Source organism: Gobio gobio (genome assembly GCF_949357685.1).
Source record: "Gobio gobio genome assembly, chromosome: 1".
Taxonomy (NCBI): Eukaryota; Metazoa; Chordata; class Actinopteri; order Cypriniformes; family Gobionidae; genus Gobio; species Gobio gobio.
Genome location: NC_137097.1, coordinates 5,983,802 through 6,055,890, shown reverse-complemented (window position 1 = coordinate 6,055,890; position 72,089 = coordinate 5,983,802). Strand labels below are relative to the sequence as shown.

Here is a 72,089-nt window from a genome sequence, read left to right as displayed (position 1 = left end):
GACATATAAATGGGGCCCAGTTCTCACCCACTGGGGTCCCACAAAAAAAAAACATAGAGGGGCCATTTGTGGGCCCAGTGGTATCACCCATTTGGGCCCCATAAGGGTTCTGTATGTGGCCCACTTTGGCCCCATTTATTAGAACCCATATGGGACCCATATTGGCCCCTCTAATGAATACACAAATGGGCCCCACTTAGAGCCCACTATGGACCCATCATGTGCCCCTATGGGCTAACACACATGGGGCCCATGTGGAGCCGATGGACAAAATTCTATGGGCCCCACTTGGGTTGCCCATGTAGGGCCCAAGTGACAGCCCATCAAAAACCCACATGGGGCCCACATGGCAATGTTGGCTGGGATCATACCCCAGAGAGTTATTCAAACTCTTTTGAATGAATGTTTTAGACATGCACACTGTACACTGTTAAAAATGTACCATAAAAAAAACAGTACATTATTTACAGTTGGTAACTGTTTTTTGAAAATACAGAATAAAACATATGTTCTACATTTACAGTAAAATACTGCTAAAGGAATTAGCAATTAATGTTTATATGCACTTCTTCGCTAGTGCTTTATACAATACAAATTAATGTTCCTAGCCTTGTTCAGGAAGCAGACATACTCTGTCAGTTTAACATTTAGACTAAAAACATCTCTTTAACTCTGGTATAAGGGCTTGACATTAACCTTTTTGTTCACTAGCCACTGTGACTAGTGGTTTTCCAAAGTTACTAACCACTTAGCATTTTCATTGGCCACAATTTTGACATAGAAATAATGGGTAGAATCTGCCATATAGATATTTGTAATATGATCTCCTAATTTGGCTGCTGTCAGAAGGCCAGGGTGGTCTTCCTCGGGATGGCGGAGTGCAAAAGTTAATGATAAACTCAGAGTTCTTATAGATGGAGTGGCCGAGCCCAGACAGATGGAAGGATCCAATCACATCCGTGGAGAGAGAAGGCGTGAGTGTTTCATTGTTCTCTGGACCCCTCCTCTTCAGTTAATCAACAGGGTGGAAATTTTAAGCCTCTATTTCTTCAGAAAGCTGGTATTTTTGAAAAAATGCATCTTGTTGTGATTTGTGAACAAGATTCGGCACAGTCAGGTTTTTGCGATAACAGAGATACCAAGCACGGTCATTCTGCGACTTGCACGTACAGATATACAAGATTATCACAGTTACTGGCACACAGGTTTTGATTTACATACAGTAAACATCCTAGTTATTCTAATACATTGTATAAAGACATTAAATCAACAAATTATATATATTTGAACATCATTGAGACAGTTTTCAGTCCACATGAGTTAAGTAACGCGTGTGTGTATGTGTGTGTGTGTGTGTGTGTGTGTGTGTGTGTGTGTGTGTGTGTGTGTGTGTGTGTGTGTGTGTGTGTGTGTGTGTGTTTGCGGACGTGAAGTCATGTGAATGTCTTTAGGCTATACCACTCAATGCTGCATTCTTTTGGACAGACTCCCTTCTTTAGACTCAGACATGATGGCTCCTCGGGTTGTTAATTAACTTCGATATCCCTATCACACACAATACCCCTTTGTTTATGTCTGATTTGATTAGGAGAGTCACGAGTTGGTGTGTAAAGGCCCATCCGATGACGTATGCATTCGGCCAAAATCTGATTGAATCGGGTCATTGTTGCTACAAAACCAACTCAATTTAGTTCTGAGAAGTGGCTTTTTTTCACTATGTGAAAGTATTTTTTACAACACTAAAGTTGTGCTTAGTTTATTATTTCACAAGTGAAAATGTATATATTACAGATATCCCAACCTGCAAAAAGTCAAATTGTCCCATATTTACATAGGTCCACACATAGTTCAATTAACATACAGATTTTGCAGTGTGGAGAATACTGATAGCAAATATAAAGTGAAGGGTCAAGGGTCAAGCCAAACATCACTTGTCTCTTCATCAGACACATATCCTTCAAGAATGATTTTATGATCTAATATCAAAATAAGAATTAATGATAATCAACTTATAACCATTTTCTACCTTTACTAAATCAATTTACATATAACCTATTTATATTTAATCCTCTCTGTATTCAATGAGTGTTTTTGATGATTGAAGTGTGTTTGCTGTGTGCTTTTGAATTCCTATTATTGAGGTGCTGCTCTAATGTCTGGGTCAAGACGTGCTGGCAGGCAGATGTCCTTGGTGTAGTAATAACACTCCAGGGAGTCAAACGAGATCAGCATATGTTAACTGTATGTCTTCCTGAGGTGACCCCCCCGGGGTCATCCCTGAAACATCTATGGGATTCTTTGGGGACTCAGGGAAAAATGTACCTCTTTGATCTATCTTCTTTCTTTATAGAATAGAATAAAGTCACTTCTGAATTAGAGTTAGTGTCAGCATGTTTTGGAGAAAGACTTTGTTGATAGTTAGTTAAGATGTCCCGACCTTGATGGAGACTGTTTTTCTGGGAAACTTTGTGTGTGCGTTTCATGATTCTATGCAGATCCAGTATTGGAGATGGTCCTTTCTGCAAACGATTCCAGACTTTGAGGCGTCTTTTCTGTGATCTCCGAGGTCATTGAGGGTTAATCTGGACCTGGGCGACACGGAGTCTAAGCATTTTTAGAGATATATGTCCCTATCTGTCTACGTGTGGAAAGTTGCTTAAGTTGCATGTTGTTAGAACCAATCAGAATCATTCCACATGGCAGTAATGACGTGTCTAGACCTTGAAAACAGTATAACTGTTCAGAAAATTGTATGTACGTTAGACGAAGGCGGGGAGACTGTTAGAGGAAGCGCGGCCTACGAAATCCTCCTGAAGCTGGCTTCTGCTGATGAAACTGCAAACTATTCTTCAGTAATATTTTTCTTTAATTAATCTGACTCCTGACTCCTGGTCTTCATTTTTCACTACTGGTCCTGGGTCCTAAGCTGTTACCCCAACAAAAGAAATCAATTTCACAATAAGTAGTACAGGAGCTCATTTGTGCGTGATTGCGTTTCAGCGGCTTTGTTGCCATAGCGGCGGAGTCTCGAGAATATGCGCTGTGCCAGTGTGCCTGTAAACTTGCGCGTTTTTTAAAAACATGTCGCTCGCGTCGCGTCCACCATTTGAACGCAAGAGGATCTCCAGATATAGAGCTGAATATCAAAAAGGTATCAATGGGTCTGTCCAGTAACTCCAACTGCACACTTTATGAGAAGCATTTCAGTGTCTCAGACTGACTGACTTAAAGCAACAGACCGGTCTATGTGACAGACACATCCGTGCTCTAAAGGTATAGGCCCATCGTTTTTTTTTTTTTATGGATAATATATAATATAATATTCCATACATTATCAGAGCTTGGCAGACAGAATTATTATTTTTTTAGACAGGGTAATTAATAGATTATAGCCTAATAAATGTTATTATTAATTTATAATTTAGCTAGGCTATATTAATCATACATAATAAATAATCCTGTCATATAAAGTTTATGACATTTAAAAAATATTTAGATAAAAATGGGACAAATAATTACATGATAATATAGTCATAATTTAAGTAAATTAATAAAAAAATTAACATTTTTGAAATTCAATAAAGTGATTACTGGTTCAGAATGACTGCTTAAAGGGACAGTTCACCCAAAAATGAAAATTCTGTCATTATTTCCTCACCCTCAAGTTGTTCCAAACATGTGTACATTTCTTTGTTATGTTGAACACACAGGAAGATTACTATGGAAGTCAATGGTGCCCCCAAAGCAGCCTGGTTACAAACTTTCTTCTAAATATCTTTTTTTGTGTTCAGCAGAACAAAGAAACTCATACAGGTTTGGACATCATGAGGGCGAGTAAATGATGACAGAATTTTCATTTTGGGTGAACTATCCCTGTAAAGTGCACCAAATAGGCTCTAAAGAGTTCTTTAGAAATAAATTAATGGGTGTCCCTTATTTGGCCACACTTAAGGTGGCAACCCTAGGTCAGACTAGTGTGTTGGTAACTGGCTGTGTGATTTCGTGATCTGAGAATTTTAGGCCGAAGCGTGTCTGTTGCTGCTCCGTTGTATTCAGGGCTCGACTGTGACATAATTGTGTGAAATAATATTTTCAGAGGTTTACATTGGCAGGCTTATGTATGTTGTATCTATAGCCCTTGCGTTGAATACTTAGGCCTATTATAATTATATTATGCGGGCGTGTACGCATTAATTTATACCAGGGTGGTCCAATGCGACTCCATAATGCCATAATGACGCCGCAAAATTTAAAGCACCTTCTCAGAAATGTTGAGCATCCCCATAGCACCTGCAACAGAAAATCTCTGGAGCCGCCACTGCAACCCGGGGACATGGCAGCACTATGTGCAGTTGAGCTCTGTTGACATTTGACAACTAACGTTATGCGTCGCTCTTTTGCTCTGATTGGTTGTAGATCTATCGAGTTGAGGTCTTTCCTGGTTGGGTTGAAACACGCCCCATAATCACAGCCCAACGGAGCAGTATCAGACTCATATTCTGACCAGAATTGAGTATGACAACGTCAGGCTACCATTCCATGGGTGCACTGCTAGTATTCACTATTAGTGAGCATTTGAAATTTGCCCCCGCCCCCTCTCAGCTTTACAAAATGCGGCAGGACTGCTATATAGATAGATAGATAGATTCAAATGCTCATGAACAAAGTAGAGAACAACATATAAACAGACTGCTATTACTTTACACGCAAGCACACAACTTTAGCAAAGATGAATCGCTACAGTGCAGTTTGCATCCGTCGCTTTCACGATGAGTGTGCCTCAGTTCAGTGAGCAGGAACACTGACCTGCATGTCTTTCCTGGAGCGCTGATTGGCTTGCTGGACGGATGCTGCAATGGATGAGGTTTTTCTAGCCATATAGCAAAGCAAACTAAAATCTTTCTTTTTTCTTTACATCTAGCTATCGATCTAAAACAGATTAGGTGAGGCAACATTCCAATTGTTTCAAACCTGTACACGTTTCTTTCTTCTGCTGAACACAAACAAATATATTTTGAATAATGTTTGTAAACAAAAGTTTGATGGAACCCATTGACTTACATAGAATGGAAAAATACAATGGAAGTCAATCAACTGTTTATTTACAAACATTATTCAAAATATATTTGTTTGTGTTCAGCAGAAGAAAGAAACGTGTACATGTTTGAAACAAACTGAGGGATAGTAAATTATGACAGAACTTACATTTTTGTGCGAACTAATATTAATATTGTGTGCCCTTAAAGGGGTACTTCAGTGCTGGGAAGATGAATGTGTATTTAAACTAGGTCATTTATGTAATAGAAATGTGACATTCTAGACTGAGAAAAGACAGAAAATGTAGTTTTGTCTCATGTGGGTGAAAAACAACAACTCCCATAATGCACTTGCTTCGCTGCCCACCATGACACCGCCCTAGCGGTCGTTTTGATATCCATAGTAAAGCTTGCAACATCCTCCGCAAGAACAACAAGTTTTTTCCGTTTCTCGAGGTGGCAAGAACAAAGTTTGTTCTAGCCATGACATTCCATACCTCACGAGAAAAGCAGGTGCCGAACATCTCCGTTTCTCCGCATTAACCCGCCGACTTTAAAATTCTGACCAATCACACAATAGTTCTCGGACACCCACAAGAAAAAAGTTCTGCTCAGACGATGTGTCGAGAACGAGCTGCGAGAACTCCCAAACCAGGGAGCGAGAACAAAATGACTTAATTTTGTTCTGGCAACCCTAGGAGCGAAAACTTTTTTCTCTGTTCTCGCGGAGTATGTTGCGGCCTTAATACACTCATTTCGTGGGTGAACTCACACCAGGGTGAATAAATGAACCATTCTTTTGAAGTTAAAATTTAGACATTAAATTTAAGTATTTTTTGTGTAATAATATAAGTTTTAAATTTGTGCATGTATTTGTCACGGCTGCTGGTGCAGTGAGGAGGCGAGGACTCAAACGCAAGAAGAAAGGGTGGTTTTATTTAAATAATAAAATAAACACAAACAAAAATACCCACGAGGGGGAAAACTAAACAAACTGAAATACATACAAGGAATCAGGAACACAAGACATACCAATGAACATGACGTGAAGACGACCACCAGCACCGGACAGAAGACGCTAGGAGATTAAATAGAGGACAAACAAGACAGGTAATGGGGAACAACAGGTAGAGCAAATTAATCAATAATCAGATAACAAGGGGGGTGGGGTCAAGACTGAAGACAGGAACGCACATGACAGAAATAACCCAAAACACCACATGTGCAGCACAGGACGAGACAGACATGTGACAGTATTTTAACAGTTCTGCAGGAAAGACTCGGGAGAATTATATCGACAATAGTGCATTTAATAATAGCTCAGCAAGCTAATAATATACAAAGTCAATTTGGCGTAGGCCCCGTCCGTAGGCATAATCCGAGGGTATCGGATCTGCAATTCCTGCCTGAAGACGAGGGCAGGGGCGCAGCCAACCCCCAAAAGTAGGTGGAGTATGAATACACCGGGACGGGGCCCGCCAACCCCCAATAGTTGGTAACTGAGTATACCCACCGGTCTAGAATCCTGGGGTTCCTGAAAAATAGAGAAGGAAGATACTATGTGGTAGAATTAAGATGTGAAGAGATACTGCATGCCTATAGCTTAATGAAAAGACAATTTATTTATTTGCATTATTATTATATATTTATTATATATGTTTTTATTTATAATTTTTTTATTTATATATATTGCCAGTTCACTCCTAGGAAAACACAGAGACAAGGCCTCATTGGACCATACAGACAGTTTATTACTTGGCAAAAATAATAAACAGGCCTCATTGGACCACACGGCCTCATTGGACCACACAGACAGAGTGTTATTGGCTATAATAGAACGGCCACATTGGACCACATATAGCAGGCCACCTAGGGCCGTACATAAATCACACATACTCTGGCCTCATTGGACCACACGGCCTTTATAGACCACAGAGACAAGGCCTTGATCAGCCACCCGGCCTATATAGACCACAGAGATGAGGCTTCTAAGCCACAACGGCCGCTAATGCCACAAAAAGACAAGGTAAGACTGGACTGCACGTGAACGAAGTCACTTGGCTAAATTTTTTTTTTTTTTATTTAAACAAAGAACCTATGCCCCAGGGGGCGACTGGCCACTATTGGCATCTTTTAAGGACAAGACCAAGCCACTAGTGCCACACATATACAAACCACACAAGACTACGGCATCTAAGCCACATTAAACATATGCCCCAGGGGGGCCACTGGCCGATCAGGCATCTTTTTAAAGGACAAGGCAAACATATGCCACAAGGCGCCAAGCCCCACATGAACACAAGGCCCACGTGGCCACAAGGCCACTAATGCCACACATAGACAGACATACTTGAATACAAGGCCACTAGGCCACATTTAACCATGCCATGAAGGCCACAACACCACGAGACAAGGCCACATTAGGCTACACGGTCACAGTAGACCACACAGAACGTAGAATGTTTCCTAAACCATAATCCCACACTTAGACGAGACGTACAGACGATGGCCACTAGGCCACACAAAACGAGGCCACAAAGGCCGCAGCCTTGAAGGCCGAACATGGAACAAGGCAACATTGTACCACAGAGACGAGGCCCGCCGGGCCACAAGGCTGCTAAGCCACACTGAACGAGGCCAACGAGACAGAGCCGCTAGGCCACACAGAACATGCCATGCTTAATGGCCACGAGACCACGAGACAAGGCCACATTAGGCTACACGGTCACAGGAGACCACATAGAACAAAAATATCGCATTAAATAAGACATTCGTGTGTTTTTTTTATTTATTTTTAATTTTTTTTATTATAAACTTAAGATTATTTAAATAACGAACATGTAACAAAGGCACAACGGCTGCTACAGCCACATAGAGACGAGGCCACATTGAACAGAGCCGTTTGGCCACACATATTAGATGACTAGAAGTCGTTGAGGAGTGCTGGCTAGAATAATAACGGGATGAGGGAAATAAGATTATGACACCACCACCAGTAGTTGCATAGGAATTTACCTTATGGTTACTGTAGAGCTTGCTGGGCTTGAAGAATGGTTTAGGAATCGGGTCTTATGTATGATTCGAAGGCCGAGGAAGACCATCTACCCAAAATCTTGATGGCCGACATGGGGATTACTCGTTCAGCTGCTGTTGTAGCTGCCCCGATTCACTGCATGAAAAGTGGGATTTTCGTCAGTATGTGGCACTGTAGATTGCCGTGGAACTTCAGGTTTACGACTGCACACGGCAATTTGCAGGCAACACCGAAAACTGCCGTAAATTGTCGGAAATTGACGTGGGCCTTGCTTGGCAGTTGTCCCCCCATGACCCCCCCTCCCCTTAATTCTAGGAGAGGCTTTATCATGTAAATGAACATGCTGTGAGCTACACAAATGCAAATCAGAGTAGCAGCAGGGGGAGTTTTATCTAGGTTCTGAATTTTTTTGACTAAAACAAGTTTAAAGTTTAAGTTAAAATGTTAACTTAAATTTAAGTTAAATGTACTCGTTTTAGTTCACATTACTAAATTTTTAGGGCAACCAGTTTGCTCCAATTTTTTAAGTAGATTCAACTTGTCCGGGCTCACAGTGTAGATTAATTACTCTGTATGTCATTAGCAATAACCAATGTTATGTAAAAAAATAATAATAATACAGGACAGCAGTGAAGACAGCAAGACAATGAACCAAAGCACACAAATAAATCAAGTAAAGCATACAGTTTACATACCAAAATTAATTTTTCCACCCTGCACTGTGAATGATTTTTTAAATGGCTATTAATCATAAATGTGAAAAGTACAAGTTTGTGTGTTTATAGTTAAGTCAGATTGTGTTTTTCTGTAATTGTCATTTAAATTGAGCTCACACCACATTTTATGAATTATCAATGCAGATTTTCAAGAGGTGGTTTCCTGGACAGGGTTTAAATTATGCCAAGAGTAGGCCTTAATCTAGTTAATCGTGAGTTAAAAAATTGTTGCCTGGAACAAAGATTAAGCACAGATTACTAACACCTGGACTATGAGTCCTGAACTAAAATAAACTGGATTCATTTACAGTTTTATCTAATTGCTTACACACAATTTCTGAAAATATGGCTCCATTTCTTGTAACTCTACACACAAAACACACAAAACATCAGACATCTCTTGCAAAAGCAACACTTTGTGCAAAACTATTTTAACTCTTCCAAAAATGTTGTTTTTGCATATATCTAACTACACACAAATATGCACAACTGAAGAATTTACAGTTGAACTGAAATCAACTGAACTGAATCAACACTGAAGTCACTTGAGCTGAATATTGACATTATATTGGCTTGTTAGAGCCGGTTTACAGCAGAATTTGTTTTGAACTTGTTACTGAAGCTGCTATGAAACAATATATTTTGTTGTATGCATATTCTTTCTTTCTCAAACCTGAGTTTTGATTTCTAAGTGATCAATTTATGTATAAGTGTTTTCACACATGATCATTGGCTGTATCGGTCCTCAGTAAATTAATGTGGCATTTAAATGGCAAAAGTTATTCTTGTCTCTATAACTTATGGCTTCCTAAAGACACGTTTATGGGTAAATAAAATATTAATAATATAAATAAAATGAATATCAAAACATATTTTAAATATAATGAAGTCATTTTATTATAGCACTCATCAGATGTTCCTGGAAACAAAACAGAGACAGAACAGTATAACAAACTATACAACAAACTAAACACCAAATTACAAAAACATTATTATGTGAAAGTGAATAAAGTTGTGTGTGTGTGTGTTTTCAGTTATAAATATGTGCTGTGTAAATTAGCCTATACTTTTAGAAATTATATATAGCCTAACTTTAAAAAACAAACAATAACCCATATAGATAAATTATAATAATTGTATAATATTAAGCATTTACTTAATATACATTGCAACATTAGGCTAATTTACTCTAGCACAGTAGTCAGTTAAGCAATTAATTAATATCTTATATTAATATGTATGTAGCCTAGGCTACATCTAAAGGTAAGTCTGCTTTTTAAAAAAAATTACACTTCGACATGTACAGAATGTGCGCGTTAAGAAACACGTTCAAATGTGTCTTCTTAACATGTTAAAACTGTGCGTCGACTGTGTGTGTATGCCTGTTACACGACCAGAATGTGCGTGTCTACACATACAAAAGAAACACGTAAAAAATTGCTGCGTTGACGCGGAAAACAGGGCGTGTTGAAACGGTCTTAAGTCACGCGTTTCGTATAAAGAGATTTGGCCCCGGGCGCGTTCCATATTAGAGCCCTAGTCCAATGACGTGCGAGGTCGAGGTCATGGCCATGACGCGTAGAAGACGAGCTTTAACCTTTTTTGTTTTTTTACATTTCCTATGTTTTTTGCTGCTTTCCTTTTTCGCGATCAACAATGACAGGACACCGTCTTCAACTCAATCTCTGCATGGACGCGACAAACTTTTTGGACTCATTTTCAGGAGGCTGTCTTCGTCTTCACAACTCTGAGGCAAACTGCAGGCGCTATGAACCACAGCATGGGTAATGTAACGTTACGATATTAAGAATATGCTTTTATTCAGCTGTATAAGGAAATGGATGCGTTAATAGATCCGAGCTTAAAACTGCACATTTTGTTTACACAGACTATCCTCGCCTCATAACGAAGCCGTGAGCTCTTATCTGCGTGGAGCGATTTCCGCGAGTCCAGATTTAACCGCTGAACATGACGAAATTGTGTGTAAGTAACTTCTAATGTGTTTCTCATTCCTTGTTTAATTTTACCGTGACTGTTTTTATTAATACCAGTCTCATGTAATTGTTTTCCAGCTGCCTGTAAGACGTATTATGAATCGACACGCCGGAGCTTCAGATACAAACAACCTGAACTTACATCGCAGGCGGAAACTGCGAAGTTTAGCTCGGAGTCGATCAAGAAGAAAAAGGGTAAGATTTATTATATTAGATCCGTTTTTTGTCAATGTGAGTATTTTTCAGGTTGCTTATTGTCTTTATGGATTGTATTACAGTTGCTGGAAGCGAGAGTGTGCTGGATGAGGTGGACATTTGGAAGTCCGCGACCATTGAACTCATGTTTGACGAGGAAGACGGCTTTGTTGACGGGGTGTCTGGATGGATTGTGCGGCCACCGCCCTCTCGCAGCCTGGAGCTCGCCGAACTTTACATTACATTACGAGACATTACTGCTGCACTGTACATAGTTGTGTGTTTAACAATAAAACTCTTTCTTTGAGTAAACCGCTGTGTTTTATAAATGAAGCCCTTTCTTTGAATGAACAGCTGTATGCTTATAAATGAAGCCCCTTGTTTGAATAAACGGCACGGCCCGTATAATTTCCCATATATTCCTTGATGGTATGAATACTTCATAGCACAATAACATTAATATAAAACTAATTATTACAACATAAATTATATATTTATTATTATTATTATTGGGGTTTACATTTATAATGAGCCAGGGGGACCAATAATGATTGGTTTGCAGTGATCTGCCAACCAATCACAAGGGATTTTTCTTTTTTAAATGTAGTGGCTTCAGCCAATAGTGAGTGAGTAAATTCAAGTCTGGCCGTTGACTCTATGGTTTCGCTGCTATTCATATGCTAATTAGAGGCGTCGCACCTCCGCGGGCTCTCTCAGCGGGGGCTCTCCACCTACGTCATGGTTCGTTTACGACAATTTGTGGCACAGACGAACGTTCGTCTGCCTCTAAATTGTCGAAAACTGCCGAAAATTAGGGAGATTTCCGGGAGTATACAGGCGTTTACGGGGTCGAAAATCCCACTTTTCATGCAGTGATTCTGAATGAGTGGCCGGTGTAGAGAGAGGGGGATAGACTGCAGCTTTTAACGACAGTTTAACTGGGTTCTGAACCAGCCTTTTGAAAGAGGTGCACCGTTAGGTAAGATAAAGAGAGGGGCATAATTAGAAGTTTTAGGGTGGCTTTTAAGGAATTTGACCATAGATGAATGGACAAAAATCATTATTGATTTTAAGAAAGATGAGGTGACGCCGTAGCCTTGAGTGTTTTTTTTTTTTTTGAATGTTTAAGAATTAGAGTGGAGCGATTCGGTGAGAACGAATATCAGAAAAGGAAATACCAAAGGTAGGATCGAATGTATTAGTATCTGAGGAGAATTCACCTGGACGCATGAACCGTAGAAAGCAACTAGAAACACTGCTTCTAGCAGAATATTGATGTAAAAGGAAAGAGACCGTTGCGGACGGAACTGATGAACCTATGCCGCTACGGGAGAGTAATGAGCAGACGTTTATCTATTTGTTTACTAGAGGATTTAGCGAAGCCTTTAAGGAGTAAACAAATGGAAGTTTCGGAGAAAAGATTTGGAAAATTAGGACTATGGATTTTTGCATAGGATTTGATGCCAGCGAGGAGTCGGCGGATGTAAGAGTTTTTTTTTTTTTTTTTTTTAATAAGATGAGAAAGGAACAAATGGTCGAAATCAAAATGGGAAATACTGACATTTGAGGCGAAACAGAACATAGAAAAAACTGACCATGCGGACGTGTAAGTTTTGAAAGTTGAGGAAGCGACACTTTTAGGAATATATTTTCTAGCCGATATTAGCAGATAGTTTAATATAATATTAATGCTGCTTGGGGAGGACAGGGTGCTGGGTCCGGGTTGGCTTATGGCAGAGCCGTCTGAAAGTCTTGGACGATGTTCGCTCTAAGAGGGAACACTGTAGCTGCGGATGGAGAGACAAAACGCCTACCGAAAGACTGAGCTGGGATTGCTGAAGAAAACCATGTTGACCATCATGGCATCCTGCATACTTAATAGAGGAGACCTTGGTAGAGGATGCCAACTCCACGCATTGAACTATGTTCGTAGCAACACTGACCTGAAAAAATGTCCCATGCACATGTGAGTTGGAGAACATATTTCTTCCCATCTGCAATTAGGGGGATTCTAAACCCTTGCGCAACTCCCGCTCACGTCTTGATAGAACACCATCTAACCGTCAACCTGCTAAGAGAGCCCCTAAAAGAAAATAACCAGACAGCATGACAAACATAACATGGGCATGTGATTGAGAACATCAGACGATGCCCTTGCAAAAGGATAAGAATGTTTTATATGTTTAAGCTTTACTAACTAATAAAACCATAGCTAGCTATATAGAACCCGGCACGGCTACTGAACCTATGAAAAAATTCATCATTTGATAACCTAAGCCAGGATAATACTGTGTGATTGTGGCCACATTTGGCAGTATGAGACGAATATCACAATCCTAAAAATTCCTTTGACCCTGGAATAACATATGAAGTCTATAATAGTTAGTTTGACTGTAACAATGTTCGTTCGTTGGATGGAAGGAAGAAGACAGGGTCGGCGGTTTGGAGACTCGGGGTGCTTTATTTTCTCTCGTTTACTATACAACATAAATCACGCCCACTGGCGTTTCACAATAAACTCAGTATTCTTTCTCAGTATTCCTGCGTGGTCTCTTGTCCTGCGTGTCTCCCGAGCCTCCAGTCAGTCTGTCTCCCAAATCCTTCATCCGGATGGCTTATATCCGGTCTCTCCACGCCCATTACTGAAACAAGACACAGGTGTTTATGCTTTGCACTTGACCCACTTACGGCGCACCTGTTTCCCGACTCTCTCTTCCGTCACAGACCGAGCTAAACCACGCCCCCCCCCGGCACATACCCCCACCGCCCGATCCCTGTCCCAAGTGTCCAGCCATGGGATTACAATGAGCCGCCTGGAAAAGCATTTCCCGGCGGCTCTTTGGCACTAACAACTGGGTTGTATTTTCCTTTGACTGAGTGTCTTGCGTCACTCTATACAACCGGTCTTTTATAATAGCAAAATACGGAAACGAGAGCGGCTGTTCAGGTTGGAGGGTCTGGCCGTCGATGGAACGGACCTGCTCGAAAGCGTGTTTTAACGACTCATCCTGAGACTGTTCCAGAGGAAAGTCATCGCGCTCCGAGAGGATCAGCCTCTCAATAGCGCTCGGTTCCCGCGGGTCAGTGCTCAGTGGTCCTGGTTCAGTCTCTCCCACCTGTACAGTCGCTGCCGTTCCCGGCTCCCTTCTATCACAAGAGACATCCGCACACAAACACCCCAATAAATCTTTAAAAGCTGGCCAGAAACTGCGATATTCGACCTAGATGAGGAAAACGATGACGGAGAGGAGCAACAAGAAGTCGATGTTGCTCAGCAGGATGAGCAACAGGTTAGCGTCGAGGAAAAGGACGAACTCCGACCGGGTTTCACGTTAGACACGTGTATGCAGCCGCCTGACATTGCACAAGAGATCCTGTCGTACGGTGAGGAAATATTTAGCATCGCTCCTGCACAAGGACAAAAGCCTGTTGGGTTTTTCAAAAGCCCAAAGCTGGAAGCCATGGCGTTCCCTGTTCAATTCCCAACTGGACAGAACACAATCGATGAGGCGAGACAAGTATCGATATCTCCCAGTATGTATTTCAACGCAAGATTGTTCTGTGTGGATACTCGTTTCGCCAAAGATCAGACGTACCTTTTTTTCGCACAGTTTGTGACCGAAACGCAACTGGCTAGAAACAGCATGTCCATCCAGTTGCGAAAAGGTAAACCGGTTACGAGAGACGGCAGAAGGATTTCCAACAAGCTGCTTCAAGATAACCGCGAGATCGAGAGATTGGTTCACAACAGAGACGCCACACGGTTCATGCAACCGCTGAGAGGTTCTCCAGCTTACTGGGAAAAACTTTGAGAGATCTGCAGGCTATGATTAGACAGTTAGGGACCCCTACGTTTTCTTACACTTTCAGCGCAGCCGAAATGCGATGGCCTGAAGTGATAACGGCGATCAAGGCCCAGCAAGGTGAGCAGATTGACTTTTCTGAGCTTGACTGGACGACGAAATGTTAAATTCTCAGAAGCAACCCCGTCACTCTGATGCGCATGTTTGAAAAACGTGTGGACACGATAATGACACATCTGCTCTTGTCGCTTGCACAACCCATTGGTAAAGTCGAGGATTACTTTTACAGGGTCGAGTTTCAAGCTAGAGGTATCCCACACATTCATCTTCTCGTTTGGATAAAGTATGCACCAGAGTTTTAAAACGATCCTGATAAAGTAGTATAACCTGCCTGTTGCCCGATTCCGACGCTGATCCTGAGCTTCATCTAATTGTCACCGAAGTTTAGCTTCATAGTAGGAACCACTCCAAGTCGTGTAAAAAAGGTAATTTATTGTGTCGATTTGGGTTCCCTAAGCTACCGGTGACTACACCACGATAACTTGTCCGCGACCGCAGCGTCCTGAAGAAGAGGATGACACGGAGGCTTCTTCATCGGGAAGCTGCATGTCTAAAACCGGTATCGCTCATCCCCGACCACAGAACCCTGAAGAGGAGCAAAAACAAAGAGACAAGAGAAAGAAGACGGCGAGACGGGAGGCTGCGCAAAAAGCCATGAGCGACGTGCGAACAAAACTCAAGGCGGTGTGGGATTTGTTAAATGATCCCCAAGCCTCTTTTAACAGTTTGTCAGAGCCACTGACAAAGTGTAAATGGCCGTCGATGATTACACTAACTTCGTCGAAGCATTGTCCTCTTCCAATGTGATTTTGCTTAAGCGCGATCCAAAGGAGTCTTGGGTGAACGAATACAATCCCGATTTTTTGAGGGCGTGGAACGCCAACATGGACATTCAGTATGTTCTTGATGCTTTTAGCTGTATCATGTACGTACATGCTGTCGTACATTTCCAAGCCGGAGCACGAAATGGGCGACTTGCTAAAAAAACGTAATCATGGGTGTGCCGAAAGTAACGTTAACGAGGAGGACGAGATGAAGCACATAATGCAGGCGTACTCCAAACATAGGCAAGTAAGCGCTCAGGAGTCTGTAGCACGAACATGCAGCTTACCATTGAAGAAGTGTTCACGAAGCGTTGTGTTTATACCGACGGACGATGACGCGCTTAAGATGAGTCTCCCCCTTAGCGCCCTACTAAATAAAGATCCCGATTCAGAGGATGTCTGGATGTCAGGGATCATCAATAAGTACAGAGCAAGGCCTCAAACCCGAGAGTTTGAAATGATGTGTCTGGCAGATTTTGCTTCAGAATGTCACATCGTGTATGGTCAGCAAACCAAAGGCAAGAACGTTCACCGGCTGCTCAACGGTATGGGTTTTTTCCAGAAAAGAACCGTCGGTAAGGCTGCAGTTATTAGGCATGCGCGCTTTTCAAAAGAAAAACAAGCGGAAAAATTTTACAGTAGGCTACTTTATTTGCCCCATCGTTCCAACGAACAGCTAAAACCTTTTTTTTAACCAGTTTTACAGTAGTGCAATCGTGGAGCTTTCTACGCACCCGGGTCTCCTGATACCTGTTAGTGCCATAGTGCAAGCACACCAAGACAAGTTTGAGAAGCACAGCGACAAAGTGGAGAAGGCAATCGATCAGCTGCAACAGCAAGGACCGCTTTTGAAATCTAAGTCGATCGCTTGGAGTGCATTGCGAAACGAGAAGACATCGATCCTGATGACGAGAATGTTGTACAAGACGATGTTCCAGAATATCAAATTCTTGAACACGGAGATGGAGTTGTACCACGAGTAGAGGAACCCCAGATGAGTGTTGAATTTGCTAGGAAGTTGTTTCGAAGTCTCAACAAGATGCAGGCAGCCATATTCTGCCAGTGGTGTCAGAAGCGTGTGTGGGGGCATAATCCAGAACCTTTTTACTACTTCGTAACGGGTGGTGCTGGTTGTGGCAAATCACACGTCATCAAGTGCATATACACGGAAGCAACGAAAATTCTACGTCAACTGCCTCGACTCTGAGAGGAAGGGGATCTCTCTGTGCTTACGGTGCTCTTGCGTTCAATATTTCCGGTAAAACGCTGCATTCCATTTTAAAACTTCCAAGGAACCTGAAGCCGCCGTATCAAGGACTTGGAAATGCTCTAGATGAGCTACGAGCTAGGCTACACGACATCGAGATTCTGATCATTGATGAAGTCTCCATGATTTCGAAGCATCTTTTTGCCTACATAAATTGGAGATTTCAGCAAATCAAAGGCAGCAAGAAACCTTTCGGTGGAATCTCTGTACTCGCAGTGGGGGACTTTTACCAACTGCCACCTCTGGGTAAAGCCAAACCCCTGTGTGTGTATGAAAAGGATGTTCTGGACTTCTGGAAAGACCATTTCCAAATGATTACCCTCTTAGAGATTGTGCTTCAGAAAGAGGACCTTGCTTTTGCCCAACTTCTGAACCGGCTACGAGTTAAGCAGAAGTCTGACGATCTTCGAGATGACGATAGAGCGCTGTTACTTCAGGCCGTGAAGAACCCCGAAGACTGCCCAAGTAATGCACTACACATATTTGTCACCAACAAGGAAGTCCACTGACACAACACCCAAACGATCCACGCTCTTCACACTGACATCGTAACCGTCGATGCCGAAGACTACCGGAAAGACCCAAGGACGGGAGGGATGAAGAAACAGAACAAGCCTGTTGTCAGAAAAAAGGACGACTTGCTCGACACCATCAAAATTGCGCTGGGAGTGTGCATAATGGTGACCAGGAACCTGGACGTTGAAGATGGAATCGTCAACGAATGTTTTGGGAAGATTTACAATATTGTCCGCAAGACAAAAGATGGAATCGACTCCGTTCAGATGCTTGGACTTCAGCTGGACAATGCCAACGCAGGCAAGAATCACCGCAGAAGGGTGCAAGGTGAAGAAGACGACTTGGTCTACATCGAGAGATCAGAAGAAAGTCTGAGGAAAGGAGCAGTTCGTCGACAGTTCCCCATCAAGTTGGCCTACGCCTGCACGGCTCACAAAGTTCAGGGCATGACCATGCAGGATGCCGTAGTCACTGAACAAGATTTTTGAGCCGGGAATGGCCTATGTCGCCCTCAGCAGGACGACCTCGCTCCGTGGACTACACATCACAGACTTCAGCGAAAAGAAGATTCTGCAATCACAGCCTCGTTGCGGAATATGACGAGAGCGTTGTTTGTAGGAATCATGCCGCTTCTGCAGAAGATGAGGGAAACCCACATGGATCAACACTTCACAATCATCCACCACAACACCGAAGGACTGTCGTCGCACATTGAGGACATCAGAAGCCATCACAAACTGCTTTTGTCAGATATTCTTTGACTGACGATATCAAAGTTTGTCGTCATCAAAGTGGATAGTCCCATCCAATTGACAATCGCTGCCGTGTACAGGCCACCGCACTACGGATTGGAAGACTTCTTGAAGAACGTGAAGAGTCTGTTGGATTATTTGGACATAGCGGACAAACATCCCGTCATTGTCTGTGGCGACTTTAACGAGGACCTCCTTGTCACGGGGAAAAAAGCTGTTCTGGATTTATTTCAGTCGAAAGGATACACGCAACTGATCACCACCGCAACAACTAAAAAGCACACACTACTGGATCACATCTACGTCTCGCATCCGGATTTGTGCCTTCAGGTGGGTGTGTTACATAGTTATCATAATCCGGTGTACTGTGTTTTTTGCGTAGATGAGTTTTTGTGGTAGATGGGTATTGCGTTTAGGTAGTATGCCATACGGGACCAATCCATTGGGCCACTGAATCTGCATTAACGACAACAGTTGGGGCTACAACAGCCTTAGTCCTGATGGGTTGGCGGCGCGTATGGTTGTGTTGAGAGGAGCCATACAGAACCATAACAGTGAGGCTACGTCAGCCTATGCTATGGGTTGGCGGTTAGCGTATGGTTGTGTTGCGGTTAGATTGTATCGTGTACGGTTATGGTTAAGGTTTTAGCTAGAAAGCAGGATAGTAGCCTCAGCAGCAGGAAGGTGTGGCAGCTCCAGGGAGGACACTAGACGGTGAAGGCAGCAGCAGATGCAGTAAGGAGCAGCGTGGCAGCTCCAGGGATTTTGGAGACGAAAGCAGTGGTGTCTGCGACCGGATACGAGTGTGCATTATACCACCTAAAGCTAAGCGTTTAACAATCTTGCTTCAGTCACTGTACTACTGCACACCATAACCACATTTGGAGGAAAATGTAAATCTTAATCTAATTTTGATTTTGATGTTTTTCAGCAGCCGGCCAATTGAAGTCAGAATGTCTGGGAAGATGATGACAAGCTGGCCACCAGCATGTATGTGCATTTCTTTCTGTAAGGTTTAGTTGTGAGTTTACTTTGTATTTTGGTTTATTAGTACTTGTGTTTTCAGTGATACCAATATTCATTAATCAATTTCATGCCCAGAGGACGGTACAAAATGTGTATGGCATTGAGGACAATGCTAAAGACGGAAGAAGCACAGGTAGAAGCACAGGGGTAAAGTATGTCAATACTACTGGTAAGTGTTTCAGTGCATTTTATTTAGTTTGATTTTAAGGAATAACAATGCCAATATAAATGCAAAAAAATAAATAATGTGCAATACTAAAGTGTTTTTTTCTCCTTGTGTGCATGTGTGTGCGTGCGTGTGTTAGATAAAGAATGAATGGAGAGTGAATGTTCCTTTCCAAGGATTGCCACCTTGCCATTGGTGGAAAGGCTTGTGTGTTCCAGGGATCCCTACGGCCGTTTCACACTGCAAGCGTGAGCAGTGCATGAGCTTCACGTCAGCGTAACTACACCATCACTGCAGCGGCAGACGCACGAGAGTATTCACACTGGAAGCGTTTGCACAGCGTCACAGAAGCGGCTCCAGTGCTACATATTAATTATCACTTATATCATATGAGTATTTATTTTCAAACGCGCACTCGATCGGGTTTGCTTTTGGTAGTGCTAGAGGCTACCTTTCTGTGTTACATAATAAGCAGGCAGGGAATCCCAGGGAGGAGGCAGGAACTAACACAAAACAACACTCAAGACAACAAAAGAAAACCAAGCAAATAAAAACTGGCGAAACTAGAACACCAGAAACAAATGATAAACTAAATACAAGGACAGAGCCATGTGCTTAGACACAACACAAACATAGAAACATTAAACAAGAACACAGACAAGGCTGCCAGGGCAGAACCCTGACATAAACAGGGAGTGCAGAATTATTAGGCAAATGAGTATTTTGACCACATCATCCTCGTTATGCATGTTGTCTTACTCCAAGCTGTATAGGCTGGAAAGCCTACTACCAATGAAGCATATTAGGTGATGTGCATCTCTGTAATGAGAAGGGGTGTGGTCTAATGACATCAACACCCTATATCAGGTGTGCATAATTATTAGGCAACTTCCTTTCCTTTGGCAAAATGGGTCAAAAGAAGGACTTGACAGGCTCAGAAAAGTCAAAAATAGTGAGATATATTGCAGAGGGATGCAGCAGTCTTAAAATAGCCAAGCTTCTGAAGCGTGATCATCGAACAATCAAGCGTTTCATTCAAAATAGTCAACAGGGTCGCAAGAAGCGTGTGGAAAAACCAAGGCGCAAAATAACTGCCCGTGAACTGAGAAAAGTCAAGCGTGCAGCTGCTAAGATGCCACTTGCCACCAGTTTGGCCATATTTCAGAGCTGCAACATCACTGGAGTGCCCAAAAGCACAAGGTGTGCAATACTCAGAGACATGGCCAAGGTAAGAAAGGCAGAAAGTCGACCACCACTGAACAAGACACACAAGCTGAAACGTAAAGACTGGGCCAAGAAATATCTCAAGACTGATTTTTCTAAGGTTTTATGGACTGATGAAATGAGAGTGAGTCTTGATGGGCCAGATGGATGGGCCCGTGGCTGGATTGGTAAAGGGCAGAGAGCTCCAGTCCGACTCAGACGCCAGCAAGGTGGAGGTGGAGTACTGGTTTGGGCTGGTATCATCAAAGATTTGCTTGTGGGGCCTTTTCGGGTTGAGGATGGAGCTCAACTCCCAGTCCTACTGCCAGTTTCTGGAAGACACCTTCTTCAAGCAGTGGTACAGGAAGAAGTCTGCATCCTTCAAGAAAAACATGATTTTCATGCAGGACAATGATCCATCACACGCGTCCAAGTACTCCACAGCGTGGCTGGCAAGAAAGGGTATAAAAGAAGAAAATCTAATGATATGGCCTCCTTGTTCACCTGATCTGAACCCCATTGAGAGCCTGTGGTCCATCATCAAATGTGCGATTTACAAGGAGGGAAAACAGTACACCTCTCTGAACAGTGTCTGGGAGGCTGTGGTTGCTGCTGCACGCAATGTTGATGGTGAACAGATCAAAACACTGACAGAATCCATGGATGGCAGGCTTTTGAGTGTCCTTGCAAAGAAAGGTGGCTATATTGGTCACTGATTTGTTTTTGTTTGGTTTTTGAATGTCAGAAATGTATATTTGTGAATGTTGAGATGTTATATTGGTTTCACTGGTAAAAATAAATAATTGAAATGGGTATAAATTTGTTTTTTGTTAAGTTGCCTAATAATTATGCACAGTAATAGTCACCTGCACACACAGATATCCCCCTAAAATAGCTAAAACTAAAAACTACTTCCAAAAATATTCAGCTTTGATATTAATGAGTTTGTTGTGTTCATTGAGAACATGGTTGTTGTTTAATTATTAATGTTGTAAAATTAATCCTCAAAAATACAACTTGCCTAATAATTCTGCACTGCCTGTAGAGGGTACCCGAATCGTTAAGGACGGCTGATTTCAACGACGTCGCACACATTCGTTCTCCTCTTGCGTTGCAAAGACAGTGGGATGTTTTTGCTGTTGAGCGAGATTTCGTTACAGTGCTCTGTTTGAGACACGTTGCTTTGAGTTCTATAGAGCACGGTTATTACTCTTCTGACTGATTTTCTTATTTCACATATCTACTTACATTTTTTCTTTTTTCTTTTCTTTTTCTTTCTTATCAGTTAAATGTTCTCAGTGAAATCGTCTTTTTCCTGTATTTCTTTAAACGCAAGGGGTCTTCGTAATTCTGTCAAAAGAAAAGCTCTCTTACTTTTTTGTAAAAACAAAAACTCACATTGCATATTTTTGCAAGAAACGCATTCTAACCCCGATGACGTGAAGTTCTGGACGAGTCAATGGGGGGACAGAATCATCTTCAGCCATGCCTCAACACATTCCGCAGGAGTTGCAATACTGTTCAACAACCTGCCAGGCAAAATTGTAAAGGTAAAGACAGATTCAAATGGCCACTGGGCTTCAGTTGTTCTGAACATTAATGATGTTTTGTTTATTTTATTCAATGTATATGGTTACAATAGTGCTCCCCTAAACAACAAATTATTGTCTGAAATTTCTGACTCTTTATTTAAATTGAAACTTGTGTATCCAACTAGGGCTGGGCGATATGGAGCAAAAAATATATCTCGATATATTTTGCTATATCTCGATATACGATATATATCTCGATCTTTACAGGAAAAATAACCCCCCAAAAACTACTGCAAAAACAAATATGCCAAATACCACAAAGTCTTTTTTTTTATTGAAGTGCAAAGAGGTAGGCAGTTCATGTAGGAACAAAGTAGGGATGCAACAATACAGTAAGTCCACAGTTCAATACATACCTCGTTTTTTTTTACCACGGTTTTCGGTTCGGTTCTGATGGCTAGTCGCATTAGATTTTTGCTATTCTACTCTTAGCTGAACAGCAAGAGCTTAAGGAGGAAAATTTTTTTTTTTTTAATTGCAATACTCTTTCTTTATTTTACTTAAAAGACTTGAAAAACCTTACTTAAACTTAAAACTTTACTTTTTAAAAAACTTGTACACATTCCTAGTGTACTGTATAATATAAAACAAATATATATTTATAAAGATTTACACTGGCAGCTCAGAACTGTACAGCAGCATGTAAGTATGAGATTGAATTAATAAATGTAAAAATAAAACACTACATAGACTTCCCTATAAAATATACATTGATTCTTATTAAAGCTACTGTATTAGTTTTTCAGTCAAGAGCCGTGAATGATTTTGTCTTTGTCTTTTGTTATTTTATTAACCACTAAAGGAATAGTTCACTCAAAAATGAAAATTCTGTCATTGATTACTCGCGCTCAAGTTGTTTTAAACCTGAATAAAGTTCTTTCTTCTGTTGGACAACATATATTTTGAAGAATATTGGAAACCAAACAGTTGCTGGTCCCCATTGTAGGAAATAATAATATGAATGTCAATCGCTACCATCAGCTGTCTGTGTTCAACAGAAGAAATTAATACAGGTTTGGAACAACATTGGAGTGAGTAAATAATTACATCATTTTAGAATGAACTGTCTCTTTAAGGACAAGCGGCAGCGTGTTCACTATAGGCTGCCCTGCTGTCAATTTAAGACTTTCACGCATCTAATATACAAACACACGCCGATTTTACTTTCACTTTAGACATAACCGACTGTTTATTTTAACCTTGTGTGTATTTGACAGTATTAGCGCAGTAAGATTTAGTCCAGTAATCACTTGTTTGACAGGCTTTTAGTGCGCGCGCTCGGGAAAGCGCATGCGGTGCCCTACGCGCAAGGCTTTAAAACGCATGCAAATAATGAATTTTCATTCAAAAATAAAACAACTCAAATCAAGGGCATAGTAAGTAACCTTCTCCAGCAAGCAAGCATCTCTCTCTCCGTAGTGTACAGTCGCGGGTGTTCTTGTCTCGCAAAGTAATGCTGCCTAGGTAAACTGTATCTTGGATCAAGTGTCTGAGAACCAACTGTCGGCATTCATGGCAGTAGACATCTGTCTGCTGTTCGTCCGACGCCTTAAAACCGAAGTATCTCCAATGGAACGAGTTCTGTAGCCTCGGAGCTGGTTGCGGACGCCGCCATGACAACACGCTAGGGGAGGGGGAACAAAAGCAAGGAGGCGGAGGGCGAGCGGGCGGGGGCGAGCACAGCACAGAGAAGGCAAACAAGCAAAGTGGCGGAATCAGAATTAAATATAAACAATATATCGATATATACGATATGTCAAAATCCATATCGTGTTTAAAAAATATCTCGATATATTTTAAATATCGAGATATCGCCCACCCCTATATCCAACTGATAATATTATCATAGGAGGAGATTTCAACATGGTTATAGATGAAGCATTAGACCGCTTTCCACCTAAGTTTAGTACTTCTCACCCCAATCTTAACTTTCTCAATTTTTGTTTGAATAATAATGTAGTGGATGCTTGGAGGGCTGGGAATCCAAATCTTAAACGATTTTCCTGGTTCAAACCCAATATGACTTCCAAATCGAGAATTGATTATTGGTTAACCATGTCTCCATATCTGCAGCACCTTTAACAGATCACTGTTGCATTTTTTTTATCCTTCTACTCAGCCAAAAGAGAAACACATAACAAGAGTTACTGGAAATTTTATGCTGATTTATTAAAACATAAAAACTTTTGCTCGCAAATTAAATCCATAATTGATGATATAGCATCGCATAAGGATCTTATTTCATTTACAAGCAGATGGGAATATTTAAAACACAAGGTTCGAGAATTTTCTATACAATTCAGTAAAACATTGAGTAAGGCCAGAACACAATTGGAATTAGAATTAACAAGAGAATTAAATTATTTATGTAATAAAAGTGAAATGGACAATGAAAATAAATTACAAATTTTATCCTTGCAATCCAAAATTGATGATTTGTATACTCAAAAAGCTAAAGGAGCATATGTAAGATCTAGAGCTAGATGGATAGAGAAAGGGGAAAAAAAGTAATAATTATTTTTGTAGACTTGAAAAAAGGCGGCAAGAAAAAAATGCCTTAAATTCTCTTTATGTGAATGGAGTTATAAGTACCTGCCCAAAAATGATTTCTTCAGAGATTTTTCAATTTTATAGTTCATTATATAGCTCATCCTTCTCTGTATCAGACTGCAACATTTTTTTTGATAATATACACACTAGCATACCACAATTAGACCAGGAATTTAGAGATTTATGTGAAGCTGACATTATAATAGAGGAAGTAGATAAAGCAATTGATAAATTATCTTCAGGGAAATCCCCAGGCCCAGATGGCCTCACCTCTGAATTCTATAAATTCTTTAGGGAAGATTTAAGAGAACTAATGTTTAAAGCCTTTCTAGAGTGTATCCAAAATAATTCACTGTCTTCAACTATGAAACAAGGATTAATTGTTCTCATCCCCAAACCAGGTAAAGATGCACAACATATAGATAACCTTCGCCCCATCACTTTACTTAATTGTGATTATAAAATCTTAGCTCATATATTTTCAAACAGATTAAAACAATTTTTACATCTAATAATTAGTGAATCACAGTCTGGCTTTATAAAAGGCAGATCAATACATAATAACATCAGATTAATTTTAGATATCTTGGATTATTGTGAATAGATTGAGGATGATGGCTATATCCTTTTTCTAGATTTTAGGAATTTTATATTTAGCTCTCTTGAAAAATTTGGTTTTGGTAATAAATTTGTTTATTTTATAAGAATGTTATATAAAGATATCAATAGTTCTATTTCGCTGTCATTTGGTACATCCCAAAGATTTAATATCTCGCGAGGAATAAGACAAGGATGTCCCATTTCCCCTTTTCTATTCATCTTAGCAGTAGAAATGCTTGCTATCTTGATAGATAGAAACAGCAACTTTGATAAATTGAATGTGTTCGGAAGTCAAGTTGGTATTAGTCAATTAGCTGATGATACGGAGATCTTTCTAAAAGACCAATATCAAATTAGTAAAGCCACTCAATTAATTAACTTATTCTCCAAAGCTTCAGGTTTGCACTTAAATGTAAATAAATGTGAATTATTTGCAATTCATGGAAGTGAATTAGACTCTTTATGTAACATACCAATAAAAACATCTGTGAAATACTTGGGGATAACTATTACTAGAGACAGTAATCAAAGTGTACAAGAGAATTTTGTTAAAACATTTTCAAAAGCAAAAATTATTCTCAATAGCTGGATTCAAAGAGATATCTAAATTTTTGGAAGAGTTTTGTTAACCAAAATGGAATTTCTCTCTAGATTTGTTTACCCAGCCTCCTCTTTACCTATCCCACCCCACCTACTAAAAGAATGCAACACTGCAATTTTTAACTTTATCTGGAAAAATAAGCATCATTATATTAATAAAAATGATTTAATTCACAGCTATGAAGAAGGGGGATTAAATGTTATTGACATAGAATTAATGAATAGTGTTTTAAAAACTCAATGGTTAAGATTGTTTATTTGCAATACAAATAGCATATGGTTTACTATCTCCTCTTCAATATTTGGGAAAGTAGGTGGCTTGGAGTTTTTGATTAGGTGTGACTTTGAGTTGTCCAAATTACCTCTTAAATTATCTGCATTCCATAAACAAGTTCTTTTATATTGGAAATTAGCATTCTCTCACAATTTCAGTCCCAACAAAACTTGTATTTGGAACAATCGCTTTATTTTACACCATAATAAATCTTTATTTTATGAAAATTGGGTTCAATATAACATTCTTTCCCTATTAGATATGATGGACAACTATGGTAATATTCTTAATTACAATGATTTTTGTTTGAAACATGGATTTGTATGTCATCCTAAAGAGTTTTTCACAGTTGTAAATGCCATACCAAAAAACTTGGTATTATTGGTGAAAGGGATTCTTTCATACTACTCTGTATCATTCTCTCTTCCCTCTCCTTGTCTGGGTGAACTGTCTATTAAAGATTATAGATGTAACAATAAATATATTAGAAATATCTTCATTGATAAGCTTCATCCGAATAGAATTAAACGTTACTACATTTTCAAAGATTTTAACCCGGAAGAAGTGAAGGAATTAAGAATGAGTTATCTTGCTTTTCCTTGTCTCCCTAAGGTGAAAGAACTTCATTTTAAAATAATAAATGATATATACCCATCTAAAGAATTTATAAAATCTAAATTTGACATTGACGAAAACTCCTGTCAATTTTGTGAAACTGATATTGAAACCACTGAGCATATTTTTTTTTCTTGCAACTATTCGAAATTGTTTTGGTCTCAATTATATAGTAAACTGTCATGTAGTATTACATGTATAAATCCCCTAGAATACAAGCAAATTAAATTTGGTGTACTTAAAAAAGATTGTTCACAATATTTTTTGATTAATAACCTGTTTGAACTTGGTAAACACTTCATTCATAAATGTAGATTTTTGAAAATCCCACCCTCTTTCCCTCATTTTATTAACAAACTTAAAGTGTTTGCTACTTCACTTCATACACTTTCAAATGAAAAGGCAATCAGAGTTGCTGATTTCTTAAATGAGCTATGTACAATATAGCTCTATGTAACTACCCCTTGCAAGAACCTACTTATTTCTATAAATGTCAGCTTTTATTTATTTATTTTCTTTAATCTTTTTTTTTTTGTATTCTGATCTTCTTGATTGTTTGATTTGAGAATTCATTGCTGTTACATGTCATTTGCATCTATGTCTGCTTCTTGGAAATGTGTTCATTGTTACTGCTTGTTTAATGCCAATTTTGTGTGTAAATTTGTTTACTTTCAATAAAAAAAATAAAAAAAAAACAAGTCTCGGTGAGTCCTTTGAAGGCAGCGTCGACCGCGCACTTCAAAGTACACGGCCTTCAAAGGATGCAGCCCCTGAATTGGGACACAGCTGATGTTTCTCCGTCGCTCTGCATATGTCATCTCCCTCATCGCTCTGATTGGTTTTAGGTCTATCCAATTGCGTCGAGAGGTATTTGAGCGACGCCCCTTTGGAAATGATTTGTCTATGAAGCTTTGCCAGACCATAGCTCAGTTACTACTGAGAATGGTCTGGTTTTAACCAGGCTAGTTAGTTAGGCTATATTTAAATGAGATCTATTGACTGATAGGTATAGACAGTGACAGATAGGATAGATATAGTGACACATTCATATGTTAGATAGTGACAGATAGCACAGCATAAGTGAGATATAGAATTATATAGAGTCATAGGTGATATATAGATATATTCATAGAATAGATAAAAATTGGAGGCTCCACATAAGAGATGCCGTACATTTTTTTATTGCTGAACAAGTAATAATTTACAAACAGCATGGCAATAACAGAACATTTTTGTATTACAAAATACAGATCAGGTGCTTGAAAGTACAGTAGAAAAATATATCAGATGCCGTACATCTGTGGTGTGGGAGCATTTCCATTTGGAAACACCAAAGTGAGCTGTGTGTATTGTTATAGGCAGCTAGCCTTGATGCACCATTTGAGGAGCACTCATCCTGGCATTTTGGAGGGTGCAGACTCAGGGCACAACAAGTCCCCCTTCAACAGCAGAGCAAATAATATTTTGGTAACACTTTACAATAAGGTTCATTAGTTAACTACATTAGTTTACATGAACTAATAATGAACTGCACTTAAAAAGCCTTTATTTATCTTTGTTCATGTTAATTTCAACATTTACTAATGCATTATTAAAATCTTGTTAACATTAGTTAATGCACTGTGAACTAACATGAACAAACCATGAAGGGCTGGATTTTTATTAACTAACGTTAACAAAGATGAATTAATGCTGAACAGAGGTGTTGTTCATGGTTAGTTCATGTTAACTAATGCATTAACTAATGTTAACTAATACAACCTTATTGTAAAGTGTTACCAATATTTTTTATAAAATAATATAAAAATGTTATGTAACAAATGTGACACATTGTGGCTTTATTCATTTTAATAATGTTCATTTTTCACGGCCACAAAAAAAAAACAGTTAATCACAATGAGGAGGCTACAGGTTACACAACCAAGATCATGTAGTTGTCAGACAGATGTTAAAAACAGATGTTTTTGATAAAATCCGAGAGCTCACTGACCTCTCTATAGAAATCAAATCAATTAACACTGTCATTTCCTAGAAAGGAAGTAAAGACATTAGTAAAACAGTCCATGTGACTGCAGTGGTTCAACCTTAATGTTATGAAGTGACGAGAATACTTTTTGTGTGCAAACAAATGAACAAAAATAATGACTTTATTCAACAATGTCTTCTCTTCTCTGTCACTCAAAAATTATTGAGATTTTATATTACATATTTATTATTTAATAATATATTTATCATTGAGAATATCTAGATGTAGATCTATATATCTACATATTTAGATGTAGAATCTTAGTCTACATCTAAAAATCATCAGTCATAATTAGTACACTTATTTTCAGGTATTTTTAGACTCAAATGAACTTTATAATGAATATATTAATATATTATATAAATAATGTATTCCCCTAAACAATACAGTTTTAACTTTTAGACAAAGTCTCTCAGTCTTTATTAGTTTCCTAATATTTTCAACACATCATTGAACAACATGTATTTAACCAATACATTCAACTCTGAATTACTGTCATCTCTTGTATTATTTCTATTTGTGCACTTCTGTGAATGGAGACTGTAGAGTGTAGTGAGTGTGTGAACGGGACTTTTATTTTGGTGTGGTGATGTGACGTCATAAGGCCGCGCTCCTGCATCTGTTGTGATTCGGCTGAAGAAAGGTTTGTGTTTTAAGTGTTTAAAACTATAGAAACCATCTGCAAAGTTTTACAATCAACGCAGATCGAATTATTTATTATGAAATGTAGCATTGCATTGCTTTATCTAACATTTATTAACGTTGTGTGAGCAAAGTAACAGAAGGTGCGTCTCATTTCTATATTGTAAATCAGTTCATCATATAAACATGAGTTCAGTCTCTGGAGAGTAGAGATGATGAGAGAAACTGAGCTTTATCACACTCTCTAGTGTTCATTATTAGTGTGTAGTGCTAGTGTTGAGTGTGACTGAGACTGAACTAGAGCTGATAGAGACTCAGTTCATCATATAAACATGAGTTCAGTCTCTGGAGAGTAGAGATGATGGAGAAACTGAGCTTTATCACACTCTCTAGTGTTCATTATTAGTGTGTAGTGCTAGTGTTGAGTGTCACTGAGACTGAACTAGAGCTGATAGAGACTCAGTTCATCATATAAACATGAGTTCAGTCTCTGGAGAGTAGAGATGATGGAGAAACTGAGCTTTATCACACTCTCTAGTGTTCATTATTAGTGTGTAGTGCTAGTGTTGAGTGTTACTGAGACTGAACTAGAGCTGATAGAGACTCAGTTCATCATATAAACATGAGTTCAGTCTCTGGAGAGTAGAGATGATGGAGAAACTGAGCTTTATCACACTCTCTAGTGTTCATTATTAGTGTGTAGTGCTAGTGTTGAGTGTTACTGAGACTGAACTAGAGCTGATAGAGACTCAGTTCATCATATAAACATGAGTTCAGTCTCTGGAGAGTAGAGATGATGGAGAAACTGAGCTTTATCACACTCTCTAGTGTTCATTATTAGTGTGTAGTGCTAGTGTTGAGTGTCACTGAGACTGAACTAGAGCTGATAGAGACTCAGTTCATCATATAAACATGAGTTCAGTCTCTGGAGAGTAGAGATGATGAGAGAAACTGAGCTTTATCACACTCTCTAGTGTTCATTATTAGTGTGTAGTGCTAGTGTTGAGTGTTACTGAGACTGAACTAGAGCTGATAGAGACTCAGTTCATCATATAAACATGAGTTCAGTCTCTGGAGAGTAGAGATGAGAGAAATTAAATAAATATATAGTGTTTGTGTAATTTGTTTTCTTTTATTAGTTTGTAGTGCTAGTTTTGAGTGTTACTGAGACTGTTGATACTGAACTAGAGCTGATTGAGACACTCAGAGATTTAATGTGGATTTATTTTTCGTCTTAAACAGGACAAACACACAGAAAAAGTCCTGGAGAAGCGGCTGAGATCATTAATAAAGATGATGTTTATTAAAGAGGAGAGTGAAGACCTGAGGATTGAAAATGTATTCAGTTTGAAACATGAAGAAACTGAGGAACAAACAGAGAAAGAGGAGAGAGAAGACATGAAGATTGAAGAAACATTGAGTGTCAAACATGAAAAAACTGAAGAACACACAGGTTGGTTTCATTCTCAAAGCTGAACTCACTCATTTGATATTTTCAAGTCTACACGCTCACAGATCCTCTCATTATAACAAGCAAAGCTTATACTCAATGTAAATAATTTTTTGTGCTGTTAGATTCATTGGTTTATAGAGGGATTTTCTGTCGATCACTATAACAGCTGCACTGCTTGCTTTCTGTAGTCTATACTACATTCACAATTTGAAGAAAAGTTTTGTCATGTTTCTTAAGAGGACCAACGTCCACATATACCGCAAAGTTTCAGGAATGACGAACGCTTTTAATTGACTGAATCCGCTTTCCTGTTCCGCTAGTTGCTCCTGAAATGGCCTAGACCAGGTAAACCCAGCCCAAACTGCAGGCGATTTGATTTCGGCCTGTACCTCAGGCTGGAAACTTGTACATATTTCTATACTGCTTCTGTTACAAATTTGCGGGGACCAATCAGAAACCGGCTTATTCACCTGGCGCGCTATTGGCGGGTTTAACACAATGACGGATAGTTCGGTGCGCGCGTGTAACCGAGTGCAATCTTTAACAGTTCAGTCGTCTTGTTTCAAGAACCGAACACACTTCAATCTGAGTTCCCACACTCGCCCCCAGGGTATTTGTAACTTGCTTTTGCAAAATCTTTGCACTCACATCTAGAGCTACACTTATGTCAATAACCAGTCAAGAAACTAAGATGTTAAAGGGATAGAAACTTCTGTCATCATTTACTCCCCCTCAAGTTGTTCCAAACCTGTATGAGTTTCTTTGTTCTGCTGAACACAAAAGAAGATATTTTGAATAATGTTTGTAACCAAGCAGAGAGAGCAACCATTGACTACCATAGTATTTTTAGTCAATGGTTGCTCTCTCTGCTTGGTTACAAACATTATTAAAAATATCTTCTTTTGTGTTCAGCAGAACAAAGAAACTCATACAGGTTTGGAACAACTTGAAGGTGAGTAAATAATGACAGAAGTTTCATTTTTTGGTGAACTATCCCTTTAACAAGTAAAACGTGACAGACATATTCTCTTCCATTTCTACTCTGTTAAAGAAAAGTTGTAATGTTAGCTTTTAGACACATCAAAGGGGGAATTTCCTTAGGCCAGATTTTGCTCCTGATTAGATTAGATTAGATTAGATTCAACTTTATTGTCATTATACAAGTACAAGGCAACGAAATGCAGTTTAGGTCTAACCAGAAGTGCAATAGCAGCAAGTGCAGGATATACAATGGTTGCGTAAGTGCAGGGCATGGAAATGTACTGAATATATATAAATATGTATAAATAAAGAGATGGTTATTACTATAAACAGAACTGAATTTACAGGTGAATATATACAGTGAGTAAATATACAGATGGCTATTACTATAAACAGAATTTTACAGATAGAGGTATACAATAATATGTTAGGCTAATATGAGGAATATAGCAGTGGATTAAGGTAGTGCAATAAATTATGGACAGAGCTATCCGAAAGAAAGTGTAAAAGTGCAGTGGAAAGTGGTTGCATATTACAGTTAGAAGTACGGTGCAAAATGCAAACAGTGGTACTATAAATACAGTCGGCAGTGCAAATGAGCATAATCCAGTAAAGATATGGTGGTGCAAAATGTCCTTGAGGATGCTGCGAGCTCGATGCAGACAGCGTTTCTTCTGGATGTGCTTGATGGCAGGTAGTGGAGCACGACATGTCCGCCGAGATGTGGATCCCCAGGAACTTGAAACTGGAGACGCGCTCAACAGCCATTCCATTGATGTGGATGGTGTCGTGTGTGCCTCTTGACTCTTTCCTGAAGTCCACAATGAGCTCCTTCGTTTTGGTGGTGTTGAGGAGCAGGTTATTATCAGCGCACCATGTGGCCAGGTGCTGGATCTCCTCCCTGTAGGCAGTCTCATCGTTGTTGCTGATGAGACCAATCACCGTAGTGTCGACCGCAAACTTGACGATGGAATTAGATCCATACACAGGCTTGCAGTCAGAGGTGAAGAGGGAGTAGAGAAAAGGACTTCGCACACAGCCCTGTGGTACACCAGTGTTGAGTGTGATGGATGTGGAGCAGGTGAATCCTGAACGAACATTCTGGGGTCTGTCAGTTAGGAAGTCCAAAATCCAGTTACACATTGAAGTGTTGATGCCCAGGTCTCCAAGTTTGGCTATTAACTTGGTTAGTATGACAGTGTTGAATGCTGAGCTGAAGTCAACAAACAGCATGCGTGCATACGTGTTCTTATGGTCCAGATGGGTGAGCACAGAGTGCAGTGCCATGGAAACTGCATCCTCTTTGCTCCTATTGCTGCGGTAGGCAAACTGGTGTGAGTCCAATGTGGATGGTAGAGAGTCTTTTAGGTGTTCCAGGACCAGCCGCTCAAAGCACTTCATAACGATGGGTGTGAGTGCTACAGGGCGGTAGTCATTAGGGCACCTCGGGCTGGAGTGTTTCGGCACTGGCACAATGGAAGTGCGTTTAAAGCATGATGGTACAGCTGCTTGGGCAAGAGACAGGTTGAAAATGTCTGTAAAAACCCCAGCGAGCTGCTCCGCACATGCCCTGAGAACACGTCCAGGGATGTTGTCTAGTCCAGCAGCCTTGTGTGCGCTGATCCGGCTCAGTGCCTTGCAGACATCTGTGGAGGAGAGTGTGATTGGTGGGTGGTCAGCTGAGGGTTTGAGCTTGGTGGCAGTTTCTCTGTTGTCTCTTTCAAAACGAGCATAGAAGTAATTTAGCTCGTTCAGGAAGTTGACTGCGGGAAGTTGACATCAGTGGCTGCGGGGGTGGACCGGGTTTGTATTCGCTGATGGCCTGAATGCCCTGCCACATGCGTCGAGGGTCAGAGTTGGAAAAGTGTCCCTCTATCTTTAGCTTGTAGCAGTGCTTGGCCTTTTTGATGCCCCTCTTCAGGTTTGCTCTGGATGTACTGTAGGCTTGTGCATCACCTGATCTGAAGGCAGTGTTGCGTGACTTCAGCAGGAGTCACACTTCCCTGTTCATCCAAGGCTTCTGATAAATGTACCCTATACAATAGCCTACTCATCAAACATTCAGTGTAAGTGTAAACACATGACATAACATTATTTAATATTTGAATCACAGCATTGACAACACAAGTGCATTTTACCTCAAACTTGCGACTAGTTAACTTTCTAAAGTAGCACTGACAAAATTATATTCTGAATTAAAAATATTTTTATACCACTTTTTAATGTGTGATTGTGTAAAGGTGTTCACGAGATGCCAACCTTTCGCGAACTTGCTTTCAACGGCGAACACTCGTTCTCATGGAGACGGCGGTGTGCACGGAGTGGAGGGGCTGTGTGTGTGTGTGTTGTGTGTGTGGCGCGCAGGGGCGTAAATCGCAGAGTGGATGGGGGGGACAGGACCCCCCCTATCTGAGGGCTGTCCCCCCCTAAAAACCATGCTGAGTATTGTAAATAATATAACAATATATATTTAAAATAAATGTGTAAGTAGTAAAACAATACAAACGCAAACGGGACACAAAAATGCGTTTTAAGTTTAGAAACATTTTGAGTCCCCCCTTGCCTCACAGTGGTTTGATCCACCTTGCACCTCAACTAACGTTACATAGAACGTAGAAAAACTACCACACAGCAGACAGCAGTTGTGAAACACCAGTAAGTCAAGGCTATTTTATTCACTTTAAACGTCAGATGAAGTGATTCTTTTCTCTTTAATACAGATTAGGCAAAACACTGTTAACATCACTTGCCCACCGCCGCACCGCACCGCCCCGCTCCACTGTATAGTAATAAAATCATTGAGTTCAGTTAGAGAACTGACAAAACAATTAAAAACTGAACGTGTCTGCTCAATACAGCACGAGCCGAACGAGCAAAATAGCTGACAGACAAGATTATCGAAGATTTGGTTTCAAAGTGTAAAAGCGCCTATTTAAGGGAGTGTGTCATTGTACTGTTTTGTTGTTGTGTTTTTCATTACGAATATTAGGCTAATGAACCCAAAATTCAAGCAACCCGCCCCCAAATTAAAAAAATTGACTAATTCTAAACCGAAAGTTCTGTCAGATCTGTGTAGGGTTTTGCTCAATATGATGATAAGGGGCAGATCTGAGGGCTTGCTGCAGTTGAATATCTGAATATCATAGTATAAAATACTATGTGGAGGACGCAAGATAATTTAATAATTATAATATGACTGCGTGGTGAACCTTAATCGTATTTAAACTACTATCGTGTTGTGTTGTTGGTCAGATAAAATGACAGAGAAAAGAAAAACGGAGATTAGATTATTAGATAATTTTTCAGTGCACCAAATAGATAATTTTTTTTGTGGTACACACATCCTTACACGTACGATTTTGGCTGTATTATTTGTGTCCCCTTCAAAAATTGCTCTTGAGAAATTTCATGTTTATTGTCCCCCCCAACTTTTAGATTAAATTTACGCCCCTGGTGGCGCGTGTGTATGTTAGAGAGACGCGTGAGTGAGAGACGCAGGGGAAGGAAATGCAGCTGAAGGTTATTTGCTCTATGAAAGACATTGATGAAGACGAAAACTAAGGACATTTAATCTCTAATTTTATTTTAGTTAGTTTTGCCAAACACACATTACAGTTTTGGTTAGTTACCATTTTTTTGTAATGCCTCGTTTTTATTTTTATTTCAGTTAACGACAACCCACCTAGTTTTCGTTTTTTCGTTCGCTTTCGTTAACGATTATAACCTTGGTAACGATGAGACGAGATGAAGTTACTTGCAGTAGTGCTCCGGTCTGCAACGCTGTATCATCTTGACAGCACAACGACTCTTTGTACTTCTGTCCAACTTCCGACTTTTCGGCTATTTTTTTGTAGCTGGATATAAATCATTTGTTGCGTCTAAATATGAATGAGGATAGGGTTATTGATAAATCGAATTGTTATTGTGGTTCTTATTATAATTTAGGGGGGCTTAGGAACATTTTGGGGTAGCTTCAGCCCCCCTAAAATAGGCCTAACGACGTCCCTGATTCTGAGGATACATTACAACTTAACCTGTTAGTGATGTCTTGATTATTTTCTAAATCCTCTGCGAATGTTGCTTGTCAGACTGTATGAACATAATCCCTGATGTAATACATGTCACACTGTAGGATCTCAGTTGTCTATGTCAGACTGTACGACAGTCAGACGCGAAAAACGGACGCAAGCAAGAGACTCGTACGGACTGAGTTTTACGTCATCAATCCGTGACACGTTCAGTAACGGTGAGCCGCATTCACAGACACAATGGTAGCGTTCAGCAAACAACAAAAACAAGCGCTGACATTTTTCATTCACCTGACTCTTTTCGACATGTTCCCTGGTGTGCAGCTGAAGCTTGACCTAACAGAATTAAAGGGGTGGTAAAACACATTCTTTCGAAGGCTTGATTGTGTTTGTGGGGTGCACTGTAACGTGTTCATGCTTCGTTTGAAAAAAAATTCATTATTTTTCATAAATTTTACCTTTATTCTACACTGCTCTGTCCCTCTTTGTAAAAACGGTCTGATGGTTTCCGGGTTGTATGAAGCCAGTCCCTCAAAAATACACAATGGGCTCAGATTGGTTAGCTGGCCCAGTGTGTTGTGATTCGCTAACCGCCTAGTGCACGTTTGTCGGAAACGTCACGCCCCTTACCTTTACCGGTAGACTATGCTTTGGGTAGTACTAAAAACAATGGCATCAATAAAACCATACCAATTTGAGCCCGAATCTGACCCAGACAATTTTAGTGAAGATGATCGAGCAGAACCTGTTCAGTCCTCAAGAGTAAAGACTGCGGATCTATAGTGATCGCTACTGAATGGCACCGTTACTTTTGTATTTTTCGAACGACTATAGCCAGATATCTGTCGCAAGAATGAACTCTAAACATTGGCTTTACTAGTAGCCAAATCAAACACAGAACCATGTTTAGCATGCCTGTAGATAAACAATACATAAAAGCTCTAATCAAAGAATAATTTACACTAATGCCAAGTTCGCTGTTGAGATTTTTAAAAAAGTTTGTAACGTTAGGTGTTTGTCGGATAACGTTAAGTATGAATGAGCATTTAACAAACTGGTTTGCTGAGCCAAACAGCGTTATCATCTGTTTACTTCCTTGCCACAACGTACAATTAACAATATAGACTATTACAGGAAAACACATCAACGAAAATCATAAAACATACTTACAGGTTGTGGCCCGTAAACAGCTTCTGTTTTTTAATCCATCCTTCAGGACAAGCCGCTGTGCGAATCCTGCATTGAACTCGCGAAGATTGTGGAAGCTTTCCTCCGTGAATATTGCAGCGGGAGCCCTGGCAGTGTTTGTCTCGTGCAGCTGAACCGCGGCTCGTGTATTGCAAATACAGACGAATATTGTCCATTATGTCACATTTTCCGGTCTTCTCATCCGACCCCTGTTCCCCTCTGTCTCATACACACACGCATATAACATGTTGTATATTAAACGCACTGCAACGCACCCCCGTCCCTAGGAAGGCTGAACAAAGTGGACCTGCAACTTTGTTGATGAAAATAACAGCGTTTCGTCGGCATTGCGGCAACAACACTCCAGCCTACTAACCACAACAACGCTTCCCCGCGGCGATACAAAATGCCCCCCCCCCCCTTTTTTAAATATTCTTGGAGGAGGGGTTTATGTAAATATTGGGGCTGGTGATGTCAGAGACCCTGGAGGAATGTCTAGTAGTCCCTACTGGCCGTTTGCTGTAGTCCTTAGAAATTGATTTCTTTAAAAGCAAATATCTCCCTTTGCTTTAAACTTTGAACATTGTAACTTTGCAGATGTTGTTTATGCTCAAACAGCAACATTACACATTAGCTAAAGTTAGAAAAGTCAAATCGTGGTTTACCAACCCTTTAAATAGCAAAACGAATCATAATATCTGTCAGAAAAATCGCAATTAGATATTTTCCACAATTCGCAAAGCCCTATATTCCAAACCACTTCAATAACAATTGTGGCAGTGTCCTGAACACATAGAATCCAAACATGATGAAAAGTGAGTTTGTAAATTTTCCTAAAGAAATGTAACGTCTCGGTTACGGATGTAACCCTCGTTCCCTGAGGAGGGAACGGAGACGTAACGTTAGTGACTAACGAATGGGGGTTTCGCTTAGAAGCCTATCAACTTCGAGTTTTGAGAAAACGCCCAATGGCATGCCAATGCCATGGGGCATGCGGAATTTGCATACGTAGCTCCGCCTCACTGCGTGAGTATATAAGGAAGTACGAGGCAATATCGCATTATGTTACCTGCTTGAGGAGCCAAGACTGAACTCCTGCGTTCCAGGCAACACAGCTCGATGTGGCAAGGGGACGTTACGTCTCCGTTCCCTCCTCAGGGAACGAGGGTTACATCCGTAACCGAGACGTTCCCTTTCGTTCAGTCACTACGACGTAACGTTAGTGACTAACGAATGGGGGTCCCAATATAATCCCGCCACTCAGCTGTCTTCCAGTGCCCTGCGTAAGTGTGAGTACCCTGTCGTAAGACTAGTACGGACGAAGGACTCCCTCTTAACACAGGATTACCAAGGTACACTGGGAAGCATATCCCAGTGAGGGAATGCCAAAGATGCCTACCCGTGGGGAGGACTTAAGAGACACATATGACCCGGAGAGGGTTGCATATGGAAGATCTCTAGGGTACCAGCCGAAGGTGGATTTTTAACCCTAGGGATGGCGGGGACACGCCAAGGGAAGAAACCCGCTCACTGCGGAGACTTACGGTGAAATACACATGTGGGGGTCGCCGGAGGGAACCATGCACATGGGGCACCTGGCCGGACATGAGGGTCTGGGCTCGAAAGGGCAGACTGAACTTATGTCGGCGTCGACAGTGCTGGAGGAGCTCAGGGCTCTCGGGGAGCTCACCTGAGGAAATATCGCACGTATCCAGTCCGTGGAGTGGAGTGGCGAGCAAGCGAAGACACCTGAGCCTGGCCCATCACCGGCCCCTCGGTGGGGCGAGTACATAGTCGGACACTGGCTCCACTCGGAGATTGTAGAATCTGGCGAATGTGTTGGGTGTCGCCCAGCCTGCAGCTCTGCAGATGTCTGCTAGCGAGGCGCCATGCGCTAGAGCCCAAGAGGAGGCCACACTCCGGGTGGAGTGTGCCCTCACACCAAGGGGACATGGTCGGCCTTGCTGCTGGTAAGCCAAAGCAATGGTGTCCACAATCCAGTGAGACAGCCTTTGCTTCGAGAGAGCACTTCCCTTCCGCTCTCCACCATAAAAGACAAAGAGCTGGTCTGAGGTCCTGAAACACTGCGTCATGTCTACGTAGGCGCGGAGGGCGCGTACTGGACAGAGCAATGCCAAGGCTGGGTCTGCCTCCTCCAAAGGCAGCGCTTGCAGGTTCACCACCTGGTCCTTGAACGGAGTGGTGGGAACCTTGGGCACACATCCAGGCCGGGGTCTCAGGATCACGTGAGAGTTAGCCGGCCCGAACTCCAGGCACGCTTCGTCAACCGAAAATGGCTGCAGGTCCCCGACCCTCTTAACGGAGGCCAATGCGGTCAGCAGAGCTGTCTTCATGGACAGAAACTTAATATCAACCGACCGCAAGGGCTCAAAGGGAGGTCTCTGCAGAGCAGTTAACACTACTGCGAGGTCCCAAGAGGGTACGAGAGGAGAGCGAGGAGGATTCAGTCTCCTAGCTCCCCTCAGAAACCTGATGACCAGGTCGTGCTGATTTACCTTTTTGTTCTCCAAGAGATCGTGGTGGGCAGATATTGCGGCCACATATACCTTGAGGGTGGAGGGAGACAGCCTTCGCTCCAGCCCCTCTTGGAGAAACTAAAGCACGGACCCGATCGGGCATTTCCAGGGGTCTTCTTGGCGGGAAGATCACCAGGTGACGAAGAGGTTCCACTTCAACGCATAGGCATGCCGAGTGGACTCTGCCCTAGCGGAAGTGATGGTGGCGACCACCGTAGGCGGTAGGCCACTCAAACCTGCCGCGTCCCGTCTAGGAGCCACACGTGGAGGCTCCAAAGGTCGGGACGCGGGTGCCAATGGGTGCCCCGTCTCTGAGTAAGGAGGGTCAGAGGAATAGGCCAGGGAGGGGCTGTCGCAAGGAGTATGAGTTCGGGGAACCAGGTCCGGCCGTGCCAGTACGGGGCGACCAAAAGGACCTGCTCCTTGTCCTCCCTGATCTTGCACAGAAGCTGTGCGAGTAGGCTCACTGGGGGGAACGCATATTTGCGTAGGCCCCGCGGCCAGCTGTGCGCCAGTGCATCCGTGCCGAGCGTGCCCTCGGACAGGGAATAATACAGGCTGCAGTGGGAAGAGTCGTGGGAGGCAAACAGATCTACCTGTGCGTCGCCGAACTGTTCCCAAATCAGCTGAACCGTCCGGGGATGGAGTCTCCATTCTCCCGGGAGAGGCTGAACCCGCGAGAGCTCGTCGGCTGCGAGGTTCAGGACTCCCGGAATATGGACAGCACGAAGGGACCTCAGGCGCTTCTGACTCCATAGGATGAGATGGCGGGCGAGTTGAGACATACGGCGGGAGCGTAGACCGCCCTGGTGGTTGATGTACGCTACTACGGCCGTGTTGTCTGTCCGGACAAGCACATGTTGGCCCTTCAGCAACGCTCGGAAGCGGTGCAGGGCGAACCGTACTGCCAGCAACTCGAGGCAATTGACATGCAGGAGGCGCTGGGGTTCTGTCCAGGAGCCCGCGGCTGCTTGTCCATTGCACATGGCACCCCAGCCCGTGGCAGAGGCATCCGTCGATACGACAACATGCCTGGAAACTCGTTCTAAGGGCACACCGGCCCGTAGAAAGCTGAGGTTCGACCACGGGGTGAGTGTCTGTAAGCAGGCCCGAGTCACTTGGACCCGGAGCGTGCCAGACTGCCATGCCCATCTCGGGACTCGATCGCGAAGCCAGTGCTGAAGCGGTCTCATATGAAGCAATCCGAGCGGCGTTACCGCGGCTGCAGATGCCATATGCCCCAGGAGCCTCTGAAATAGTTTCAGTGGAACCGCACTCTTGCTCTCGATTTGTCGGAGGCAAGTCAGCAGAGACTGCGCGCGCTCGCTCGAAAGCTGCGCGTACATGGCGACCGAGTCGATCTCCATACCGAGAAAAGAGATCCTCTGCACGGGGCAAAGTTTGCTCTTTTCCCAGTTGACCCGAAGGCCCAGACGGGCTAAGTGGTGGAGAACCAGATCTCTGTGTCCGCAAACCTGCTCTCGAGAGTGGCCTAGTATGAGCCAGTCGTCGAGGTAGTTCAGGATACGGACCCCGTGCTGCCGAAGGGGCGCAAGGGCTGCCTCGGCGATCTTCGTGAAGACGCGAGGGGACAGAGATAACCCGAATGGGAGAACCGCGTACTGGTATGCCCGCCCCTCGAAAGCAAACCGTAGGAACGGTCTGTGTCGAGGAAGGATGGAGACATGGAAGTAGGCGTCCTTCAGGTCGATCGCTGCAAACCAATCGTATGGACGAACGCATTCGAAAAGGCGTTTCGCAGTCAACATCTCGAACGGAAGCCGGTGAAGGGATCGGTTCAAGATGCGAAGGTCCAGGATTGGCCGTAACCCACCGGTTTTCTTGGGTACAATGAAGTAGGGGCTGTAGAACCCCGACCTCATTTCGGCTGGAGGGACAGGCTCGATCGCACCCTTCGCCAGTAGAGTGGCAATCTCCGCACGCATGACGGGGGCATGGGCCCCGGTCACGGTATAGCGGACTCCCCTGTAACGGGGAGGAGCCTGCGCGAACTGAATCGCGTAGCCGAGCCTGACGGTCCGGGCAACCCAGCGGGACAGCCCCGGAAACTGAAGCCAGGCTTCCAGAGACTGCACCAACGGGGTCATACGGACAGTAGGCGTACCCTGGGTGGGGCAGCAAGGCAGCGTTACCGGCGCGGACAGGGGAGGCTGTTGGGCGTCCCGGGGTCGGAGCACGGTTAACGGCTGCGCCCTGACAGAGGAGACCAGGGAAGGACTCGCGTTCCACTGGGGTCTGCTCTGCCAGGGGGCTGGCGACAGAGAGGGATGCGAGTGGCGAGACCCGAAGGTGGCGCGCACTGTCACCACCGGTCTCTGGGTGCTCAGAGACAGGAACATGAGTTCTTCCCAAGCGCTGCTAGCCCGGGGGCCAGCAGCGGAAGGATTTTCCCCCGGCCCTCCACCGGGGGAAGGAGAGGCCCTGCTACCATCCCCTGGGAAGAACTGGAACCCATCTCTGAGTTGTCCACCTCCATCCTGGCTTTTTGTATAATTAAATGATTACTTCGTGCTACAATAATTGTATAAGAGGGGGGCGTGGCCCGAGGAATGAACGTCGGGGGTCTTAATACCACAGCACCGCCCTCAGGTCACCCTGGCCACCAGCCAAAGTACCATCTCACTCGGGGACGGTAGATTGGGGTGTGGCAGAGGGGACTCTCTCTCCTCACGGAGATCATTGAGTCTCGACCGTGACATGGTCACGCCCCCGCAATGGAAACGTGACACATCCGCAAACACTGCCCGTGCGTGCTGAAGCCCAAACACGCTCGAGCAGTGAATGCGTCCACAGACAGCAGCGGAAAATCGATCGCACCCGGAAGTGCACGGGCGAGCCGTCTTGAAAAAGACGTGCCACGCGCAAGCTCTTTTTGTGAGAGGAAAACCTTGCAGTCGATGCCGAAGCGCCCAGGGAAACACACACCAGCTGTCAGGCGGACCACTGCACAGATCAGCAGGCAGGAAGTATGCGATCACTGGAACGGGCCGTCACACCAACACCGACTGGAAAGCTGCTCGTCTCGAAGAAGCTGACAGAGTCTCAGAAGGCTGTAGGAGTGAAGAGGTAGGTACTCTTGGCTCCGAAAGCAGAACATAATGCGATATTGCCTCGTACTTCCTTATATACTCACGCAGTGAGGCGGAGCTACGTATGCAAATTCCGCATGCCCCATGGCATTGGCACGCCATTGGGCGTTTTCTCAAAACTCGAAGTTGATAGGCTTCTAAGCGAAACCCCCATTCGTTAGTCACTAACGTTACGTCGTAGTGACTGAACGAAAGGGAACCCCTCTTTCTTTAGCTTACTGGGTATAGGATGTAACATACATGTTTCTGGTTTAATGTCTTTGTCTGTTTTTTTGTGCCATTGAACTGGGGTTAACTTGTTTTTTGTCTCTTTTAGATCTGATGGCACTAAAAGTGGAGAGCCAAGAACTAAATAAAATGGAAGAGAAAGATCCGTATGGGCAACATCATGATTTCATAGCTGGAGAAAAATCTTTTAGTTGCTCACAGACTGAAAAGATTTCCTCACAAAAAAAGTCTGGAAAGAGTTTAATTGAAAAACAGCACCTTAAAGTCCACAGGAAAATGAACACTGGGGAGAAGCCTCACACCTGCCAGCAGTGTGGAAAGAGTTTCAGACGTAAAGGAAACCTTGAGGAACACATTCAAATTCACACTGGAGAGAAGCCTTACACCTGCCAGCAGTGTGGAAAGAGTTTCACTCGAAAAGGGCATCTTAAAGGCCACATGAGACTTCACACTGGAGAGAAGCCTTACCCCTGCCCACAGTGTGGAAAGAGTTTCGCTGATAAAGGGCATCTTAAAGGCCACATGAGAATTCACACTGGAGAGAAGCCTTACACCTGCCAACAGTGTGGAAAGAGTTTCACTGATAAAGGAACCCTTGGGAAACACATGAGAATTCACACTGGAGAGAAGCCTTACACCTGCCAACAGTGTGGAAAGAGTTTCACTCATAAAGAGTCTCTTAAAGTCCACATGAGAATTCACACTGGAGAGAAGCCTTACACCTGCCAACAGTGTGGAAAGAGCTTTACTCGAAAAGGGCTTCTTAAAGGCCACACGAGGCTTCACACAGGAGAGAAGCCTTACACCTGCCCACAGTGTGGAAAGAGTTTCACTCGTAAAGGTCATCTTAAAGTCCACATGAAAATTCACACCGGAGAGAAGCCTTACACCTGCCCACAGTGTGGAAAGAGTTTCACTCGTAAAGGAAACCTTCAGGAACACATGAGAATTCACACTGGTGAGAAGCCTTACACCTGCCCACAGTGTGGAAAGAGCTTCACTCAAAAAGGAACCATTCAGGAACACATGAGAATTCACACTGGAGAGAAGCCTTACACCTGCCAACAGTGTGGAATGAGTTTCACTCGTAAAGGTCATCTTAAAGTCCACATGAAAATTCACACCGGAGAGAAGCCTTACACCTGCCAACAGTGTGGAAAGAGCTTTACTCGAAAAGGGCTTCTTAAAGGCCACACGAGGCTTCACACAGGAGAGAAGCCTTACACCTGCCCACAGTGTGGAAAGAGTTTCACTCGTAAAGGTCATCTTAAAGTCCACATGAAAATTCACACCGGAGAGAAGCCTTACACCTGCCAACAGTGTGGAATGAGTTTCACTCATAAAGCAAACCTTGAGAAACACATGAGAATTCACACAGGAGAGAAGGCTTACACCTGCCAAGAGGTAATGACCCCTTCCTCTCAAAACATGACTCTGCACCAGTGCACAAAGCAAGATCCATAAAGACATGGAAGTGGAGGAACTTGACTGGCCTGCACAGAATCCTGACCTCAACCCGATAGAACGCCTTTGGGATGAATTAGAGCAGAGACTGAGAGCCAGGCCTTCTCTTCCAACATCAGTGCCTGACCTCACAAATGTGCTTCTAGAAGAATGATAAAATAAAATCCCATAAACACACTCCTAAACCTTGTGGAAAGCCTTCCCAGAAGAGTTGAAGCTGTTATATCCGCAAAGGACTGGCCAGGGTTAGTTCACCCAAAAATGAAATGTAATTTATTCCTCACCCTCATGCCGTTCCACACCCGTAAGACCTCCGTTCATCTTAGGAACACAAATGAAGATATTTTTGTTGAAATCTGAAGGCTCAGTGAGGCCTCCATAGGGAGCACAGAAATGTACACTCTCAAGATCCATTAATGTACTAAACACAATTTAAATCAGTTCATGTGAGTACAGTGGTTCAATATTAATATCATAAAGCAACGATTATATATATATATATATAATATATATATATATATATATATATATATATATATATATATATATATATATATATATATATATATATATATTTATATTTTAAGAATCTTAAACATAAATAGCCACACAAATCAAGGATTCAAGGAGCTTTATTGCCAAGTACATTTTTACACATACACGGAATTTGTTTTGGTGTTGTGCGAGTCACACCGAGTCGCCATTCTGCGGCGCCTCCTTTAGTTGGACAGAAAAATACAGCATAACATGAGGAGAGGTAAGGAGGGGTGAGGAGATGAAAAAAAAAACAACCCCCAGACTATGCTCCTTTCGGGAGCACAGTTTGGGAACAGTAAAAAAACCACCTCAGCAACATGAGCGCATACACATTACAACATGAAACACGACTTGCAACAGGGGAGAGGAATGGGAGGTTGAGGTTCCCAGCACAGCCCGGCGGCCCGTCCTGCAGCCTTTCGAGGCGCTGGTCACAGTCCCGCTTGTCATACTGGGGGTACAAAGCGGCGAAGGTGAGAGATGGGTGTGTGCATAAATGTGTGTGTGTCTGTAGAGTTCATGTGCATGTTTGTGTAGGCCTGGAGAGTCATGCCTGGCACTATAATCTCGGTGCTCCAGTCCGCAAGTTGCTATGGAGACAGCCTTGATCAGATCCCAGTCCGAGTCAGCAGGTGATTGGGGGATGAATACAAGAGCGTCTTCCTGCAGTGCTCTCAGGGGGAGTTGTTGTCCCAACAGCGGCCTTGGCCAAGGCCAGTGCTGGTTGAGGGAGCCGAAAGCAGATAAGATTGGAATTGTTTGGTCTGGGAGCGAGTAGCCACAATTTATGACTGCTCTCTTAGTTCGTTCTGGTCTCTGAAACGATCCTTTTGCAAAGCCGTGAGCTTTTCCATGATGATATCCATATTGCGTTGCACCTTCATGATGTTATCCATATTGCGGTTAATAGTCCCAGTTTGAGAGATGACCGCTCTGCCCACTGCATCAATCATGACGGGCAGCCTTGTGGAGCTTTGAATAGCTGTCACCGCTTCCTGAATTCCTCGATATACCAGGGCAATGCCTGATCCAATCAGCAGAAACCCTGTTACCATGATTCCGAATAGGTAGATGTCTTCAATGTCCTCTATGGAAAGAGCCGCCAGACACACAACATGCCACCTCTCCCACGCGTCCATCATGTAGCCAGCAGCAAACGTTCCGGCAGGGCAGTCAGGTTCCCCCGAACCCAAGCTTCTCGTCGAGAAGATGGTGTCAATTGCGTTGAGAGACCAGTTGATCAAATCCATAATTTTTAGTTCGAGAGCAGTGCGTGGAGAGTCTCTCAAGTTTAAGACAGTAGACTAGACGAGACGAGAGAAGCAAGCAGGGGAGGAGGGAGGAGGGAGACAAGAGGGAGAGAAGAGAGAATGCGACCGCCTTCGCTGAGAGCCAGAGGGGAAAAGATCCAGGAAAAGCGTACTTTGATTATCTTCACTGCATGCATATTTAAAGATCCCGTTCTTCGTGATCCCATTGTTCAAACTTTAGTTAGTCTGTAATGTTGCTGTTAGAGCATAAATAATATCTGGAAAATTATAAAGCTCAAAGTTCAATGCCAAGCGAGATATTTTATTTAACAGAAGTTCCCTTTCAAAGCCTACAGCGAACGGCTGGCTTGGACTACATCCTGGTACTTCCTGCAGTAATTACGTCAGTAGAACAGACTAACCTCCGCCCACAAGAATACGTGAAAAAGGGGGCGTTGTCTTGTTGCTGTCCCACGTGGAGAAGAGGACGGTCACGTGGAGAAAAGGAACTGTAGCTTGAGTGTGTTTGTCGCCATGTCGTCGAGACGCTGTTATTTTCATCCCGGAGTCAAATCACCTTTGTTTGGCTTTCCCAGGGACTCTATAGAGATCATTCTCCCGTTAAGAGGCGTGACCTTTCCGTAGAACTTGTGCTAAGCTGCTGTCGAATCACAACACAGGAACCGCTGGCACAATCAGAACTCGTTGCGTATTTCTGAAGGAGGGACTTCATAGAACAAGGAACTCATCAGCCCGTTTTTAGGACAGTGAAAACAGCGGTATACAGATGAGTAAATTGTGTGAAAAATACTGTGTTTTTTTTTACACGCGAAACATGAACACATGTTATATTGCACACTGTAAACACAATCAAAGCTTCAAAAAGACACGAAGAACGGGACCTTTAAAACAAAATGAAATATAACATTCAACCTATAAATATTTGGTTCAGGCAATATGTGAATATGTACTCTGATTATCTTCACTGTAATAAAATGAAATATGACAAACCCAACTCTCTTTTTTGTTAAACGTCAGTTTTAATAATCAATAATGGCCATTATAAAAGTATAAGTAAAAGGTATAGGAAGCTCTCCAATAAGAAATAAAGCAAACCATTCAGTCAAAAGTACAGTCAGCACTTTAGTAGGCTATGGTGGTAAAGTTAAATATGCAAGGCATGTTTATTTATATATCACATTTCATACACAATGGTAAATCAAAATGCTTTATAGGACTGGGCGACATAATCAAAAAATAATATCTGTATTTTTTGGTTGAATGGCGATACACGGTATACATTCTGGTATTTTCTAAGTTTTCCTATTTGGATGCAAAAAAATCAGTATAAATTTTTTTTATATATATATACTTTTTACATCCTGCCCAGTGATGTCCTAAAAACAATGTTGATATTGAAATCTATAAACCAATACAGTGAATGTAATGTAGGATATATTATGTGCAAATTGGAGGTTTACAATTAATAATTTTGTTTTTAAATTCATTAAACTAAAAATGAAAATAAAAACAAGCATATTAGCCTATATTTATATAGCCTATTACCACATTTTAATGGTCACTTTCATAAAAATATACTTACTTTTAGGTTTAAAATTCCACATATGGCACATTTATTGTCCAACAACAAATATTTTAGAAATATGTATACTTTAGTCAGTATTTTTGCATTCCTATTCTATTGTGCTCCGTCTGTTTGGGGCGCATGCATACAGTGCGCTCGTTCACGGAATTTTAGCAGAGATTCACTTGCAGAAGGCGCGTCCTCTCCTGACATAAAATGGACATATTTGCATGACTTTCTAACATTTACTGATGGAGAATATACCTGTGAAATGTAAGTCATGCACTGAGGAAAGCACCACATTTCAAACGCATTAAACAGAACAAATAGGCTATTTATCTGTCTGTCAGCACAAGTATCTCTCAAAGCGCCTGACAGGGCAAGCTGCTTTAAACTATACGGGTCAACTATAATTATATCCAGTTATTTTGAAGCCCTTAATATAAAGCATGTGTCTTGTTAAGGGCAAATTGTATTATGCACTTTACCTGCATCAGCTCATTCTGCGTATTCCGCAATTTTTCAGATGCGTTCGTATCAATCTACTGTATATCGATATAAACGGTATTGCCTCATTCCATATTGTCTCTAAAAAATGTATCCATGTATATTGTAAAAACTCGATATACCGTCCAGCCCTAATGCTTTACATAGAAAAGTTATTAAAATATTGATAATCACGACTTAATAAAAATACCATGTTTAAGAAAGCAAATAACAATAACCAAAGATAAAAACAAGTTGAAATAAAAATAAAAAAACGTTATAAAAAGATTATACATAGATATGATGAATTGCAATCAGTCGGACACAGTGTGTTAGGGATAACAGTTTCGGACCCAATACCAGTTATGAAAATTGAAGACCTGGGGCCTCATTTATGAACGAAAGAAGGCGTGCGCCGCTCTCTACGCAATAATTGGTATTTATAAAAAGGAAACTTAAAATGTGCGGTCCTTCACGCAAGCTCTGACCCAGACGGACGCACAAAAACAGGTGAAATGAGAAATGGCGACACCGTCGGCAGATGAAGAAACACGTGAAAGTGTGTGAAACTGTAGACCGTTGTGCAAAAGAAATGGCAATACTGCCTCTTAAATATAACATAAAGACTTCACAAAGTAAGTCTTACAATGAGCAGCCTACACGAACACCCGTTTGATCGATCTGCAGTGCAAAACAAACACAATGCATATTAACACATATTTGCAAAAAGAAAAGTGATATATGTTCTGCAATAATATTGGCATATTATGCAATTCATCCTCATAAATAATATGGTAAACAGAACGAAATAGCTAATGTACAAAACTGATATTCTCATCAATGTGTCCGTCTGGCGGAGCAGATATAGATGCAATTAGAAAGACAGACAGACAGACAGACAGACAGACAGACAGACAGACAGACAGACAGACAGACAGACAGACAGACAGACAGACAGATAGATAGATAGATAGATAGATAGATAGATAGATAGATAGATAGATAGATGTATTAATTGAAAGTTGTTTTCATAGTAAAATTTCTTCATCAGCTACGGAATCATGGTATTCATGCATATGCCTTTTGTTCTATTTTTGATAAAATAACGTATGACGTATGTCTCAACCATTCAGAAAGCTGCAAGACATTACATTTGCACTGAACTATTTCCCATTTCCACGTAGATTATACGACATCTGTAGCTTGTCAGATGCAATTAAATGGATGGAAATAAAATGCCCTATCCCAATGCGTAATGACGCACGATGGCTGATCTTGCGCTCTTAGAAGATGTGGCAAATGGAAGGATTCAGAGTGAACGCATCTTCACACAGCAAGAAGACTTGCTGGCAAACGAGGACACACTCTGGCGATGGAGCGTTAGACGCTTATTTGCCTCGACTTTGATGTCCGACCATTTCTTTTTTATTTTGGCCACGGTCCGAGGTTGTGAGGCTACAGCATTTACGGCATCTGCAATCTTTTGCCACTCAAGTGCCTTTTTGGCATTAGTAATGCCCACACTGTGCCCTCCAAAACAACATTTTTCTCCTCTGTTCCACCTTGCCAAGGTTAAGTGAAGTTACGTTTTTTTTAATTTCCTCTCTGTGTTTGCCATGATTCCGCAATCGATGAATATTAACTTGTGGGCGTTTCACAGATTATTTATGGGCAACTATAGGCGTGACATGAAGCCGCAAAAGCTGCGCTACATTTAGAATTGATTGTGATTTATTAAGGGAAAACTGCGTAGGATGTGCGTGCGCACGGTTTTATTAATCCAAATATTTCTGTGCGTACGCACGTCCTATGTTTCATCCGTACGCCACTCCTGACGCAAATCCTACGCAAAGTTTTATAAATGAGGCCCCTGAACTCAGTAATTTGGAGGAGTGGCCCAATACTTTTTGGCAAATTTGAGAATTTGAATAGTTCTAATAATGTGATGATCGGGTGCGGATACCTTAATCAGAGAAAATCATAGGTGTGGAAGATTTTAGCAGTGGATTCGGGTGACATTAGAGCTGATCCACACATCGCTAGTGTGCATAGCAAGGGTTCATTATTAACTTTTTATTAAAAGAGGAACAAAATAAATTTGTCATGAAACCAAGGGCGTCACTCAGTGGCCATAGCTAATGAGCGGGAGCATATACTTATCGGAGTGAATTGAGGTACGGAGGTGGTGTTAAATAAAAAAAAATGTATTTAAAAAATGTAATTCTTCTGTCAGGCGCAGTTGAAGCCTAGGACAAACGCTGTCAAGATGAGATGCTGTAGCCAGGCAATGTCTGTGTCATTATTCCAACATTATGTTCATAACTTGTTATGAAATAAAAAGTTTAATACCTCAGAAAAATGTACTTTCCTCTCTTGTCAACATTAGCCTGGTGCAAGCAATGCGTTACTAACTACACAGCGACTTGTATTTCTTAGTACATTACTTGCATTCGCCCGGGAAGGCGTCCAGATATACGGTCACAGGAGAAAGTCTTGATGATGGTTCCGTCCGATGGTTTTGCAGTTGCGATCGACTCCTTCTGTGATGAGCGAAGGAATGACGGTGAACTTGCATGGTTGCTTTGACATCGAGGTTGAGGAAGTTGCACAAGCTGTGAGCTGGGCCTGCTGGCTGAGATGTGTTGTTTCAGCCAGGAAGAAGAGAAGGAGAAAAAGAGAATCTGAGATCACTCTTTTTAAGGTATGGGAGTAGTCACCCCCTCCTGAGGTAGACTTGGCCAGCGGGAAATTCTTCTGGAGATTTAATGGCTCTTTTGTTCAAGCATGAAATCAGTGGGTCTGTGCCCATTTATACTCTAGTTAATGTAACAAACACACATTGCCTCCTACGACGACGTGACCTATGTGAAGGTGTAAGTCGTGAAGCGAGAATTAATTTGATTGGAGACATGACATATATGAGGTAACATGAAATAGTAAGTTGTTCATAAGACATGCATAAACTAAATAACATACAAGACAGTTATGTGTGTACACACAATGTCCTGCGGTGTATGTTCATTTATAGACGGTTTGTTTATCACTTGAGGCAAAAGCGTGTTTTACAGGCTTTTTGTCTTTGCCATGTGGCCACATTCTTTTAGGCTGTAAAACAATGGTTATCTGATGGTAACCCAGGTAACGGAGTATCCTGGTACCCTGTGCTATTGGAGGGAGGTCTGCTAATAAGCATAGAGCTTTTATAACATATTTGTTCATGTAACACAGGGGTGTCCAAACTTTTTTAAAAGGGGGCCAGATTCGATGTTGTGGACATACCCGGGGGCCGGTCCTTTTTCTATTATATATATTTATTTTGTTTATTTGTTTTGTTTCTTGGAAACATGACAGATTTGACAAAAGCTTGAGCTGACAGTAGAGTAGCTTGAGATGTAAATTTATAGATATTTAACAATATCTGTAAAACTTTCATCAACCAAAAGTTTTAATGGGTGAAATTTAAATATTATTAGTGAGTTAGAACTCTGTTCTTATTTAAATTTAACAAGTGCTACTTTTCTTACTTGGTATGTTTGTCTTTTTTCCAGTCCAAATATCTAAAAATTCTTAAATCAAGATGCTTTTACTAAGGAAAATTACATATTTTTTCTTGATTCCTGGGGGGAAAATTTTAAATGAATTAAGTTTTTGCTTGTAACAAACTAAATTATCTGCCAATGTATTAGAAAAATTATCTTATAAGAAACCAAACAGAAAAATTATAATTCTTACCCATTGGCAGATATATTTGCTTCTTTTAACCAAAAACTCACTTCAATTTCATTTTATTTTCCAGAAAATAAGAAAAAATATCTAATGTCATTTAACTTATCTAGTAAATGCATCTTGATTTAAGAATATTTAGGTATATTTATACTAGAAACAAGAAAAAAATACTAAAATTACAGCATTTTTTTGTAGCACACAAGGCAAAAAGTTATTTATATATATTTATATATATATATATATATATATATATATATACATATATATATACATATACATATATACAGGTCCTTCTCAAAAAATTTGCATATGGTGATAAAGTTCATTATTTTCCATAATGTAATGATAAAAATTAAACTTTCATATATTTTAGATTCATTGCACACCAATTGAAATATTTCAGGTCTTTTATTGTTTTAATACTGATGATTTTGGCATACAGCTCATGAAAACCCAAAATTCCTATCTAAAAAAATTAGCATATCATGAAAAGGTTCTCTAAACGAGCTATTAACCTAATCATCTGAATCAAAATTACACCTGCAAAAGATTCCTGAGGCTTTTAAAAACTCCCAGCCTGGTTCATTACTCAAAGCCGCAATCATGGGTAAGACTGCCGACCTGACTGCTGTCCAGAAGGCCATCATTGACACCCTCAAGCAAGAGGGTAAGACACAGAAAGAAATTTCTGAACAAATAGGCTGTTCCCAGAGTGCTGTATTAAGGCACCTCAGTGGGAAGTCTGTGGGAAGGAAAAAGTGTGGCAAAAAATGCTGCACAATAGGGATGAAACGGTATGGAAATTTAACATCACGATTAGAGTGACCCAAATTATCACGGTTATCAATATTATCACGGTTTTGTTCAAGTTTTATATTTGAAAATCAACAAACAAACTAAAGCAGCTCTATGCACTTTTTTAAGCAAGATTCTGTGGGATTTCCTTCCTTATAATGGCCGTCGTCAATAGCAACGCATAAATAATAATAATTTCTCGTAAATATAATCTCTAGTATTATCTCTGTAAATATATTCTCAAGTAATATTCTCATTAGTGTTCAGCAATGATGCATTTAAATCTACCATGTTTTGTGTAAGAGCCCAAACAGTATCCTAGAGAAATAATGCATATCCATATTTTCAAATGATTTGACAGTTTATTTAATTAAATATCAAAATGTGTGCATCATACCCGACACCTAGATGAACACTTTACAGTCAGTTTTATGACTGTCATTCTCTTCAAATGCTATTGAATTCAGAAACGCGTATAACGTTACCAATGCTGTGTGTAACTTTAGAGACGGTCCCTAAATTCACCAACTTTATGACAGTCATATCAGATGCGCTGTAGCTCTGCTGTGTTTTTTAAAACTATTTTCGCTGCTGAAATAGAACAGAAACGGTCAACCACTGTATGATGAATGAATCTCTTGCGTACATCGCACGTTTATCTCTGCTTCGAGTGCAGATTTCAGTGAGAGCGGCGCGCGCTCTGAACAAAATTCTGGATAATCTGAACGCCTCTGATTATGAGACATTGCATTCATAAACTCAATATAAACACGTGTGAGTGGTTATAATGCGCAACGCAATTATAACGGACGGCTTTTGAGAAGACCATAATAAGTTCAACAGCCAGAGTGGCTAGTGTGCAGCCGAAATAATGTTACACCCGCAAATGGCGGTTGTTAATGTCAAACCCTGATTATTATCCCTTAAATGTCACCCTAGTCTTGTCTGAACTTGTTTGTTCGCTTCACGTTATTATTTCCCAGACGTAGTTTTGGTATTGAGGTCAAAGTCCACTTGCCTTGCGTTCGTAGTTTTGAAGTGTTCCCTCTATTACAGCGACTTTCTTCTGGCATGTTCTGCAGACAGGGTGACCATCTTCGATTAAGTTTCCCTCAGGACTTTTGTAAAAGCCAAAATATGACAACGCCTCAGATTTGGTCCTTTTAGAAATCTGAAAAATCTCGCGGCGCTGTCACTGCCTTCTGCCATTTATTCTCATTCAGAAAACAGTGGTGCGCCGCGCCAGACTGACGCTGACTGGACAAGATTTACAGCGAGTTTTAAAATCGTGATAATCACGCGCGGTTTTAATGATAATTAAATTTTATACGATATTACTAACCGTCACTAAATTTTATCGTGGTTTATCGTGAAACCGGTAATCGTTTCATCCCTAGTATGATATGCCCAATTGCACTAAAAAAAGAGTTTAAAAAGCGATGTAAACCCCGAATTCATTCGCTACTGACACACAGACAGATGTCAGACTGGCAGCGGATTCCGTGCACTGGTTTACCGCCTGTCAGCGCTCACACGAGTGTACCGGATCTAGGCGCATTACTGTAGGTCTTAAAGTGAAAGCAACCCAATATAGGCTAGCCTATACCCCGAGCCGGTGTCATTAATATTAATCAAACAACAACAACGGGGAAAAACAAACAGTAGCCTACCTAAACTTAAAGCATTGTTTGTATCTGTATATTTAAGTTAAAACTCAAACAAGATTATAAGATAAGATCCTCATATGAGAATGATTAGTGAAGTGTCATGTGACACTAAAGAGTAATGATAAATTCAGCTTTGATCACAGGAATAAATTACACTTTACTATATATTCACATAGAGAACAGTTCACAACAGAACTGTCACAATATTACAGCTTTTTTGTATTTTTAATAACATAAATGCAGCATTGGTGAGCAGAAGAGACTTCTGTAAAAACATAACAAAATCTTACCGTTCTCAAACTTTTGACCGGTAGTGTGTTTGTATATTAATCCTGGTGGGATTGAGCTATGAGGAAGTGCAAGTTTACTAATACTTTGTTCAATTTGAAAAAATTAATTTGCTTTGCAAGTAATTTTGTGATTCTGAATTTCCTTTTGTACGTTTTTTTTTTTAAATTGCTTGATATAGGTTTTAAATTTAAGCGACATATACCGGTATTGCGTTATCATCAAAATACATATCATAAAAAAAATGAATACCGGTATTCGGTATGAACCGGTATACCGTCCAGCACTAATGTACACCCACTGGTTTGTCACAGTTGGTGCATCCAGGCAATTCACATTTTAGCACTATTTTAAACACTACACCAAGACCTAAAGCATAATGAATGTAGAATCCAATAGATTGCATAAAGTGTGCGTTGTATGTCTAAAACAGAAAATCATTTTTTTTATGCACAAAAAATATTCTCGGCGCTTCATAAAATTGTGGTTGAACCACTGTAGTCAACTGGACTATTTTAACAACTTCTTTACCATCTCAAGGCCCATATAGGGTTGAAGTTGTGTTGCCGTCTAATGGAGGGGTCAGAGAGCTCTCAGAAATATCTTTAACAACTTGTTCTCGACTTCCGTGTATGCCTCCACGACGCATGCGCGAGAATATGACGCAGATCCGGCGTTCGGACATATGACCCAGAAGCGATTTGTTTACGAGCAGAGGAAGACGCGCGTGTCTAAGCTGTTGGATTCTACATTGATCGTGCTTTAGGTCTCGGCGTAGTGCTCAAAATGGAGCTTAAGTGTGTATTTCATCGATTCCCGAACACCGGCGCTACGTCATATTCTCGCGCATGCGTCGTGGAGGCGCACACGGAAGACAAGAACAAGTTGGATAAAGGTGTTATTTTGATTTTTTTTTGCGCACAAAAACTATTGTCGTCGCATTGTATGATTATTGTAGAGCCACTGTGGTGAGATAGACTTTGTAACGACGTTTTAAGTGCCTTTCATGGATCTTGGAAGTGTCAATGTACTGAATGCCAATGGAGGCCTGTGTGAAGCCTTTCTCAGCCATCAGCTTTCAACTAAAATATCTTCATTTGTGTTCTGAATATGAACGGAGGTCTTACGGGTGTCCAACGACATGAGGGTGAGTAATTAATGACAGAATTTTCATTTTTGGGTGAACTAACCCTTTAATGACACCTTTTTCATTTCTGGTTCAACTTGCATCTTTAAAACCTGTAACAGCTGCTATTCGATAACTTTAACATTTCAGTTGAACAATTTTAAATATAGTTCAAACATGAAGGTAAATTATGGTATTTTCATGTTCATTTTCTTTAGTTTTTTGTGAGGACTTACTTGGGAATCCTTTTTCCAGCAATTTCAGATTCTGAATTTATGTCAGATGTGTAGCTGGCCTTCTTCCAGTTGTTGGCTACATTGTGAAAAGATGCTGAAAAATTAAATACTGGTAAGTTTTCAGTTTTGTTGATTAAAGCTATATGCCAGATCATGTTTTACAGTATAGATAAATTATATAAATAAAAATAATAAATAAAAAAATAAATACAGATATGCTGGGTGAGATCATGTGTAATTTACTCTTACCTGACTCATGCAGGATTCTTGTTTTATGTCGGGTCCAGCCTTTCTCTGGCTGTGGTGCCTCCATGGTTCTCACACTCTTCAACAGCCTGTCAAGGTCTTTATATGGTGGCCACCAGGAGTAGCCATCTGCGTACCAGGATTTGGCAACTGGTCCAGTTGTTCCTTCTCCCTCAAACTCCACTATTAGGTACATTGTTTTTTGTTTTTTTTGTTTTTTTTTATATATAAAGCTGTAAATCTGAAACCCATATTGTTTATTAACTCGGATTCAATGTTTAACTATGTACTTCAAATGCATATGGAACTATGTAACAAAACGTGCTGATAAAGAATTAATCTGTATGTAAAAGAGGAATTGAAACAAAATGACGCTGATGTGGGACAAGAACATTTTTGTTTTCTATTTCCTCCAACTTGCAGAAATTGACGGTTATTGAGAGGTCATCCACTAAATAAATGCTGAGTGTAGAGGATGGTAAGGGATAGTCAAAAAAGGATTCCTGGTGGTTGAAGGTACTGTAAGCTACATAAATTTCATCCCTGAATTAAATTATATTTTGCAGTTTAGCAACTTGGCCGCCGATGGAAACGTGACTGTTTGCCTGGTCCAGTTTAAGAGTGTAAGGGCTTGTCCTTAACTCTTTATATTGTGTTGCCTCATGGAAGGATGCAGGTAGAGGACCAGTCTTGTGCTGTTTTTTGAGCAGATGTGGCCTGGTTTTGCTTCTGGTTTTTTTGCAGCTTCTTTGCATCTCTGAGAATCTTTTTATTATTTGACTCAAAGGGCATGTTGGTTTCCTCAGAAGTCTTTTGAGCTTGTTCAGGTGATTCTCGTACTTGAAAGCACTGAAGTTGTCTAGGACGCCATGTTTTTTTACATCATCTGCAAGATGTACAAGGGAGTGTGCATTGTAGGATAGGAATTGTGGACCATACAGTTGACCAAAGTGAGTGACAAAGAGAACCAGTATGTCATTGGCATAATCACAGTAATCTTCAATCAAACTGTTGTTGCACAAGATGGAGATTCCCACAAAAAGCAGCAAGAAGTTTTTGTACACCTCTGTGCTGAGGAGATCTTTCATCATGACGGGTCCGGTATACAGTAAAAACTGCCTGAACTCTGTTGCCTTCCACCTGTCAAGTTCCCTCAGTGCCCTTGGTTTCCGTGCAAACTCCATGGGCACATTTCTCTGAGCATTCACTAGCCTTTCTGTCAGTGTGCTTATTTTAAATCCCGACAGCCTACAAGTGAGAGGACCCATCTTCAGCCACAAGTGGAGAAGTCTTCTCATGATTCCGAGACACACAAGGTGCATGTAATCGAGGGAGAAACCAGAGACCATATCCAGGGAAGTTTCTTCAAGGGGTGAGATGCCATGATGGTGATCAGAATCGGTCTTGTTTCTGAAGCTCTCATTGGTTCTTAGAGGCATGTCGTTTCTTGGAAAGGTCATCCTGTTTTCCAGGTACACTCCATCCTCTGTGCATTTTTCGCATCCATGATAGCCTGTGTGACCTTTAACCTTTTTCAGGAATGCACGAGCAGGTGTGTCACAGACCATCGAAGCGAGCTGTAAAGTTAACCGCACTCCTTCAAATTCAAATCCGTTAGCCAATTCATTTACTTCAGCGATGAAGTCTTCAAGGTATTCACTTAGTGAGGTAGGTTTATATGTGCCGCAAAATAAACCTACTGTCACTGGCTCCTCTTGTCTCATGTTTTGCAGTGTTCCTAGAATGGGCCAGAACTGTGTTGCTGAACTCTTGAAGAGAGGCAAACCGTCGATGTTGACCTGAAGCTCCAATGTGTGAATGTTGCTCAGAATGTCGACGCTCTGATGTAGCACCTCTGTGATTGAATTCAGCACTCCGAAATTATAATACTGGCCACCAGCCTTCTCTTGTATTTCAGGGTTCAAACGCACAGTTCCTAGCAATGTCCTTGAGTCTTTTGGCAGATTTAAACTATGTTGACGTAGTATGCTAAGTAAAGAATTCAATGCCACATGAGTGATTTTGTGTTCAGTAGCCCAGGTTGCCAAATCGTCTTCTAGGGAAGTTGTTGGATCGCTTTCAGATCCTGACTCTGTGTCTGATTCACTCTCATCAAGATCACTTGCCATATTGACAGCTTCAGTCTCATCAATATGAGAGAGACAGTCCATAAATGTGTCTTCATCATTTTGAAAACTCAAGTCACTATGCATGCAACCTGACTCATTCCCCCAAGTTGTTGCTTGTATTGTCTGCAGTTGTTGATCCACCTTCTCCTTTGCTTTTCTTCTCAGTGTCCAGTAGGATGGTTCATTGCAAGCCATAGTATTAAGACCTTAACACAAACAAACCCTTTTTTTTTTTTGTTGTTGTTGTTGTTGCTGCTTACTGGCCTAGCAAGATAATTAACACAATTGATGTACATACCTTCAGTTTACTGTGGATGGATGGTTGTAGATAACTTTCTGTAGTCAAATTAAAGAAATAACGGAGTTAAATGCTGAAATTTAATAACTACATTTTTAAAATGAAATTGACTTGTGTACTTTATGATTATATAAATAGATGTATATATATTTTTTAAATCAAAGATTGAATATGAAAATGTTCTGTAGTGTGACGAAATGAGAACTAAACGTATATTTAAACTGTTATTCGCATGCATTTCATTCTTGGCCACCAGATGCAAAATCCTCTAAGTGCTAACCTTCTGAAGTTTGATCTGGTAAAGAGGACACGCACATAGTGAGTGTGTGTGTGTCTTTTTGAAAGTTTATTTCAAAAACAAAAAACACATTTTAAATATTTACCTTTTTTAATTTCTTTTAGAGGTGATGATGATAATGAAGAGTTAAGCATGAAAATGCTATTTGTTCCTGGGAAGTTTTTTTATTGTCACATGATTCTTTGGAAATCAGGCTCAAGTAACTTTTCTTATTATCAAAGTTACTTGAGCCTGATTTTCAAAGAATCATGTGACAATAAAAATGTCCCAGGAATAAATAGCATTTTTAAATATATTCAAATAGAAAAGTCCTTTTAATTTGTAATAATTTCGCAGTTTTACTGCATTTTTTTTTGTTGATAAATTGAGTCTTGGTCTTAGTTTATATTGTGTATAAATATCTAAAAAAAATATCTGTTTTTGCTATATTAGTCAATCTAATCTTCATTATGAGAGAAGCGAAATCGGATGCTCTGTTTTTAGGGCATGCGATTGGCTGTTCGCTGGTGATGTCACACTCAGTGCGCGGCTGCCTAAAATCCATATTGCAATATACATTGCAGTTAGCCTGGCTCCGACCTCCTACGTACTTCTGCTCAATTTAAATTTTCCTTCAGTACTCCGTCTGGGACTGCGGTATAGTCTTAGGTTTTCTCCAAACAAATTTTTACTAGTCCAATCAGCGAAACGAGGGAGTGGGTGAGAACGATGACGTTGATGTTGTGTGCTAGTTCGAGTTGAAGTTGAAAGATGCAAAGCCATTCATTCCGATGTGGCACCGCTGCTGAATATCCAGAAGTTAAAGCTGGAGCAAGAACAATCTTTGCTCAGATTTGTTGGAGGCCATGATGTTGTGTCCCGGGAAAAGTTTGATTTTCCAGCTCGCTCCGTTAGTGGTGAAGGAGTTGCTGAAGCCCTGTAAGTTAATTGTTTCTCGTGCGGTCGGAAGTATTGTCGTCATTTACAGCAGCTAGTCAGTGATTTTATTGCCGTCCGTCTCCCACCACCCGCGTAAAAATCCTCGGCCGAATGACCTACTGTTTAAACAAACCAAGAGTCCAACACCAAGGTCGTTTGGTAATATAATTGCTGTCCGACTCCACATCTCTTCAGTTTTCAAGAATATATCCCTTCAAAATTCACTGTTTATATCCTTTCTGACCCCTGCAGAGCACCGTACGGCTGCGCTTCGCTGTCATTTGGATGCATTTCTAGACTTGTATTTCTTTAAATCCTGGCAAGTATTTACAAGAGCAATATATTTTATCACGCTCATAAAAATAAAAGGAAGAAAAGCACGTAAACATTTGAATTGGGCCGTTATTTACGGCAGCATTTATTCCTATCATACCAAACATAGGACATTTATATTTACAGCACAATGTTATGGACCACGAGAGAATCCGTTCCCGATCACAGAACTCTCCTCCACTGTGAATAAAACACAATCCGAATGCACAAGGTTTTATCACTGAGGTGGCTGCACATTTATTTTTACGGATTTCCATGTGAGAAACAGGCGAACGACGCAATCACATACGTCACGACCAAACGTTAGCGATTGGTTATGGCAGATCTAGAGTGGCTCTTGGCATATCCAATAGTTTTAAACTTCAACAGAGTACCGCCTTCAAGGAAGTAAACGCTTGTCAATGGAGAGTGGCCAGACTCTCTGTACAAATGAAATGTATGAGAGTCTGGTAGGACCAGGCTACATTGCAGCCTCTTGCGATAATGATGTATATCACGATATATAAATTATAATAGATCCATTTCAGAAATAACAAATTTCATCATGAAATCATGTAGTGAAGTGTTCCGTGTGTTTCACAAGCACCATATGCAGGGTTCCCGCGGGGTCTTAAAAAGCCTTAAAAGCATTGAATCTATTAATTTGGAAATAATACCTTTTAAAGACTTGAAAAAGTCTTGAATTTTGATGTCTGGGTCTTAAAAATTGTGCTGTATGTAACTTCTCCGTATTGTATTTTTCCTCAAAAGTTTCATTTGTCAACCACGATTATTTTGATGAAATAACGTAGTATAAATAAAGAGTGGTGGAACCAATAATTGAGAACGCAACGCAGCCCCGGGTCACAGTACAAAATACTTTGAACACATGATGCCTTCAGTAAATGAAGATCACGCGCTATAGCACCACAACCATAGACTGCAACACAACACAGACCTCAAGCAAAAAGCAAAGGAGAAGCGTGAAATGGGTATTAATTTTTTATAAATGGTCTTAAAAAGACTTTAATTTAACTTGAAGAAACCTGTAGGAACCCTGATATGACATTCAGCGCTGTGATAAAAATAAACAAAATGCATGAAAACGCATCACTGCCAAAAGTTTTTGCCCAAACTTCAAAGGCCTGTTTAAATTATTAAAACCAGAGCTATATCTTCGCTTTAAGGTTACTTTTATCATGTAAACTACCTATATATAGCATGTTATATGCATATGTGTTTTGGACAGAGGGGAATGCGGTCGCATTCGCAGCAGATATATACTGCCCATCATAAATTAAAGCATGAGACTGACAGGTGTCGGAGGAGAACACCTTAAAAGGTGACAGATTGGACGATATGCGTTTGTATTTGCAGTACACGCGCCACGGTTCAGCTGTGTGAAAGCACAACAGCTGCACACTGTTCCCACTCTCCATACGCACCGCGTCTGCACTGCTTGCGCATGCAGTGTGAAACAGGCGTAAGAGAGCAGGCCATGGTGCAAACGAGTTTGACCCGTTCATAATTTAGAACATAAAGTTACACAGTTTAACTTCTGTGAATCGCTTTGCGCACGTGGATGTGGTCACATTACAGATATGGTGCAGTCACTTGAGAAACTGGGTAGGGTTGCCTCAGTCGTTCGTAAGTTCTTTCTTAAATTGGAACTTAAAGTCCACACTAGAGGCTTAGTAACTACTAGATAGTTTGTAACTATGTACTTCTCTCGGTTGCACCATTTGTTCTTAAGGCAGAACGTAACTAGTAGGTCGTAAGCTCTCCGTAAAGTAATATGTAGTCGCATATGACATTTACCCATCCAATAGCAGCCTTCAAATACGTGAGCAGAAGTTGTGTTGAAATACGGTGAATTTCAGTGTATCCTTCATTAGTATAATTTCTTTTGCCTCACGTAACCAACGGTAAAAAGAAATTTCCATTAAATACGGTACTTAATCATGAATAACATAAGTGCTTGCATATAAATAACATTCAGAAGCATTCAGTATATGAAACAACATTATTAAGGATCAATAAATAAATACTGAAACAAACAAAAAACATAAGAAATTAAATGTATTGGATTATGATTGATTTTATTTGACATCATGACATTGTCACGATCTTACCGTTTTGTATTGCTTTCTGATTGTTGTTCGTCACTGTCCGTCTGTGATTTGTGAGATTAACACCTGGGCTGGATGGGCTGTGGGTATTTAATATGGCTGTTCACTAACCAGAGGGGTTGGGGTTGTTCATGATTTTGTTCTTTTCTTGCGTTTCACAGGAATGGGCTCGTGGCAGGTGCCGTTGGATTTGAACACCTCTACCATAATGAGATCCTCGTTTGTCCCGTCTACCTCGTAGCCATGATTGGACCAGTCTGCGTTTGAATGTCGTCTTTATTCTTTAATTTAATTACGTTTTCTCTCGAACTGTGTAATAAATATATATCTTTGCAACCTTATCTATGTTGTGATCGCCCTTTTTGTTGCAGTTGCAGTTACGAGACGAACTGTAACATGCACAACACGGACAGATGCACGCAGCGGCGCACAGTTTTGGATGGTTTCGTGTTGAAGAGCTGCAAATAAAGTAATCCATTCACATAATGTTTTCTCTTTTAAAATGTAAGCGAGTGTAAAGTCAGCATTATCATATATGTGTAAAGAATTGAAGTCTGTCATGTAAAACAAGAGCTTATTATGAAGTTCAGTCTGCTTTATTATTCCAACCATTACTCCTGATCAGAGGCTTCTGTAAATATTTAGTTTAAACGTAGAGTTACGCCTCAACTAAGTTAAATGGTGCAACGCAAAAATATTTAGTAGTGCGTAAGTTGTAACTTAGCCTATTTTTGATGTAAATGGACGCTAAGTTGTAACTTGCGCACAACTGGTGCAACCGGCCCCTGGACCTCTTGCTGTTTTCATACGGATTACATAAACAGAGAATATTTGTTTTTATATAAATTACTTAATTTCAAAGTAGACATTCCAAGCTTTATAAAGAGATATTTATTGTGCCTGTGTGGCAAGTTTCTCTAAGTATATTTTCACACGCATTTCAGAGTGTACATCACCGGGAGACGGACGGGAGAATGCGCATCCTGTTTGTTTTCCTTTATTTAGCGAAACTCACAACATTTAGTTTTTATTTTGAGTGTACATAAATATAAGTAGACAATTTAAGCGTTGGAAAGACTTATCGTTCATGTCTGTGAGGCCAGAAATGACAGAGTATTTTAAGTTGTTTTACACGGTCATGAGGAAAAATCCAGCAAAACACGTGGACGCATTTCTTGGGTCCTAAGGGTTAAGTAGTCCTGCGCGGCATGGATATATTTACATACCACTATAAACAAAATAGCAAAATCTTCAAAAACACTGGCTAGTGTCAAAATTCATGTTTGCGTTCACTTAAGACTTGACCGACTATGTTTATGATGATACTTGACAAGACAGGCATTTTGACATAATTTTGTGTGAATAGTCACGCGCTGTGAGATGTGTGGGCCTGCTTAGGTAGTTACCGAAGTCAAGCCTGTACTCTATTTGTGATTTATTACCTGTAACCATAGTGACGTTGACTAAAGTAATATCAAAGATGGCGACCTAGATAAAACTAACAAAGTCTTATCACAATTGACATAACAAGAGTCCAATTGAGGCGTGCGTTCACCTGTCAAATCTTAAACAACCAGCAGCTTTTATAACTGGAGTATAGAGTATTTAAAGGATTAGTTCACCTCAAAATGAAAATTTCCTGATAATTTACTTACCCCAATGCCTTACAAGATGTTCATGTCTTCCAAAAAAGAAAATTGGAAAAGAGAGATTTTTTTTTGTTGTTGAGGAAAACATTTTAGGATTGTTCTCCACACAATGGACTTCAATGGCAACCAAATGTTGAGTGCGCCAGGCATTGCATAATCACGTTCAAAAGAACACGCTGGACGTTGGCAGAAGTACCGCCCCATTGTTTACAAAGCAAACATTTTAAACAATAAACTGACAGACATTTCATTCAACATACAATACCATTTTAACAATCCTTCTCCATACTTGTAAACAATAGGGCAGTACTTCCGCCTGCATCCAGCGTTTGTCTATGCAAGTCATAAGAATGAACATAAATTGATATAACTTGTGAATAAAATAACTTTATTCATATAAATATTGTGAGATCATGTATCAGTCTGATGTCGTTGGCATAGCCGTGTAGTATCTGGTTCAGAGGTGTTGTTGACTATGTTGTGTGCATGTTGCTGCATTGTACATGGTGTTCATTAATTTGGGGGTTGGGGTGAAAAGTATTTCTTAAATGCTCTAACATCTTTTTCTTTTCTTCACCAAACACCAGGAGATGGTTCATCCTAAAATGCACAGATCTACCTCTGGCTCAACATCATCTCCACACCTGTGTCACTTCTGGCAATCTATAACCAGCTGTCATGCACTTTGTCCATTACAAATGTTATAGATTTTTGTTCTAATAGAGCTCATTAAAAATCTCTATTTTAGACTGGTGTTGTTTAGAGGCTTTTATGAAAAAAATTGCCACTACTATCACCCTTCGCCAGCTGGGTGGCAACCTCCGCACGCATGACGGGGGCGTTGGCCCAGACCATGGTATGGCGGACTCCCCTGAAGCGGGGAGCAGCCTGCGCGAACTGAATCGCGTAGCCGAGTCTGATAGTCTTCGCGACCCAGCGGGACAGTCCTGGAAGCTGAAGCCAGGCTCCCAGGAAAAGCACCAGTGGGGCCATTCGAAACATTTGACCTTATTTGTGACTATATCCACTGTTATGCTTTCAGTGCTTACTACATTAAAGTGTCCTTTCAAAGTATTTAAATATTTTACTATTTAAAGATTGTTTTAAAATTTATTACAGGCTCAATGTTCTTTTCCTTCACTAGAAGAAAAAGGCTTGGTTTCACAGAACAGGATTAGGCCCTTGATCAATTAGGACATTGAACTAGCTTTAATGTTTTTTTTTTTATTTGCTCTTCGAAAGAACATATACTTATCAGACTACGAGCCTCATGATCCCAATCCCCCCAAACAAAATTACTGGTTTGAATCTTGAGACCCTGATATGATGAGCTTGTGATCAACATCATAGCTGTGCTGTATTTTGAATATAGCCATTGAACAATTTGTTCTAGGTGTGTATTGAACAAAGCTGTGAATCACCCCTTATATAGACCATGGTATAAACTAAACCTTTACTGCAATCACCAAGCTTGTAATATTAAACAATTGAAATTCTAGGCAACAGTCAAGCATGGTAGGTTAAAGAAGAGTCTGAAAATATGACACAAGAAATGTGAACCACACCTATAACTATAATAAGCGGGTATAGCAGTCAGCATGAAAGGAGGGTCACATCAAATGTGGAATACATTATACACATATTTTTCCTATTACAGAGGTATCAAATAAGACCACTATGAATGATGGGTTACAGAAAAGTGTTCATATGCTTGTTGCTAATTTATATATTCTTTTTTGTAACCAAGTAAGATATGAAGTCTTTGCTAATCATTTAGCATTATTAAAAAGTCAATGTTTATCCCGAGTGTCTGTATTCTATTATCCTGCGCAAAGCAAAACGCAATTTAAGTTTATGATGCCCTCGCAAACGTTAGTATAGTAAGACCAAATGGGCATGTGAAACCAATCGATACAAAATCTCTAAATAAGGGCACGACGGTAGTTTCTTTTTCGTTTTTACACGTATGGATGCACAATGCTTGCTAAATAGTTAAATGTCAATCTAATATGTAATGAGTATGCATTTGATATAATTAGTTATTTCACTTTCTAAACGATTTTTTTATTTGTATTACGAGCTCTGCTTGCTTGCTCTCCACCATCGACGCACGGTGAGCAGCACTGGATTTCGAATGTTTAAGGTTAGTCGTATAGACGTCATTTAGAGGTAAGGAAGACGGCGCATTTAAAAACGATAAACAGTCGAACTATAAAAATGGAATGCGATCTTAATCAGACGCTACGCTCTTTCACAGACGTCTCCGCGATGTACGTGTGCTATCTGGGTTGTTACCAGATTGAGAATAGGGCATAATAAATTAAATAGCACTCTTCATATAATGGGGAAACATCCTACTGGGTTTTGTGACCAGTGCCAAATACCTGAGAATGCAGAACATGTGCTTATTAATTGTTCAAAATATAGATTACAGAGGATGGATATGATAAAAGACATGGGGAAAATAGGACTAACAGGACTAAAGAGTATAATGGACTGGGGTAGGAGTGAATAAGGAATGAAATATTTGATTTGCTTTCTGACTAAAACAGGACTAATGACAAGAATATGAGGACTAAAGTATATGGGAAATAACTAGAACCAGAAGATGCAGTAATGCAAAGTCAAGGATGCAAGCTGCCATTAAAACCCAAAGAAGAAGTGCCAAGAACACAACGGGCGATTGCCTGGTGCTGCGTTCCAGTTCATTATGCCCTTCACTTGCTAACTTCCCTCCGTCTCGTTCACTCGGATGTGCGTCATTGCTTACGTTGCATGAGTGCCACTACTGGAGGAACATTTGCAATTAACTGAACTGGAACGCCCTAAGCCCTTGATCACTTCGAATCCACTATGGAGTTGATTTATTATTAATTTCCTTTACGAAACTGTTTAATGCAGCATTCTATATGTATATAGGTGTATTTGGGTTGTTTTAAATGTTTTCAAAAATAATAAAAATATCATAGAGTTGTTTGTGGTAGAGTAAATTAAACGCGATATGTGGTGACGTCACAATCGTGTTGCATTGTGGTATATGAAGCTGCCTGAAGTGTACATATGAAGTAGACTGGCTCCCTCGGTCAAAATCGAGGGAGCAAGGGTCTGTCCATATAAACTTCCCTTGTCCACTTCACGAAGTGGAACGCACTTCAAAATGGCGGCGGGGATTCCCCCGAGGGGAAGTGCTTAGGGAAGTTTGTAAGTGCGTGTCTAAAACTGGAGTGGAACGCAGCTTGGATCTCACAAAAGTCTCAGTGACCTCTCGATGCATCCTTGATAAAAGGGGCGGATCAAGAACACATCCGGGGATTTGAACTGAACTGGCTAGATGTGAACTTTGAACTGGAACAGTTCTTGGGCAGCGACTGATGACGTCTCACAAGAACTCGAGTACAGAACATCTTGAGGAACGGCCAGAGTCTCTGGTGACAGTGAGGGGCGAGACTGCATCTGCTGGGACATAATGGCATCCGCAGCTCACAGGTGTAACAGGAATCATGGGAGAGTCGTCTTCATCTCCCCAGCCGATGCGAAGGAGTCAGATGAACTCAGAAATCATCTTCATGGATGAGAGAATGTAGTAAAGTTTGACAGATGACAGTTGCATGTATTGGTGAAATACATATTTAAATACATGTTGTCCAATGATGTGCTGAAAATATTAGGAAAATACTAAAGACTGAGAGACTTTATCTAAAAGGTAAAACTGTTTGGGTGAAGAAAACATTTATACCAGATATACATTCATTTGAAATGCAAATGTGATAGAACAATATTTTTAAGGACTCACAGAAACCCTGTTATTTGCTTGTGAAGTTATGGAATTTCCTCATTAATTTTATTTGTAATGTTTGTTTTCTATATTGTGTATATATACAAACAGTAAAATTTAAAAGTCTGCACTGTGTCTTGATTTAGAGTAATTTAATATTTTTTTAATCTCTCAATGTGAACTGTATTACCGTATTAACTTACCATTGTGTTATTAAATGTATTTCAATAATACATTCAACTCTGAATTTTGTCATCTTTTCTTATTTTTTATTAATATATATTTTCTATGCACTTTTGTGATTTTAGACTCGCAATGAACGGGACTTTTATTTTGGTCTTATTGAATGACGTCATAAGGTCGCGCCGCGCTCCTGCATCTGTTGTGTTTCTGCTGAGAAAGGTTTGTGTTTTAAGCGTTTAAAGTGTTTAATACATGGTGTATTATTAAATGTAACTCTGCATTGCAGTATCTAACATTTATCAGCGCTGTGTGAGTAAAGTAACAGAATAAACTCATGAGTAACAGAAGGAGCGGCTCATTTCTCTCTTTATCATGAATCAGTTCAAACATGAGTTCAGTCTCTGGAGAGAGAACCGGAGCTTTAGACTCTCCGAGTCAATTCAACCGATTGATTCACAACAAATGATTCAGTGATTTATCTAACATTTATCAGTGTTGTGTGAGTAAAGTAACAGAATAAACTCATGAGTAACAGAAGGAGCGGCTCATTTCTCTCTTTATCATGAATCAGTTCAAACATGAGTTCAGTCTCTGGAGAGAGAACCGGAGCTTTAGACTCTCCGAGTCAATTGAACCGATTGATTCACAACAAATGATTCAGTGATTTATCTAACATTTATCAGTGTTGTGTGAGTAAAGTAACAGAATAAACTCATGAGTAACAGAAGGAGCGGCTCATTTCTCTCTTTATCATGAATCAGTTCAAACATGAGTTCAGTCTCTGGAGAGAGAACCGGAGCTTTAGACTCTCCGAGTCAATTGAACCGATTGATTCACAACAAATGATTCAGTGATTCAAAGCGATTTCTACAAATCATCAAATAAATAAACTGCCTAATATATCAAGGCACTGTATAATTTGCATTATTATATTAATCTATACTGTTAGTTTTTAGTGTTTTTATCTAAACAGGTAATTTAGGTCCATTAACTCTCACTCTGACTGATGAATAGAGATCAATCCATGACAACACAATATTCTTTCACAGAAATATGACACCTACATTTAAGACATAGTTCAGTAATACTCAAAAGCTGATTATCAGAATTCAACAACTGACCAACTAATATTATATTAGACTCAAACCGATGTCTAAAAAAAGTTTTTCTTTGGTGTGCAATATTATTGTTGTACTTATTATGTCTGAGAGAAGTTATGCTTAAAAACCAAACCCTGCGTCAAAAGGACTTGCCTGTGAAAATTAGATAATCGAGGAGGTGTTTTGTTAATATCAAAACGGCATCTAAGAAAAAAAATTATATCACCAAGTTGTTTAAATGAATAATTATGGAAAATATTCAACACAGCAATTATATTTAATAAAAAAATGTAAGTCTTCAAACATTTGTTTTTAGATAAACTTGATTGAATTAATGATAAATGCAGTGACCAATCGATTAGATCTCTTGTTTCTATCTCTTCTCCTCCATCTACTTTAGTTTGGGTTCATGTTTTCCTCATTTGAGTGGGAGGATTATTTCTTAGTCATTATTGTGTAACAAATAAAACCAAAGAAGAGTCATTTAACATTGTTCACAGAATATATCCTGAGAAACACACATTAGATATGAGATGTCTTGTTGCTAAGTGATGCACTTTCATTTTAAGTAAAAACAAATATTTTTATTTAATTTATTGTCCTGTTTCAATTTATACTTGCTGTTGAATTCTGTCATTTTGAAAGTTAAATAAAAAAAAACCCCTCTCTCTCTCTGACTCTTTATCCAGTGACTGAACTACTGAACTGATTGAGACACTCAGAGATTTATTTTTCTTTCTATTAATTATTAATTATTCTCATCTTAAACAGGACAAACACACAGAAAAATTCCCGGTGAAGCGACTGAGATCCCCGTGACACACTATTATAAAGATGGTGTTTATTAAAGAGGAGAGTGAAGCTGAAGATGTGAAGATTGAAGACGTAATCAGAGTGAAACAAGAAGAAACTGAGGAACACACAGGTTGGTTTCATTCTCAAAGCTGAACTCAGTCTTTGGATCCCTGTCCCCATAAAGTTGGGAGCATCAAATTGTCCAAAATGTCTTGGTATGCTGAAGCATTAAGAGTTCCTTTCACTGAAACTAAGGGGTCAAGCCCAACCCCTGAAAAAACTACCCCACACCATAATCCCCCTCCACTAAACTTTACTATAGGTTTCCACTGAATGAAGCCCTAGCTTGACACTTTGTCCGTTCTCTTCGTCCGTATCCACATCAATAAATCCACAGAACCACTCGTGCAAAAAAATGAATCCGTTTACTCGTTTAGCAACAAAAAACATAAATCACAAGAATATTACAGAAAATTAAAATAAAGGAAGAGAGAGAAAAGGTCAAAAAACTGTGAGGCTCCACTCTCTGCTTGCCTGACTCAGGTCACCTTTTTTTCCCTCACCATTCTCGCGAGTTTTTTATTTATTTATTTTTTTTACCCGCAATTAAAGGTGCCTGCGGTTAAAGGTAAATTTCGATAACAGTCCTCTATTCCAAAATATCACCAATGTAATATAAATGCACTCTAAATTATATACCCACATTTTTAGATAATTAAACAATTCACTTCTTGTATTACTGTAAATATTAACTGAATGTGGATAATGCAAATATTACCTACAATTTCCTACACATAAAAGAATCATGTAAATTACTCTTTAACACATAAATTAAAATTATTTATCAACTGCATTTAGGCTCCTACATTACCAGCCCCTAATTGTTATCAATGTCCTTGAAACAATTACCCAAAACTTAAATTAAAGGAGCCTACATGCTAACTAACCAATTATCTAAAGAAATCTTCTTGGTCTTCTCCCTGTCCGAAATAGGGTTTTTCCTTTGGAACAGTTTATACATTGTCCTCAGATCCTTGAAGAAGACATAGCTTTGTTATCGGCGACAAATCTCGTTGCTCTTAGTCTTGACCTTCACTTGACGAACGAAGCCTTTTTTGTCAGGAAAAATCTCCACAATTCTTCCAAGTGGCCATGAATTTCTGGGCGATGTATCATCCACAATCAGCACTACATCACCAACACTGAAGTTTCTTCCAGGAGTGGACCATCGTTGACGTTCCTGGAGCTGCATAAGATATTCTTTACACCAGCGTTTCCAGAAGACATCCGCGAGGTACTGGACTTGTCTCCATCGGCGGTTAGCGTACTGGTCATCCTTGCTGAACACTCCTGGGGGTAATTCAGGCTTGACCTTGAGTAACAACAGGTGGTTCGGCGTTAAGGCCTCTAAATCGTTGAGATCTGAAGATGCCTGGGTGATAGATCTGCTGTTTATGATGGCCTCAGCTTCACAAAGCAAGGTGTGGAGACCCTCTTCATCCAAAAGTTGTTCCTTCACTGAGATATTCAGAATTTTTCTCACCGATCAGATCAGTCGCTCCCAGCTTCCTCCGTGGTGAGAACCTGCTGGTGGATTAAAGTGCCACTGAACTCCCTTCTCTTGCAAGTTCTTTGCTATCTTGCTGGTGTTCCATTCTTTTATTGATTTTTTCAACTCACTGTCAGCCGACCTGAAGTTGGTTCCGTTATCAGAGTACATCTCTGTGACTTGTCCTCTTCTTGCAATGAATCTTCTAAATGCATTGAGGCATGCATCAGTGTCAAGTGAAGATGCGACTTCTAGATGTACAGCTCGTATGGCAAGACATGTAAAGATGACACCATATCTCTTTATTTGCCCTCTTCCTCTTTTCACCAGAAATGGGCCAAAGTAGTCAACACCGACTCTTGTGAATGGAGGACTGTCAGGCAGGACCCTGCACCTTGGCAGATCAGCCATGAGTTGTTTGCCGGCAGTTCCATGTAGTTTCTCACAGCTGATGCATCTGGACAAGAACTTTCTAATAGCGCCATTTGCTCCGGGAACCCAGAATCTTTGACGCAGTTGTGCCAACATATGA

General features: G+C 40.7%; 1 protein-coding gene and 1 long non-coding RNA gene across 3 annotated transcripts; both read left to right on the top strand.

Annotated features, from left to right (window-relative positions):
• The first annotated feature begins 29,429 nt into the window (after positions 1–29,429).
• On the top strand, positions 29,430–44,737 carry LOC307131081 (uncharacterized protein). Of its 2 annotated transcripts, XM_079824526.1 has the most exons (4): positions 29,430–29,492; positions 30,734–30,944; positions 43,105–43,449; positions 43,534–44,737. In XM_079824526.1, exons 2-4 carry the CDS (start codon positions 30,785–30,787, stop codon positions 44,478–44,480), a joined length of 1,452 nt encoding a protein of 483 aa, XP_079680652.1. In that variant the 5' UTR covers positions 29,430–29,492; positions 30,734–30,784; the 3' UTR covers positions 44,481–44,737. The 2 variants fall into 2 exon arrangements, with proteins under 2 accessions (XP_079680652.1, XP_079680651.1); XM_079824525.1 differs by having other exon boundaries at positions 43,105–44,737.
• Positions 44,738–55,973: 11,236 nt separating this feature from the next.
• LOC307131242 lies at positions 55,974–56,963 on the top strand. The gene is made up of 3 exons (XR_013817137.1): positions 55,974–56,288; positions 56,439–56,612; positions 56,846–56,963. It is a non-coding gene; the product is annotated as an uncharacterized lncRNA (long non-coding RNA).
• The last annotated feature ends 15,126 nt before the right edge of the window (positions 56,964–72,089 follow it).

Excerpts from the sequence above, each read along its gene's own strand:
- LOC307131081 (XM_079824525.1), top strand. The coding sequence starts at position 30,785 with ATGATGTTTATTAAAGAGGAGAGTGAAGACCTGAGGATTGAAAATGTA. Across the intron at positions 30,945-43,104 it reads AAAAACTGAAGAACACACAG|ATCTGATGGCACTAAAAGTG; the intron begins GTTGGTTTCATT and ends TGTCTCTTTTAG.